At 47.8% G+C, this 70,966-nt stretch overlaps 2 protein-coding genes and 5 pseudogenes across 2 annotated transcripts; 2 read left to right on the top strand and 5 right to left on the bottom strand.

Moving 5' to 3' along the window:
- Positions 1-892: 892 nt before the first annotated feature.
- Positions 893-2,859, bottom strand: LOC147963042 (crocetin glucosyltransferase, chloroplastic pseudogene; annotated as a pseudogene).
- Positions 2,860-10,541: 7,682 nt separating this feature from the next.
- Positions 10,542-14,105, bottom strand: LOC147963041 (protein ENHANCED DISEASE RESISTANCE 2-like). Its single transcript, XM_087526747.1, has 14 exons — positions 13,990-14,105; positions 13,820-13,915; positions 13,581-13,645; positions 13,417-13,488; positions 13,135-13,290; positions 12,811-13,037; positions 12,639-12,675; positions 12,383-12,528; positions 12,199-12,300; positions 11,999-12,043; positions 11,756-11,896; positions 11,566-11,661; positions 11,260-11,361; positions 10,542-11,159 (listed from the first exon to the last, which is right to left on the bottom strand). The coding sequence occupies exons 1-14, from the start codon at positions 14,067-14,069 to the stop codon at positions 10,944-10,946; spliced, it is 1,581 nt and encodes a 526-aa protein (XP_087382873.1). The 5' UTR covers positions 14,070-14,105; the 3' UTR covers positions 10,542-10,943.
- A 7,984-nt stretch (positions 14,106-22,089) lies between these two features.
- LOC147963040 (uncharacterized) lies at positions 22,090-23,739 on the top strand (annotated as a pseudogene).
- Positions 23,740-34,165: 10,426 nt separating this feature from the next.
- On the bottom strand, positions 34,166-36,132 carry LOC147963039 (crocetin glucosyltransferase, chloroplastic pseudogene; annotated as a pseudogene).
- Positions 36,133-43,813: 7,681 nt separating this feature from the next.
- Positions 43,814-47,378, bottom strand: LOC147963038 (protein ENHANCED DISEASE RESISTANCE 2-like). The gene is made up of 14 exons (XM_087526753.1): positions 47,263-47,378; positions 47,093-47,188; positions 46,854-46,918; positions 46,690-46,761; positions 46,408-46,563; positions 46,084-46,310; positions 45,912-45,948; positions 45,656-45,801; positions 45,472-45,573; positions 45,272-45,316; positions 45,029-45,169; positions 44,839-44,934; positions 44,533-44,634; positions 43,814-44,432 (listed from the first exon to the last, which is right to left on the bottom strand). The coding sequence occupies exons 1-14, from the start codon at positions 47,340-47,342 to the stop codon at positions 44,217-44,219; spliced, it is 1,581 nt and encodes a 526-aa protein (XP_087382879.1). The 5' UTR covers positions 47,343-47,378; the 3' UTR covers positions 43,814-44,216.
- Positions 47,379-55,364: 7,986 nt separating this feature from the next.
- On the top strand, positions 55,365-57,014 carry LOC147963037 (uncharacterized; annotated as a pseudogene).
- A 10,425-nt stretch (positions 57,015-67,439) lies between these two features.
- LOC147963036 (crocetin glucosyltransferase, chloroplastic pseudogene) lies at positions 67,440-69,406 on the bottom strand (annotated as a pseudogene).
- Positions 69,407-70,966: the final 1,560 nt, after the last annotated feature.

The following is a 70,966-nucleotide window of genomic DNA, read 5'->3' as shown; positions in this document are numbered from 1 at the left end:
CCGTGTTTGAAGCTGGGGCTGGGGGCGGTGTAGTGCCCGGAGAAATCCAGGCCGACTCAGCCGGCCACGACAGCGGCGACGCCCGCGGGCGCCGTCCCCTACATGTAGGCGCCGTTTTGGTACTTCCCTCCCCCTTTTGCCTTTCTCCCCTGCTCGTTTCCGGGCGAAAGCCAAAATCCATCTAGATTGGGCGACAGCGACGCCCGTGGCGCCGTCTCCTTCATGAAGGTGCCGCCTTTGGTGAGTTTTGGGGCGATGGCGAGTCTGCTCCGTTGGTAGGCATTCGGCGGCTACGTGGTTGGAGGCTGCGTTTAGGCTTCCTTCATTGCAGCTTTGTCATCAACAGTCTCGCGCCGTGCAGTTGCTTCTCCTCGTGTGCAGTTCCTCTCAGTGCCAAGGTTCTCCTTGTTGAGCCCGGCGCTGCATGTTGGCGGTGCTCTGGTTTGGTCTTCCCGGTGGCTTCGGTGGCGGTTAATCATCCTAGCTCTAGGGAGAGCGTTTGCATCTTCCGACGGATCGGCGCCTCGAGCCAGGCGAGGGGGTAGGGAGCCCCTTTCGGAGATGGAGAAGGGTGTATCCGTTTTGGCCGCAGCCCATGGAGCTGACAACGCGTTTCTTCCAATCTGCAAGTTGTGTCTCCTCAAGGCCTCCCTGGTGTCACTGAGCGACGGATTGCGATTGATGGAGGGCTTCACTCTCTTCAAGCTGCTCCCGGGCTTTAGTTTTTCTTCATCTTTACTTGTAGGTTGCGTGAAGCTAGCTAGATGTTGCAGAGCACCATGTATCTCTTAGCTGTTTTTTCTGCTCCTGTAAGTGGGTTGATGCTGTAATCGTGAGCCTTTTCTGCTCCCAGGCTCACGACGAGTCCGGCTTTGAATTAACAGATGCAACGTCGAATCAAAACAGTCCGGCTTTGAATTAATATATGTTAGTAGCATGTTAGCACTACTATTATAGCATACTAACAGATGCAACGTCGAATCAAATTATTTACGACATCAACGTAGTACGGAGTAATTTCGGGCGGTAACCAAAACATTCGCTATTTGCTGTACCGAGTCGTCTCGTATGCACGTCGTGATGCTATCGAAATTGCTGTACGGACGACAGTCGCCGGCCGTCGGCCGAACTTTGGACGACGGGAGGAGTGGACGGTGAGATGCTCACTTTTGCTAATTGCATGGATGGCTTGATGCGCTGCATCGTCTCCAAATCGTCCACAATGTGTCGGCTGTGTAGCAGCGTTGGTCATGCTATATGCTGTGGACTTGCAGGACCATGGCGTGCATGCAAGGTGGCCTGCCGGCTGGCTAGTTGCCGGCGAGGGCGAACTCCCTGAGGTTCCTCTCGGACGAGCCGCCCACGGCCGCGGCCGCGCGCGCCTTCTCCCTCCACAGCTCCGCCTTGGCGCGCACAACATCCGATGTGGCGAAGCTGATGCACCTCCGCAGCTCGCCGGCCTCCAGCACGCCGTCCTTGTCGCTGACGGCGGCCCTTATCCCGGTGCCGAGCTGCCGCTCCACCAGCCACGCGTTGGTGCCCTGGTCCGTCCACTGCGGCACTCCGACGACCGGCACGCCGCACGCAACGCTCTCCAGCGTCGAGTTCCACCCGCAGTGCGTGACGAAGCACCCCACCGCCGGGTGCGACAGCACCTTCCCCTGGTCGCACCACTCCACCACCATGCCACCGCCGGCGCACAGCTCGTCGCTGTCGCCGTCGACCTCGCTGCGGTTGTCCTTCCTCAGCACCCACAGGAACGGCCGGCCGCTCTCCGCCATGCCGCGCGCCACCTCCGTGATCTGCCGCCTGCTCATCGTCGACGAGCTCCCGAAGGAGATGTACACCACCGACCCCGCTGCGTGCGCGTCCAGCCACTCCATGTACCCCTTGCCGTCCAGCTCGAACAGGTCGTTGCTGTTGTTGTTGGCCGACGCCGCCGTGGCGTCCAGGAAGGAGAGCACGGGGCCGACGGGGACGACGTGGATGCCGCTGTGGCGCAGCGTCGCCACCGCGTCGGGCTCCATGGCGTGGAACGTGTTGGCGAGCACGGTGGGCGTGTCCTCGCGGCCCAGCACGTCAAGGAGCTCGCGGATCACCTGGAGCACGAAGGCGTAGGGGTGGTCGTCGGAGGCGATGGCGAAGAAGGACGGCAGGTCGCGCACGCGCATCGGCGGGAGCCCCCGGACGCGAATGCCCGCCCACGGGTCGCTCGCCGCGGCGGCGACGGCCTGGTCGAGGCCGTCGGTGCCGCGCAGGAAGTGGAGGTAGGCGGCGAGCACGGTGGCCGGCTGGATCCAGTAGAGCACGGCGGGCACGCCGTGCGCGCGCGCGACGTCGGCGGCCCAGGAGAGGACCTGCGTGTACACGAGCCGCGTGACGGGGGTGCCGGCGTCGCGGAGGCGCGCGAGCACGCCGTCCAGCGTGCGGGCCCCCACGACCTTGAGGCTGGAGATGTAGTCCGTGCTGACGCCATCGAAGCCGCCGTCGAAGCCGTCGGAGTAGGGCACGTAGCGGACGCCGGCGCCGTCGACATGGTCCACCGCCGCCGCGTCCGCGTGGTCTGGGAACATCTTGCGGCAGGCGGAGACGGCGGTTGAGAAGGTGACGCGGGCGCCGGGCGCGGCGCGGAGCAGGCACAGCGCGAGGTGGCGCGCCGGGTTGATGTGGCCTTGCCCCGCGTACGTCACCACCAGAAAGTGCTGCGCCGGCGACGCGCGCTCCACAACAGACGCCATTGCTGCGTGCGTGCGCTCTTGTTGTCGATGTGCTGTGTGTGTGGCTCCTTGGTGGGTTAGGTTGCGGCGAGTGAGCGATGTGGAGGTGGACATTCGCTTCGTTTGTCATATACTCTAGGTCAGTACTGGGCGCCGGTGCACGGGTCGAAAGTTTCGGCCGGTCAAGCCCCAGTCGCTCGATTTACTCAATAATAACTGTCCAGATTGCATCTTCTCCCTTGCGTGGAGGTCAAAGCCTCCTCCTTCCTCGCGTATAGGCTGCGCTCGACGCAAACACATCCTCCACCATGGCGCCTCTTTCTCTTACCCGGCCCTCGCGAAAAAACTCCCATCTCCCGTGTCTATCCTCCCGCGAAGGACGCCGCTCCTCGCTCGCCTTGCCGTCGACATGCTGGCAACCACGCCGCCGCCGTTGAAGCTGCATCTCGTGGGTGTTTTGCGGTCCTCGTCGTCATTGGTTGCAACATGGCGTTGCTCCGTGGTCGCACCCCCCGCTGTCGTTTGGTAGCAGCCTCGCCATTGCAGCCTGCAACCTCGCCGTCAACCCATCGTAGCCTTGCCGTCATAGCCATTGCTGGCTCTAGCTTGAAGCTTTTTTCATGGTCGCTTGAAGCTTTTTTCGTACCTGCTTCCAGCTTTTCCATGAGGGTTGAACCTTTTCTGTCATGTCTGTTGAAGCTTTTTTCTCCATCAGTTGTAACTTATACTAGGCCGGTTGAAGCTTTTTTCCATGTCCGTTTGCACCAATCCGCCGCCGTTGCCGTCGCAGGTCACGATCTTCCCCACATATAATGGATGTAGCAAAAATCCCGCCGGTAGTAGCAAAATCTTAGGATGGTTGCAACAAAAAAGTCACTACCCTAGTAGGTCGCGGACCCGCAGTGATGAATGTAGCAAATCCGTCGCCGGTAGTAGCAAAAAGAGATGACGGTTGCAGCTTCTGGCTCAGCTGGTTGTAGCTTTCAGGGGGAGGTCGTCGTCGCCGGTCACATCTCAGTCGTAAAAATGCACCATGGCCTCATGAATGGATGTAGCAAAACACAAAGATGATGGTAGCAAAAATTTGAAACTGTTGTAGCAAAAATGGCCGAAGTTGCTGTCACCGGTCGCCAAAATGGCGGACTTTGCAAAACCAGAAGACAGTTGTAGCAAAAAACTAGGCTGCTTCCAGCAAAATTGAAATACGGTGATAGCAAACCTTGGTCTGGTCTAGCAAATCAAAAAAGATGGTAGCAAAAAATGTGTCTAGTTCCAGCAAAAAAAGACACTGGTTCCAGCAAATAACGATGCCGGTTGAAACGTTGGTGTGGCGTCCTCATACGAAGCCACCAGTGTTACCTTCCAGCTTTGCCTTGCCAGCTATGGTTTGCACGCCGTGTGCGGGGTAGCATCTTGCCGCGGGCACTCCAGTTCGATCGTACTCCGGCCTTGTGTGGTAGCAGCTCGCCGGCGAGCACTCCAGTTCGTACTCCGACCATGTGTGGTAGCAGCTCGCCGGCGAGCACTCCAGTTCGCACTCTGGCCATGTGTGGTAGCAGCTCGCCGGTGTCTAGTCGGGCAGGGGAACGGCGGGGATAACAACGGTTGACGGGGAAGCACGCGGGGAGTAAGAGGATGGGAGTGCGTCGAGTAGCCAAAGTCAACGTAAAAAAAACAAAGGGATAAGGTGGGGTCGCGCTCCCTTCTGGCCACATGATGCCCCCATGATCGAACGCCCCGCGCGCGTCCGGCCCAAAGTTCGGCCGGCGCGTCGAGTGTAAACATTTCCCTATACTCTATGTAGTAATCTAAACGCTCTTACATTAGTTTACGGAGGAATGTTTTTATATTAGTTTACGCAGGGAGTACTTACTTATGGCCGACATATCTTGAAGACAGGAAAAAAGTTCATATTTCTTAATTAACTCCTAAATCATTGGATCTATCCTGTGATGTATGCAGATTGAGCGACTAAGCAATATGGAAAAAGATAAACCTGGATTATTCATGAATTTGACAAAGAATTCACAGAACATGTTCAAATTTTTAAAAAATGTTCATGAAATGGAAAAAAATATTCGCAAATTTGAAAAGGTGTTCTCAAATTGAAAAAATTGTTCATCGTATTTGAAAGTGTCCATGAATTTGAAAAAAAAATTATAAAATGAAAAGATGTTTATGGATTTGAAAAGGTTTTCTCAAATTGAAAAAGCGTTCATGTATTCGAAAGTGTCCTTGAATTTGAAAAAAATTAAACAAATGAAATAAAATTTATGGATTTGAAAAGGTTCGTGAATTTGAAAAAAAAATAACAAATATGATTTTTTTTCACAAAATTGGAAAAAAGACTATGAATTTCAGAAGGTGTTCACAAATTAAAATAATGTTCATGATTTTGAAAGTTTTACAAATTTAAAAAAGATTCATGAATATGAAAAATGTTTATGAAATTTAAAAAATGTTCAAGAATTTGAAAAATCTTCACGGATGTGAAAAGGTCCACCAATTTGAAAAACAAATCCTTTATTTAAAATAATTCAATAATTGTTCACAAATTGAAAAGGTTTTCATGAAATTGACAAAATAGTAAAATCCTAGTTAAAGCCCTCGCATCAAATTAGTAAAATCCTATGTATTTACATTTACTATTTTCGTACTCATTGTTAGATGGAAGCGTTCCTACTCCTCAATGAGGAGCCGCGTTGGTTTATATTGATATGAGACAGGACAGCCCCTGTCGTGGCTTACAAGGCAATACCGATCGATCTAGATTCGGTTGTTACAGAGAAGAGGAGATAAGCTACGGGAGAGAGAGAGGATAGAGTTTGTTGAGATTACAATAGGTAGTTCTATCTCTATTTCTAACACCCTTCCTTAATCTCAACTATCCTATATTAAGATTCCTCTTGAACTCCTCAAATGGTTTAATTGACAATGCCTTGGTGAAGCCATCTGCCACCTGATCTTTGGAGGGAATAAACCTGATGTCCAATTTCTTTTCTGCAACCCTTTCTCTCACAAAATGGAAATCAACTTCAATGTGTTTAGTTCTTCCATGGAACACTGGGTTAGCAGAGAGATAGGTGGCTCCCAAATTATCACACCATAAACAGGAAATGCGGCGTTGCTTAACACCCAACTCATTAAGTAATGATTCCAACCAAATGATCTCAGCAGTTGCATTGGCTAGTGACTTATATTTAGCCTCTGTACTTGATCTTGACACTGTAGCCTGTTTCCTGGCATTCCAAGAAATAAGATTAGGACCAAAGAATATTGCAAATCCTCCAGTTGACCTCCTGTCATCACTGCATCCTGCCCAATCAGTATCAGAAAAGGCACTAACAAAAGTGGAGCTGGATCGTTTAAACTGGAGTCCTAGGCTTACAGTGTATTTTATATACCGTACAATTCTTTTAACAGTTGTCCAGTGTACAGTAGTAGGTGCATGTAGATACTGACAAACCTTGTTAACAGCAAATGATATATCTGGTCTTGTCAGTGTTAAGTACTGTAAGGCACCCACAGCACTCCTGTACCTTGTGATCTCTTCTTCCTTTAGAGGCTCCCCTTCCAAAGCTGACAATTTTTCTGAAGAGGACAATGGTGTAGGTGAAGGCTTACAATCCTTCATCCTCATGCGGGTCAGAAGCTCAGTAGCATATTTTTCCTGATTCATTACTATGCCATCTGGAATCTTCTTTACCTCAATGCCCAGGAAGAAGTGTAGATCACCAAGATCTTTCAAGGCAAACTCTGAACTTAAATCATGAAGTAGAGCATTAGTAGCACTTGATAAAGAACTGGCAACTATAATATCATCAACATATATCAAAACAAATATGACTGTGGTTTCCTTATTGTAGATGAAGAGTGATGTGTCAGCTTTAGATGCAACAAAACCAAGACACCTTAGCTGAGAGCTTAGCCTTGAATACCACGCTCTTGGTGCCTGTTTTAGGCCATAAAGGGCCTTATCAAGCTTACACACATAGTGGGGTGTTTTCTTGTTTTCATACCCAGGTGGTTGTCGCATGTAAACCTCCTCTTCCAGAACACCATGCAAAAACGCGTTTTGAACGTCTAGCTGTCTCAAGCTCCATCCCCTGAAAACAGCAATAGCTAACACAAGCCTAATGGTTGCAACTTTAACAACGGGACTAAATGTGTCCTCATAATCCAGCCCATAACCTTTTGCGACTAGACGTGCCTTGTACCTGTCAATCGAACCATCTGCCTTTTTCTTGATTCTATATACCCACTTACAGTCAATAACATTTTTACCTCGCTGCTCAGGTATAAGGTGCCATGTTTTATTTTTCATGAGTGCAGAGTACTCTTCATCCATTGCATTTTTCCACCTTGAATCTCCAAGTGCATCTTCCAATCTAGTTGGCTCTCCTGCAACACATAACATGCCATAGCGTATAGTACCATCTGTTCTAATTTGTGGATTTTTTATACCTTTTTGAAGACGGGTTGTGACACGCGAGGCTGGCACCGGCTGCTGAGCAGATGACCGCGCCACAGAAGATCCAGATGATGCAGATTCTCTGGATCCACTTTGCGTAGCTGATCCGGACCCTGATTCTGTAGCCTCTGGTGTGTTCGCGCTGGACTCTGGTGCCGCAGCCCCGCGCGATGCAGAAGATCCCATGGGTGTCGCTGTCGCCTGATCCGCACGCGTGGGCAGCCGCAATCCCGAGCCGATCGTGCGAGATCCCGGGCCGACCGTCTCAGGCTGGAGACCGATCGTGGTGGGCCACCCGCACGTGGGTCGCTGAGCCGGCCCACTGCCTGGCGACGTGGCGTGCTGGCACTGGCCTCTGGTGGGCGCGCGATCCAGGGTTGATCGCTGCGCGCGATCCAAGGACGCCTGACGCTGCGGTGTCGCAGGTTGCTCCGGATCAACCTCGTAGTCTGCGCCTGCCTCTTCTCCCTCCAGCACATGCAATATGGGACCATTTTTTGCCAAATCTTGATCATTTTGAGCACCATTTTCTCCTGTGTTTTCTCCATGACCCTGCACAGGAATAGATGCACCACTAGAACTGATCGAAGTGTCATATTGGTCAGTACAACCGTCGCCCCCTTGCTCAAAATTCCGAAGGTTTGGGGGAAGAAGAAGGATTTATTTCTTAAGAATGGCTCCAGCGTTAGGATGAAGAGATGCAAAGGGGAAAATAGACTCATCAAAAACAACATCACGGGATATATAAACTCTACCAGTAGAGACATCTAGGCATTTTACTCCTTTGTGAATGGGACTATACCCCAAGAAAACACACCGTTTGGAACGGAAAGCAAGCTTGCGCGAGTTGTATGGCCGTAGGTTAGGCCAGCATGCACAACCAAAGACACGCAGAGACTTGTAATCTGGATTAGTGCCAAAGAGACGTGTGATAGGGGTCTCAAATTTGATGACTTTGCTAGGGAGCAAGTTGATGAGATATGTGGCAGTTAAGAATGCTTCATCCCAGAATTTTAGTGGCATAGACGCATTTGCGAGTAGAGCTAGGCCTACTTCAACAACATGACGATGTTTTCTTTCTGCAGAACCATTCTGCTGGTGCGCATGTGGACATGCAACATGATGAGAAATACCAAGTTGCTGGAAGAAGGAATTCAGTTTCCTGTATTCACCTCCCCAGTCGGTTTGCATGGCAATGATCTTAGTGTCTAGTTTTCTTTCAACAAGATTTTTAAAGTTTGTGAAAACTTGAAACACTTCAGACCGTTTCTTAAGAAGATAGATCCATGTAAACTTGCTATAATCATCAATAAAGCTTACATAGTATGAGTATCTACCGACCGAAGTAGGAGCTGGCCCCCAAACATCTGAGAAAACTAGTTGTAAGGGTGCAGTAGATATGCTAGTAGATACAGGGTATGGAAGTTGATGGCTTTTAGCCTGTTGACACGGATCACAAATCGACTCACTAATCTCATGAGAGAAGGGAAGTTTATTCTTGCTAAGAACAAATTTAATAATGACTGATGAAGGATGACCTAATCTACTATGCCACTTGGATGATGAAGGCTTGACAGCGACAAACGCTTGTTTATTCGATGATGATGACGAAGATATAAGTGGGTAGAGACCTCCCACGCACTTGCCCCTAAGCAGGATTCACCTCGTGTCCAAGTCCTTTACCAAAAACAAATAAGGGTAGAATTCAATGAGGACACGATTATCTAAAGTAAATCGATGAACAGAGAGAAGATTTTGTGAGGCTTCAGGAACATGAAGAACTTTGTTTAGATGCAAGGTTTTTTTAGGGGTTTTAACGATTGAATGACCAATGTGAGCAACTTTCATACCAGAACCGCTCGCGGTGTGCACTTGATCATGTCCATGGTACTTCTCCTTGAACGTCAACTTGTCCAGCTCGCCGGTAATGTGATGTGAAGCACCGGTGTCTGCATACCAGTTCGTGTCAACGCCATAGGAGTTGGTCACCATGTTTGCACTCTTCTCCTCGGGTTCATCTTCATCATACCTGTGCCAGCAATCACGAGCCCCTCCTGGGTGATATTTGTAGCAGATTTGACACTCTGGATAATCATGTTCCTGCTGCTGCCGTTGTTGTTGTGGACGACCGCAGCCACCTCTGCCGCCGCCGTGGCCACCGGATGGAGTCGGGCAAGGACGCCTGCCTCGGCCGCGCCCCCTGCTGCTGCTGTGCCCGCGGCCCCTGCTGTAGCCGCGCCCACGCCCCCTGTAGGCCAAGTTTGCAGAGGTTTTGAAACCCCCACCAGGGCCATCGCCGAGCATCTCGACTCGCTAGTCGAATGCCGCGATCTGAGCGAATAGGTCGTCAACTGTGATTTGATTCTTGATTGCGCCAATAGCTGCCACAACAGGATCATAGTCTCTGTCAAGGCCGGCGAGGACATAATCCACCGTCTCTGGATCCGAGACGGGGCGTCCTGCCGCTGCGAGCTCGTCCCCCAGATTCTTCATCTTGGAGATGTAGGCGCTGCTGGACATGGAACCCTTCTTCGTGTTGGTGATTGCAATCCGCAGATTGGTGATGCGAGACTGGGACTGCGATGAGAACAAGGTGGTGATGGCAGTCCAGAGATCAAAGGTTGTCTCCTTGCTCGCAACTTGGGCGAGGATCTCCATTGACAGAGAGTTCAGAAGATGACTCAGAACCTGTTGATCCTTTGATATCCACCGTGCATACAGCGGATTGGGCTCCGTGGTGATGGTTTTGTTCGTCTGCTCTCGCTGCACCGTCTTCGGTGGTGCGACATCTGACCCGTTCAGGAGGCCGGTGACCTGCGCTCCTCGCAGGCCCAACATGACCTGTGCCTTCCATAGGATGTAGTTGGTTTTGGTAAGTTTCTCGGATGGTAGGGCTCCAAGGTTGAGGGTGACGGTGGATGAGGACGACATGGCAATGGCGAGGGTGATCGGGAAGAAGGCTTCTAGCTAGATTGATGGGAAGAGGATGGCTCTGTATACCATGTTAGATGGAAGCGTTCCTACTCCTCAATGAGGAGCCGCGTTGGTTTATATTGATATGAGACAGGACAGCCCCTGTCGTGGCTTACAAGGCAATACCGATCGATCTAGATTCGGTTGTTACAGAGAAGAGGAGATAAGCTACGTGAGAGAGAGAGGATAGAGTTTGTTGAGATTACAATAGGTAGTTCTATCTCTATTTCTAACACTCGTAAAATTCATGCTTGTGATAGACTGATAATGATTCTTAGGGCTCAACGGTCTAGTCTAGAGGATTATGATGGCTACGCCGGTCCGGTTTATAAGCCATAGCATATGGACATGGACATTACATTGTTAATTAAGCTCAGAAAACAAACAAAAAGGTTCCTTTGCTTTGAAACAGAGCAATGTATACATATATATGATATACTCTGCAGTCTATAGTATGTAGCAATTTAACCTGAATGTCACCTATTGGATCATACATATATTAACAAATACATACCTTGTAATAGTGTGAGGAAGCGAGCGCGTATATCGATCTGGATTCTGCGCGCGCGTAATTTACATCAAAGTGCTTCCAGACACCAAAAATGAAGTTGAAAAGAAAATTTGAATTGTAACGAATAAAACGATGAAGAAAATTAACACTGTCTCAGGTTCTGAACTCAAGACCAGGCTGCAAGTTGGTGCAGTGCTCAAGTGACTAATGGAAGAGGAAAGAAGAAACGAAAAAGAATCAACAAATTAATCTGCACGCACGCCCGGCGGAATCAGTTGGTTTTCTTGGACGAATCGTCCTCCGGGGAAGTCGCGTTGTTGTTGCTGCTGCCGTTGTTGTTGTTGTTGCTGCTGTTGTCGTCGTTGTTGCTATCTTTATTGTCGCTGCTGGTATTATCAAGGTCAGGAACTATTGCTGCCGCCGGTTCGACGTGAGCCAGCCGCGCCGCGCCGATCACCTGCTCCGGGAGCTCCTCGTACGTGTTCGCCTGTATCCGGCAAAGTATAATGTGTATATTGATAAGATAAGACTAGATTTTATTTTCTTAAATATACCCATGCTTCAACATTGGCATTTGGGGTTCCTACCTGTATTAGGAAGGCCATGTCAACTACCAATGTTGTGACAACACCAAACACCAGCCCCAGAACCCCATTGGCTACCGCAGAAGAACCGATGTCAACATCCACCTGCAGAAACAACCTATCCGTTAAGATGCATTGTCTCGCCAAAAATGAGAAAAAAAAACAATAATGATGATGAACTTCTGTCGGTAGTTAAATGTCATGAACCCAAAACTCTACTGGTCATTGTAATGCCGTAAGCACGATATGGAAAAAGCTATCGGTGGCCCATCATTTGGAGGATTTCACGTAATAAATAATATGACTTACTTCCAAGTACCCCGGAGCGCGTATGTAGCTGCAGTCGACGGCCTTTCCCAGCAAACAAGGGGTGCTTCCGACACTTTGCCGCACTATCCAAGAGCCCTGAAGATTTTTTGTTTGTTTGATGAGTCAGAGTGAAGATGAAGAATACAACAAACTAGTTGCAGACTACACGATTTTTGTGAAAAAAACAGACCTTCGGAACGGCCGGTATAAGCTTCAGTCTGCTATTGCGGAATTCATCATCGCCGTCAAAGAAACGTTGCAGCAACGATCCCTTTTTCATGGTATTTGTGACGAAATACATCACTATGCTGTAATGGGTCGATCCAGGAATCTGCAATAGGAAATTGATGACTTCACCAAAAAGAAGTTTGACAGAAGTCTACAAACACATGAATAATATGTTACACAGAAATCTATTAAGAATGTCACTCACTTGTATGTTGGCAACAAATGTGTGCATCCCTTTCTCAGCAGCAAGCTACAAAACCGGTAGCAGTGGAAAAGAAAGTAATGAATTCAAAAGTGGTTCTGTTATACTTCAGAGAGAAACAAACATGAATTCAAAAGTGCTTTTGTTGAGAAATTTAACTGAGGGCGTATTCTCAGAAAATTTCTGGTAATTATCTTGTTTACCTGAGCAACACAACCTCTCTGCCTGCCAACATTATCCATACGCTTCGTGTCCTTAAACCAGTTGATCGCCGCGAGCTCCATGAGATAACTTGCTGCAGGTATCTGTAAATTGAATGTGAGTGTGTTGAAGCTCTTCATCTAATATTCTTCATAATTAATTAAGCATAAAATGGAAGATTTAGACCTTTGATTTATCAGTGGGGAAGTTCTTGCTGCGAACTTTAAAGAGGGTGCTATCGGGTACGGTCCAACAGTTGCGGGTTTTCTCATCCGGGTCACGATGAAGGACGCCCGAAAAGCATGATAAATCAATCTTTTCCGGAGGTTCTTCTGCCATGGCAAAGCTATCGCCGTTAGAGCAAAAAAAAATTGCATCTGCCCTGGGAACTTGACAGCAGACATGATAATGCAAGCACGCAGATAGGAAGCGGTAATCAAACCTGGCTTAGCGTCGTTGTCAGATTTGTTGGAGTCATCCTGTACATTAATTTTCGGAAATGTTTATTATGAAGTGTGAAAACACTTCAAACAGTTGTTCATAGTGTGGTTTAATTAAGATACTCAATTGGTAGAAGAAGAAAAAAACTATCAGTGTGGTCTAGGATATGTAACCTCTATGTTAGCTTCAGGAACTTGGTAGTCATCGTCCTCATCGGATTCTTCCTCGATGATTGACATGTTTCTACCATCTTTTTGGTCTCTATCCAAGGGTTTAATCTTGTCGATTGCACGAGGCGGCGGGTTTTTCTGATCTGCCGATGGATCGAACATTTTCTCCATCACAGGAATCCTTGGAGCTATATGGCATTCATCTGTCTGTGAGAAGTACTCGCGCAGGCCTGGCAGTAAGTGTAAAATTAAAGCTGTAAGCATCAGAATGAATTGGTGAACTATATATGCTCCCCAATAATAAGGGAAAAACCACGCGTGCAGTACCGGCAACACAGTTCTGTATTTGCAGCAATGTATGGTACTGAAAGGAAGCGGAGTAGTTGAGGAACCATCCTTTCAGATCTATCTGCATAAGGTGTTGGACCTGGGTACGGGGCCGCCCGTTGCGACACTTGAGAGGAGTAATCTTGAACCCACCACCTGAACTAGTATGAAGTTCAGAAAAGGAAAAAAAAAATGAACCCAAGTTAATTTTGTTTATTTGAAGAGTCTCATCCTCCCAGGTAAATGAAATGAAGGATGGCCGATGGTCAGAAAGAGACTTACTTTCGATGAAAGCCCTCACATACCCTCTTTGCCGGCCACAGTTAGGATGGTCGACAGATCGAAACAGAACAACTGCATATATGTAACAACAAAAATACACTGTAAATGAGAAGACACTGCAGGCAGGAAATGTGACAGCTACATGGAGAATTTCAAGAATGTACCATAGCTTCCATCATCATTCCGCCGCCAGTAGCGGACATAACAAAGATCCCTGGGCCAAACTAGCCTGCATGTTATTTAGGATGGAAAGAATATAAGCTAGAATCTGACAGACAATTCAAAATGCTACCAGTATTAATGACACATCCAGATAAGAGATAGAAAATGCTATATGTTTGTGACATGCAAAAATGCATTTTACAGATGGTGAAAACATGTGAACATGTGAGGGTGTGGTTACATTGGACACCAGTGGAGCTGCAACTTGTGATAGATTATTGCAGTGTGGCCATCAACCTCTTCAACTAAACTTCCGTAGCGAAAGCTACAGTCCCACCTATAGTGGAGAACAAACATCGGTATCCACGTCAGTAGTTCGAACAGCAGAGACTTAAAATGCCAAACTCTTACTCATATCTTGTCACATCCATGCTCATCACTAGACCAAAAATAGCTTCACATGTTGCTTCCACTACCCCGACAGCCCTCATAGCACGGCTACAGCTTCTTGCCGAGTGTTTTTTTTGCACTGGGCAAGAACTCTTTGCTGAGTGCTTTTTTCTTTTGCACTCAGCAAACAACTCTCTTTGTTGAGTTTCTTTTTTCCCATGGCATTTTTTTTCTTTTTCTTGTCTTTCCTCTTTGCCAAATGTCTTTTTATTGCACTTGGCAAACACTTCCTTTTTCTGTTTTCTTATTATTTATCTTGTTCCTTTTCTTTTGTACAGTATTTCTTTTTTTTTCCTTTTATGCTCTGTTATTTTCTACATTATTTACTCATTTATATTAGTATTTTTACCCCCCCTGTCTATTTCTTTGTAGAAATTACTTTCTATGCATTAGACATTTAGTGAATATAAATAAATTGGAGTACAAGAGCTTGGAAAAACTGGGTTGAAAAATCAAACATGTGTTCTTGAGTCTATGTTAACACATTATACAACAACAATAAAATTGAACATGAGGGTGCCAAGACTTGACCCCGAACAATGAGTTAATTGGTTTTTTAACTCCAAAAAATGTAAACAAAGTCCGAAAAACAAGAAATAATATACCTTAGGGCATCACCAACCATGACCCCCAAATTTCCTCCCGCATCCGTCCGTTGTCAGGGGAGGACCAGTCTGTCGACACGGATGCGAGAGGCAGCCATCCAACACTGCCCACATACATTTTAACTATTATCAGAACAGTCAAACGAAATTCATGCAAACACGTCTGGATTTTCATACAAACCGGATGCAAACACGGCGGATTTCATATGAACACTAGTAAACAATGGCGGAGCTTAGTGGAGAGCAACCTGGGACATTGCCCCCCAGCCCATGAGAAAACTAGCATATATCCCCTAGTATTCAGCCCATATGCCCAGTTAAAATCAGCCTAAAGTCATTTTTCTTGCCCCTCCAGCCCATTTGCCCCTCCACAAAATCAGCCCAAGCTCCGCTACTGCTAGTAAACATGGCCATGCGTTGCAACGGGAAAAAGTGCTCGTACCCCAAAAATACATAAAGCAGAAATGAAGCATATGGTTAGTTTTAAAGATCAACCTTGCTCTAGACACAAAATTTTGTCCCAGTCCACATCGCCCGCACCGCCGAGTAATTTTCGACAACCGACGACGAACAACGACGAAGCGAAGCACTGAATTCCCGATTGACTGAAGCAACTGTTATAGTTAAATTGATTCAAAGAACCAAATATACGTTAGAGGAGGGATACAAATCACATAGTAGTATTCAGATTAGGAGCTATTTGATATAGAGTTAAGAAACTTCTAAATTGGTACCTTGAATAACATGATTTGGATAATTGATTGATTTATTCTATGGCCCCAAAATACAAATCGGATCTGAGTTCCCTTTGCGTCTTCTTTCTTTTGCATAATTTTTCAAGTTCCAATTTGGCGAGCTTGATCTAGTTTGCAGGCTTCTAGATCATGGTCGGTCATGTTTTCTTTACGAAATGGTCGATCATGCTTTGGAAATTGTCATTTTGTTAGCATCTAGAAAGAGGCACTTTGGTTCAGGCCAGAAAGAGGTCTACATTATTGATTGAAGGGCTACATTATTGACTGAAGGTGCAAGCGGATCATTATTTTTTATTCTTGGATTGGGTAAATTCTAACAACTTTGAGGACACTTCCAATGATGGGCAAATAATTGGGAGAAATAATATAGGTAGAGAAATATATTGTATAGACCAAGAACGGATGACAATGAAGGCGCACGCAGTCCCACTTGTGCACTGTCCCCTTGCGGGCATTGAAGCTTGTGAAAAGCCTTATCTTTTTGGGTGGCTCATTGAAATAAAGCTTTGCCTTCTCTTGTGGTCGGAACAAGAAAAACTCCAGCCTCACGACATCACCTTCTCTAGCATCAATATTCCATGGTTTATGATCGAAAAGAAATTGTCAAACCTAAGCTAGTTATATTTTACTTATGGCCAGTTAATTCCGAAAGGAATGCCAACACCCAGGGCAGCCCCGTCGTTCCAAATCAGCGGCATGCTTGTCCTAAGAATGAAGCAATGAAAGCTTAAGTAAACCGTGAAGCGATAGAAAAGTAAGCTACCTAGCTAACTGCCATGTTTCAAGCTTAACTAAAGCTAGCTAGTGATAGCATTAATCTTGACGCGTGCGCTCGTGGTTTGACTCGCGGAGCTGGACGTTCGTGGCTGGATGGTTCGTGCGAAGACTCGGCCAGGTCGTTCGTGCCGTGCCGCCGTAAGCGGAGCAGCTGGGTCAGCCAAGCCGTTGGGCGTGCATGTAGTGCGGACGTGCGTGGGCGTGCATGTAGTGCATGTAGTTAGTGGTTAGCTAATGCGTGTGGGCATGGCCGGTGTGGCGCATGAGCTGTGTATGTGCGCGTCTACTACTTAAGGTGCTGGCAGGTGGTAGAGCCAAAGGAGCCAGAGAGAGATGTAGCCTCTCAGAGTGCATGTGTGCTCGCCGTGGGGTGGTGTGTGTGGCAGAGTTCGAGCTCGCTGGAAATACAATGGGCTGTTCGTGCGGCCGGAGACGTTTGTGTGCTGAAAAAAAAGGGCGTTTGAGCGCCGGGGCGTTGGTTGCCAGGAAAAAAAAGCTTCGTCTACCTCCGGTCCGGCGTGAGAGAGAGCTAGTCTAGGGCGGCAACAACAGCTAGCACGCATAGTGCATATTAAGACAGACCCAAGAGCATGCACGTGAGAAGGCAGACCTAGAAAGAAGCGTAGAAGGGGCAAGCATGATCGATCACTGCCATGACCCGTGGCCGGTGCTTGTCCGGCGAGGCGAGGCCGATGAGGGAGACATTACCGGCAGACGGAAGCATCAGAGGATGTGGCAGTTGACAAAGGAGTCGGCTCACGGGCTAGACGATTAATCACAGGCAGCGCACGGCGACTCGGCTTAGGTCGGTGAATCACGGGTGGCGCCGTCGATGTCGGCTTGAGGGCTGCATCCTTGATGGGTGTGCAAGCCAGTCGTGCGAATGAACCTCTGCTCTGCCTGTCCTTCATGGCACCCTTCAAGCTAACGTAGTGTCGTCGGAACTCGTAGATCGTTGAAGTGATCAAGCTCGTAGTAGTAGCCATTCATGGCACGCTTCAAGCTAACGTAGTGTCTTCAGAACTCGTAGATCGTTGAAGTGATCAAGCTCGTAGTAGTAGCCATGTCCGCCATTGCTATGGACGTAAGAAAAACCCAAAGAAATCTCGCAAAAATTTTACCAAAAGAAGACAATGCTAATAAGGATTTGAGAACACGACGGATCTAAGGAGAAGCCGTGTGTGTTCCCTCCTACCATCTGTCACAAAGAACTAAATCTTTACACATGTGCCCCTGCGTTGCGAGGAAAGTGAAAGTCAGTGTGTTCATTAATTAAAACATCCATCGAAATCATCACTATAGCTTCTGAAAGGTACCACCCGACTATGGCAGGGAGGCATAAGCCGAGGTCTAGAATAAATGCATACCAACCCCACATTAAACACGAAACGATTATCCTTGCAGCGTTTGTGTAGTCGGTTTCGCAGTACGTCAATCTGAGTTCGGCGCTGCTATACAGACGATGTATTTGTGGCCGACTCTTGCACGATCTTACTTGGCAGCTGCCTGTGAACGCAGGAAGCAATTGTTTTTTCCTTAGCTGATGCTACCGCTGTTGGGGAGCAAGTGTCGTTTGCTGATCGTGCATCAAGTGTCGTGTGTGAAGCAATTTCGATCTGAGTTTCGCGTACAGCTTGCAAAAAACATTGGCCAGACTTATAGTGTCGTGTGTGCCGCTGGCAGCAGCGATTCAGGATCTAAGCTGCATGTAGATCAACCCGGTATTTTTTCAAACTAAAATAAAATTTGATAGCAGCAACACACCAAGAAATAAAAACAATAACATGCACAACTCTGAACGCACACACAGAAAGGTTTGTTTTCTTAGTGCACGGCTGCTCTATTCTCCTCATTCACGTGGCTTACGATCCAACATGGCCTCGCTGAGCCCAGCTAGCGGCCCAGGCCGGCCCAACCCTTGTAGCCCACGAGGCCCAGCCGCCACAGCAGTCAACCCTAACGATCTTTGAGCCCCTCCCGATCGAGCAGCCTCTCCCCTCGTTCCCCACAGCTCCCTCTTTGAATATGATCATTGGAAATCTCGGGGCATACTACAACTTATAGTATTCTGTTAGTCAAATCTATGGTACAAAATTTGGCGTACAATACGAAGGGGACCAATAAGCCCGGACACAGTTAGTACATATATTTAGTTTTCTCCACTTTTTTGAGCATCGAATTGCGTGCTCATTATTCTGCAAGATGAAGCGTGCATTCACACTGCACCTCAGGCAACTACATGCATTCCTCGTGCTGTTGGAGGGTGTTTGGGTCAATGCAGTGTAAGCACAGGTTCGAAGCATCATCATGTCCTTGTCTGAGACGTGAAGAAATAATGCAGAGTTATTTTTTGTGAACATTTCAATGTCATAATTTTCTAGCATCCTTTACTACCTCCATTCTAATTTATTAGTCCTTTAGTATTTTGGGTTAACCTTTGACTTTTAATTTAACTATAAAAATAATTGATACTATTCTGGAAACCACTTCGAATATGAATCCAAAATATATGTTTCATGACATACTACAACTTATACTATTCTGTTAGTCAAATCTACTACCTCCGTCCTGGTTTATTGGCCCCCTTCGTATTTTGTGTCCAATTTTGACCATATATTTAACTATTAAAATGTTAATGCATGTCATAAAAAATTATATCATTAGATTCGTATTTGCACATAGTTTCTCATGGTATAATTTTCTATTACATGCATTGACATTTTGTTGGTTAATTTTACGGTCAAAATTTGGCACTAACTACGAAGGGGACCAATAAACCAGGGCGGAGGTAGTATGGTACAAAAATAAAATACGAAGCGGACCGATAAACCCGGACAGAGGTAGTACATATATTTAGTTTTCTCCACTTTTTTCAACATCGAATAGCATGCTCATTATTCTTCAAGATGAAGCGTGCATTCACACTGCACCTCAGGCAACTAAATGTACTAGATAACACCCCATGCGTTGCTGCGGAAATGTGGAGGTACATATCTATAGAATTGCAGATAAAAAAATTATAAAATTTTGAAACATACAATAGCACAGAAAAACCATTTGCTAGGTTCCTTGTGGATTGCCGCTGGTGCATAATGAATCACATGCATAAGAAGTCTCAAATACAAAGAAATGAACCAAGTATTTAGATAAAAAAATTGATTCAAATACTTGTAAAATGTGGCTCAAAGTTACTATTTGTCATGATCCTTCAAACCTTGTATGAAGAACCAACCTACCAATGTAAAAGTTTCCTGTTATCTAAAATAGAACGAAAAGTTTAGTTAGGAACTTGGGATCGATACCACTAACACCACAACAAACTTGAAACTGCTTTAAACAAAAAATTAAGTTTGCAACTATGTTTTACAAAAAAAGTGGAATCTACTTTATAAGAACAATCATATAATAATATATGGAAGTATTATAATAACAAAACTAAGTCATACAATAATTTCACAATAAAACTTATTCAAGCATGTTTCAACTATGAAGTAGATTCTAAAGCATCGTGTAGCCGCACAATTGCAGTATATAATCAAAAAAGAGCATGATCATTTTATACATATTACCCATGTAGTTAAAATGACAATAACATGAAGAAACTAACCAATAATCATACAAGGTATTCGTCTGAGAATCTCTTAAATTAAGCGGTGGCTTTTTCAACCAAGGGCGAAGTTGTGAACTTCAGAATGGAGCTCCTTGCAGAATATTCATCAAAAGAGCACACTAATATATGCGAACAGATAAAAGTATGATATGACATTGTGCATTTCATTTGTTACTTACCATAAATTTTGTAAGTGGTCACAAATAAGCTGACCGCATCACATATTTTGAACTCTCTATGGACTGCATTGATAACCATCCAGAAGAAAAGAACTCAATCACTATCATGCAAGTGATATGCTACTAATCTTTCTCTTACCAGAAAGTGTCCAGCCTAGAATGCATGACCCATCACCATGGATGCAGCAAGGAATGTTACTTTGAAGAGAGTAATCTTGGATGCCTTTGCTGAACTTAATTAATCTTCTACTTAATCCATTCTTCCCACCTTAATTAACACGGTATTGGTTGATTCAATAGACAACAGACAGGAAGAGATCAACCAGTTGACTGTTGCTGACAGTATAGGTCAGAACTTATTTGAACAAAGCCCAATGCACAGATCTGAATTAAATGCACCAGGACAGATCATTCAAGAGTATTTTGTGATGGTTAATTGCTTACCGAAGGCTGAGTGGAGTCTACGCAGGACAAAGAGAGGAGGGTCTGAGGGGCTGCACGACAGCCGGTGGCAAGATTCACCTCCAGGCTGCTGCCGAGTGAAGCCCTTGCGATACGAGCGGCCGAGAGAAGCCAATGCAGGGCTTCCGGCGATTCCATGCAGGCACGACGTGGAGGCACACCATGGGACCCCATATTGCCGTGATGACAGGTCGCGTGCGCCGGAGCTCAATCCCGGTTCAAAATATGAGATGTGAGGCGACGACTGCTCATTTTAATCTAGCACTTTCCTCCGCATTTGCAGGGTAATGAAGGGTGAGGTAATGAGAGGCTCTAAAGAGTGAAAGATGCCGGTTCATGTGCATTTGCAGGTGTCGTTTCATTGCGCGGTGGTCGTGGCGGCGCCTGGTGGAAGAGAGAGCGGCAGGGAAGACGAACCCTCAGCATTTGTATGTACCACACTATTGGCCTTTGTATGGGCCCAGGTTATCGATTAAACTGTGCTTGCAGCAGTCGGATGATTAGCGATCAATAAATTGTTCCTAAAAAGCGATCAATTAATCGTGTGTGAAGAGAATTAGTGATGACGTGGCTGCAGGAGGAGTCATGGATTTGCAAATTAATGATGACATGGCATGATGATGACGCATGTTGAGAGAATTGATAGTAGTGGGGATCAACTTCTTAAGAATGTAAGATTCCTCGTGCTGTTGGAGGGTGCTTCGGTCAATGCAGTGTAAGCAGAGGTTCGAAGTATCATCATGTCCCTGTTTGAGACGTGATGAAATAATGCAGAGTTACTTTTTGTGAATTTTTCAATGTCATAATTTTCTAGCATCCTTTACTACCTCCGTTCTAATTTATTAGTCTATTTAGTATTTTGGGTTAACCTTTGGCTTTTAGTTTAACTATATAAATAAGTTATATACCATAAAAAATGTATCATTGGAAACCTCTTCGAATATGAATCCAAAATATATGTTCCGTGACATACTAGAACTTATAGTATTCTGTTAGTCAAATTTACGGTACAAAATTTGGCATAAAATACAAAGTGGACCGATAAACCCAGACAGTGGTAGTACATATATTTACTTTCCTCCACTTTTTTTAACATTGAATTGTGTGCTCATTATTCTTCAAGATGAAGCGTGCATTCACACTGCACCTCAGGCAACTACATGTATTCCTCATGCTGTTGGAGGGTGTTTGGGTCAATGCAGTGTAAGCAGAGGTTCGAAGCATCATCATGTCCCTGTCTGAGACGTGAAGCAATAATGCTAGATCGACGTGCAGGGGTCAAATCTCTTAGCATCCAAATGCATGCTCACAACACCAACTACTCCTTCTGTTCTCTTTTATAAGACGTTTAGACAATTTAGACAGAGCACAAGACAGTTCAATGTCAGCTGTCCAAAACGTCTTATAAAAAAGAATGAAGGGAGTAGTTGGCGTTGGAGTATTTCATTTCGCAAGTTTGGGCTTTGAACAACCACCTCCAAGTCAAAACTAATTCAGTCGGCAAGCACTAGTCTCGATGGACGCCAAATCCGATCCAAAAGCAAGCCGTGTTGCTTGCATCATCCTCGTTCACACCACACCATATTGATGGCTGAGCCGTGAATATATATTCATGCTGTCGCACTCCACAGCCGAGTACTTAGACAACCTCCTGCACATGAGAACTTTGATTTCTACACGCCATAGCTGTAACCTACAACAGCCATGCCAGCTTTGTTTGGTTTCTATACCTCTTTTGCTTCCTTTGCAGCCTGCCACTAGCCATCTGCAAGGAAACTGAAAGTGATAGACAGGCCCTCCTTTGCTTCAAGTCCAGACTCTCAGGCCCAGCAGGAGTTTTAGCTTCATGGAGCAACAAGTCCTTTGATGTTTGCGAGTGGCATGGGATCACCTGCAGCAAACCGTATCCTTGCCGTGTGATTGCGCTGGACCTCGAGTCGGAAGGCATATCAGGCTCCATATCACCTTGCGTTGCTAACCTGACTTCTATTACAAGGCTGCAGCTGTCAAACAACAACTTAAGTGGTGGCATACCATCGGAGATTGGCCTCCTGCGCCGTCTCCGTGATCTCAACCTCAGCAGGAACAATTTGGAAGGTAACATACCGCCATCTTTGGGCAGCAGCCCTTCTCTCACATATGTCAATCTTGGGGTGAACGCTCTAACAGGGGGTCATCCCAGAGTCCCTGGCATATAGTTCATCCCTCCGAATACTTTGGCTCAATAGCAATAGTCTTGGTGGAGAACTGCCAAAGGCTCTCTTCAACACATCATCTCTTGTTGACATTTCCCTCCAACAGAACAACCTTGTTGGTTCCATACCTGTTGTTACTGCCACCTCTCCCCCTATTGAATACCTCGATTTAAGTGATAATCATATTTCAGGAAAAATACCTTCCTCACTAAGGAACCTTTCCTCCCTTGTGGATCTTCGTCTTACGGGGAACAATTTAGTCGGGAGCATGCCAGAGAGCTTAGGTTATATCTCACCTCTGCAGATACTGGCATTGACTGCCAACAACTTGTCTGGGACAGTTCCACCATCTCTCTTCAATATGTCATCTCTGACATTTCTTAGCCTAGGAAACAACTCGCTTATTGGAAGGTTACCCCCCAATATTAGCTACACACTCCCGAATATTCAGACATTAGTGCTCTCAACAAACAAGTTTGATGGCCCAATCGCAGCTTCTCTTCCAAAAGCTTATAACCTTCGTCAGCTTTACTTGTATAACAACACACTAACTGGGTTCATACCTTTCTTTGGGTCATTGCCAAATTTGGAGGAACTTGATTTGTCATACAACATGCTAGAAACAGGAAACTGGGGATTTATGTCTTCACTCGCAAATTGTACCAGGTTGGCTAAGCTGCTGTTGGTTGGGAACAATCTTCAAGGCAAAATGCCAAGTTCGATAGGCAATCTTTCTGATAGTCTTGAGTGGCTTTGGCTAAGGGAAAACCAAATTTCTGGGTCTATACCACCGGAGATTGGCAATCTTAAGAGCCTCACTAGGGTTTACATGGATTACAATCATATCACTGGAAATATACCACCTACTACTGGTAATTTGCACCGCTTGGTCGATCTATCCTTTGCGCACAACAAACTGTCGGGGCAAATCCCAGATGCTATTGGTAATCTGGTTAAGCTAGTGTCTTTGAAACTGGATGAGAACAACATTAGTGGAAGGATACCTGCAAGTATAGGAAGTTGTACTCAACTCGAGGAACTCAACCTTCGTCAGAACTCGCTAGATGGGAGTATACTGTAAGTAAAACTGTAATGCGGAAACTTTAATGTAATATTGTTTTGCACAAAGTTGATCCAACCCTTTTGATCTCTCCTACTTACATACTTTGATGAGCCCATAATTTATGCGGAATACCCAGAAATCCATGTGAAATCATCGGCACAGTAGTTGTGTAGCCGACTACGATTAGCAGAGTGTTTTGTCTTCTCTCTACGTCTTCACTTCAGTGTTCTTCTGATGGATGAAGAGCCAATACTTTCAATTTCAATGTGCGCACCTTTCCATTACGTCATGCGCTCCTTACTCTCTGACGAGTGTTCTCGTGTTCTTAATTAATTGACACTAGATTGTTGGAACTCTCCCAAACGGTCGACCACCTCTAAGAGCATCTCCAACAGGCGCCGAACGCGCCGCGCGCCCATCGTCTGGTTTGTTGCGGCGCGCAGCGCTGGCTCCAGCAGCCGCGTTAAAATGCAGCATGCGCGCCGCTCCAGTAGTGCGCAAAAAATGCAGTGCACGCGCTCATTCTACAACATTTTTTACATAGATTGATAGCCGCACTAAACGATAGATTGCATAGATAAAAATGATACAAAGGTATTTTACATCGGTGCAACTAGATAGATAGTTCGAAAGCATAGATAGATAAAACTATGGTGCAACTAGATAGAAACTACTATGGCATACATAGATAGAAACTACTCCAAGTCGCTACCATCATCATCATCATCATCCTCGTCGGTGTCGTCCGAGGTATCGAGCCATATGTCCAACCAACGTTCATCGTCTGACGTGAAGATCGACCTCCCACCTGCTGCAACGATATCGGACTGCGCATTCGCCAATGCCTTCCGCCGACGCCGGTCCGCCTGCTTCGCGCGGCGCCTTGCCGTCATCTCCGCCCAGTAGGCACGCTCGTCGGGGACGTCCTCCGGGTGGCGACGGCGCCACTCCGCCATGGCTCGCTCGTCCTCCTAGGCAATGAGGAGGCGGCGCTGCCGCCGAGCGTGGTCGGCACGGTCCATGTCGGTGATGAGACGCGGCGGAGGGGCGACGCGCTGCGCCTGCTCGCGCATGAAGACGTCCCGGAAGTTTATCTGCGACCGGGGCCTGTCCAAGCGCCATGCCGCCGCGTTGTACGCGCCGGCCGCCTCGTGCGCGCTCCGGAACGACCCAAGGCCGAGCCGGACGTCGCCGGACCGGTTCTCGGCGGAGTACCAGTCGTTGGGGCGCTCGCGGACGCCGCGGTAGCCCGACCCCGGCGGCGCAGCAGCATGGTGGCGCGGAAAGCGGTGAAGCGGCGACGTGGCGAAGCGCCGAGGTTGCGAAGCGGCGAGGTTGCGAGAGGAGGGCGCGTGGCTGTGTTCTGTGCGCGTGGCGAGCGCGGGATTTTGTAAGCGCGCGTGAAGCGGCGCGTCAAATCTACCGCGCCGCGTGCCGCTTTCTCCTGCGCGCACAAACGCTTCCCGCGCGCGGTAAGTTTCCGCCACCGCTAGAGCGTGCGAAACCAGCCGGGGTGCGCTAAAACCAAAATTTACCATGGGGACACGCCTTTTACCACACCTGTTGAAGATGCTCTAAACACACAAACGCACGCGCACAGAAACTCTAGCCAAGGGTACGTCTCGCATACCCTCTAATATACGCAAAACCAACCGACCCAAGTAGACCCAAGTATCCTGCACGTACACGGACTAGGACTCAACAGCTAACACGTACTAGTACTTTTCCAATACAAAAGTAGCTTTCCTAACACCGCACGACTAGCACTTCTATTTTGACTCACACGCGGCTTTACAAAGCCAGGACACTTCCCTGAGTAAATAGTATAACATTACTACTTTATAAGTTAGGGTTTCAGAAAACTATCAAATTTATATTTTTCTGATAACTATCAAATTAGGGGTCGGCTGTTTCAAAAAACACAAAACGCTCGTTGTTATCGATTTAAGCCATTTTCTGACAGGTCAGATCCACTCCTAAACATTTTGTTTGTTTAACCGTTAACTTACATGTGAGACCCACATATAAATTCTCTCTTCTTTCTCTTATTTTTTCTTCTCTCCCTTCTCCACCACCTCCACCACCGCACCTCCACCACCTGCCGCATGGCAAGCCAGGTCCGACTGCGGGACCGGCCGCCGCACGAACTGCCCCGCCGCCACTGGAACTCACGTCTCCTCCGCGCCGTCGCACATCGCCGGCAACCGCTTCGCATCGCCGCATTGACCCCTGCCCCGCATCGACATCGAGCCGCCTGCTACCGGCGCCCTCGTCCACGCACCCGAGAGAGCACGCCGGAGCTTGGGGCACCAGGAGGTGGAGGCTGAGCTCCCTCGCCAGCCCCTCCTGCGGCTCACAAGGAGGGCTCCGCCCGACGCAGGAGCGCCTCCACCCTCCACCTAGCCGGCTCCTCCCGTTCTAGAACGAGGGAGGATGGAGGGGAGAGGCCGGTGGTCAGCGACCTGTTTCTGGCAAGCTTCGATGCAGCGGCGCAACAATTGATGCTGCTTGATTCCGTCGGGTCGAGGCAGGCGGCCAGCGGCGCTGGTATCCCGGCGAGGGGAGGAACGGCGGGGAGGCGCAGGGCGAAGGGCCAGAGCAGATCCGTCGACTCCCAGGCGCGGCGGCGCGCCGCAGGCTGGCGATGGGCGATCGCATCAGGAGGGTAGGATCCTCTCTGCCCCCCAATCTGATCGAAGGAAGAAGACAGATCGAAGGAAGAAGACAAATCGAAGGAAGAAGACAGGAACGAGTCCAGACATTAGGGATTTTGTTTTTTTGTATTGGGGATTTCTGTGAGGCTGACACATGGGTCCCATTTGTCATAACGTGCAACTTAACGGTCCACTCTATCAGTTTTCTTACATGCGGGCCCTAACTATCATAATCATGATCAGTTGTAAAGCACCGAGCATTTTGTGTTTTTTGAAACAGCCGACCCCTGACTTGTTATCAGCGAAAAAAAAATTGATAATTTTTTAAAACCCTAACCTATAAAATAGTAGCTTTATGCTATCTACTCCACTTCCCTAAACTAATCACCGGCAAGCCTGGTCACTCCCTAATCGGACAGAACTAGCCTACACAGTAACACCTTTTTGAGTTGCCATGCATGCAACGTACATCCAATACTCACCTATGTTTGGATTATTCTAACACTCACCTCATAATCAAAATATCTGACTTTTTACTCGATGAGACATGTAGATGATCACCTCTTCATCTTGTCACGCCGGTTGCTTCTAGTGACGCGACTTACCAAACCGCAACTCTCTTCTTGCAACAACGTCTTCACCAACTTTTCTTTTGCATGCTGACTCGTAGACTAAAACCAACGATTACTCAGACTATCAGCCATGATGCCACATCTTAGCGTGCTACTTGCAGACCAAACGCATAACCTCGTGCAGGATCTCAACTTAGCCAGTGCACGTCCTCTTCAAGCTAGTCCTTGTCTTCTTGCCGACTCACATGGGGAGACACATCTCTTCACCCATCACATCTTAACAAGTACTCATTGTTGTCGATGCCACATCTTACCGACCGACATCTCCTGTCCAGCGGCAATACAACTCGCCATATACGTGTAAATCAACTTCACCATACATGAACTCGTCAGAACTCCTTGATCACGAACGGAAACGCAAGGCACAATTTCCTTTTTTCATCCGCTCTCGTCCTCAATTCTCGTCCGCCAGTGACACATCTCAACTACAGCAGAAGACTCACATCCCCGAGCTGTTGGACACATCATTCAAGAACCCACTTGCACACCTTGACGATGGCGCGCAATTTTACGATCTCCTCCTTGCACTCCCTGACTACCCTTTACAAGTCTCCGGCACTGCACCTCGGCACCATTGCTCCCATCAACAATAGATTTCCACCACCTTGCCGACAACAGCCTGTCGTCTCCCTCCCGGTCGTTCCGCCGAACGACAATCACCCGTCGACATCTTGCCTGCATGGCAATAGCCCACATGTTAGTGCCTCCATAGCAATGGGCCACATGTTAGTGGCTAGGAGTACAATTTTTTTGTAACTCCCTACATTTTTTAAATACGCAGAAAAGCCCAGGTGGGACCCACATGTCAGTGGACTATGTAAGACGAAAAATGTCGAGAAAGATATCTGTTGATGGGACAGGGGAGGTTTCGAACTCGCGGTTGGCTGAAGGTGCGCTCACCTGGTGAACCACCTGGCACGGTGACATGTGGGCTTATCACACGGATAATTACATTCTAAATCACTTAACAGTAAACACGTGGGCTTGTTAGCTGAGATGAGTTATGGTCAGTACAACCAATTTGGCACCATTTCTTTTCGAAATTTGTAGATAGTATTGTTTGCTGCCCCTTAAAAAAAAGATAGTATTGTTTGCTTCAAATTATGGTCTCGGTAATAAAAATAACATTTAAATTTTCATGTCTCATAAATATTGTAACTATAAACGAAATATTTTTAAATTGTTCATGTATTATTCAAAGAATATTTTGAATTAAAAATAATAATTATGAATTAATATAATGTTTAAGATAATACAAATATTTGTGAAATTAAAATAAAAAATTATTTTAATTAAACGAACATTTCAATATTTATATGCACATTTTTATACTTTAACGTTCATATAATTTATAAAAAGGTCATAATTTAAAATTTAAACTGTTGATATGAATATTCAATCATGCCTATTTTTTAATGCAAGTCATAAGTAAAGTAATGATATGTTTGTATTAACTAAAGATTTCAAATAAATGATTAATTGACCATATTTATTTAGTAAAGTTTTAGACATCTGTATTGACTAAACATTTTTTAATAATATACAAGGGTTTATACTTAAATGTTTGACTTACTAATCAATAAACCTTGTTATCTTTGCTATAAAAACCTTGTTACCTGTTTTAGTTGCTAGATCATGAATGTTGTAGTGGCTTGAGTGTCTCAGGTTTTATTTGTGGGTCGCGGGTTTGGGACATGTAGACCCCCCCCCCCCCCCCCCAAAAAAAACACAGCAGTACAACGATTGTTTTTTCGGTAAATAAAAAAAATCCGAAGAAATATAAGGTTGCTTTGTGCAAACATGTATTGCACGCGATCACTCTGACAGGTTGGGTGTAAACACGGATACCTCTGCATACACATGTTGTGACCGTATCTTCACCGGTCAAGTTAGATGGCCACAAAACTGTATTTTTAAAGTGCTACCACCAAACTGAACATTTAGCCCAACTTGTAAGACTCCCTGTAATATACTCTTATTTAAGCAAGTCACGACAATTATCACGTCGATGCTCCAAAAGATAACTACGTAAGCAGGTTCTTCCAGCTGGGTTCCCACATGCTACAAACATTTAAAACGGTTACATGATGGAACACAACAAGCTTAATGTCTTCTTTTTAATTAGTTGGCATGCGCATTTATTTTGAGGTCTCTGTCATCGTGGCCCAGTGTGACCTCTCTCATGAATACAAACTAAATTCATTTGATTGATTGTGCTGGACACGGGCGGGAGCTCGAACTCCCCAACATCCGCTGCCAGCTCCTCCCGGCCAGGCCGCGCCAATGCTCCTTCGCGGAAACAGATGCTAGACGCCTCCGGCAAAAAATGCTAAGCCGCTCCGGCTCGGCATCGAAACTTTGAAACGCCTTGCGAGGGAGAAAGAGACCGCCAAAGCCAAGGCGGCACGCCACGCCAAGGAGCAGTCCTGTACCATCCGCCACCTCTCCAGCTACATCTCGCCGGTGTCGGAGAGCGGCACCACCTGTACGGACGACGGCGATGATCCTCCCGCCGCAGACGCCTATACGGAGGAGATGAACTGACGGTTCAGTGACCGCACCGGAAAAGGCCCAGCCATGAAATGGTGATCTCCGCCTCTTCGCATCGTCTAGCTATGTCTATTTTGTATCTAGTATAATCCGGCGAACTATGTCTTTTGGTCCGATGAAGTGTGTCTGATGAACTATATATGTCGGACGAAAAATCTATCTATATTTCTCGTTCGATATATTGTGATGCTGATCCATGTTGTCTATGTTGTTTACATTGTTGCTTGCATTGTATGGATTTGGGTGCGAGCATACGTAGAGGGAGTACAATGAAGAAATGAGACTAATGACAAGTACAGGACGACAAGACTGTATTCGTTAAATACCACTTGTTTTTTTAGGGACGTTAAATGCCACTTGTTTGTTGTACTACATGCACGCATGACAGGGGCCGACCAACAACTACACATGCATGAATGGTTAGGTGATGATAGAGGGAACGGTCTTAATTGTGGGTTGAGAAGAAATATTTTATATTTTCTCAAAATTACTCACTTGTGAGTTTTGAGTTGCAGTAGGTAGAAGAGGTAGTGTGCAATGATTCATAGTCGATTATGATAAGTTCAGAAATCCAATTCGGCTCCCAGGTCCATGTGCTCCTGCGCTCGGAAAATGATTTTGAAATGTCAAAAAAATACTAACAAAATTTTTATGTGTTCATAGTCACATCTAAATGCTACCTGCAAATTTTTAGGTAAGAAAGTTAAGCGTGTTGGCCTGCACACAAAAAAAACAAATTGAACACCAAATGTCACCCCCAAATGTTATACTCAAATTTGTTGTTTTCACCAATGAAAGACTACTACTTCATTTCGTATGAAAATTGTCAAGCATGCTTGCAACACTAACAAGAACAACTACAAAAAAGAAAGATTTTTTTTCAAAAAAAACAAATTTCTATTTTTATGGTTCATGTGGGAGCAAATGCACCTGGGAGCCAAAATGCCCTCTGACAAGTTTTGCTATATTACATGACAATTATATTATTTCCACCATGGCAAGTTCATTTTTTGATGCATGTGACTTGTATGTTATATCAAAGAGCACCGCATTTTTGTCGTAATATCATGGCAAAATCCCATAAGTCCTTTTCTTATTTAATACGCATTTTTGCCATGCACTTGGAAATTTACAAGTACTTTCCTTTTTTATCCACATTTTATCATGATCTACCTCTGTATTTTTGCCACTAATTTTAAAGTTTTTGCTGCACAGACATCATTTGCCATATGGGCAATAAATTTTTGCCATGATTTGTGTATATATATCCTTGATACAAGTAGTCTTTCTACACACTTGCCTTGACCTACATAAGTTTTAGGCATGTGATTTGTTTGTTTTTGGAGTATAGCATGGTGACTTTTTTTAGAGCATGACTTGCTTTTTCTAAATCCATGTTCCTATGATTTGTTTATGTATCAATAAATAGCTTCTGAGTGATAATTAGTGGCAAAAAAAATTTAGACGGTACAAGATATAAACATATGCTATTTGTCTTCGTTCACTCAGGGGAAGCCCCAAATCTGACGTCGGGTAGATATCCCAGTCCTTTTCTTTTCCAGAAAATCTTTTCGTTCCTTTTTTCTTAAGATGGAAGTAAGGCTTTTTTTTTCAAGATGTCCTATTTAAGCTAGTTTGCTGATGTGAGATTTAAAAGAAATGAGATGGAGGTGAGGTTTTTCCCCCTTAAAACGGAGAAACCTTTTTTTAGAAAAGGAGGAATACTCCCGTCCTCTGCATCTGGACGATGCATACGGCCAATTTATTAATTATTAACACAAGACCTTACAAAGTCGTACAACAGTAAGACCAAAGCCACCATCTTCGCAACCTCTGTCGCTACTCCTATCTAACTGATGAAGGGGCGCTGATGGTCTGGGCCTAATACCAAACAGACCTCGCAGCCAAACCTAACATCTAAGACCTGAGGTCCCAACCAGGACGCCTGCCGGATATGGGCACCCACCAGTCCGGCATGCTCCTCAACCAGGACGCCTGCCGGGTATGAGGCCGCCACAATCACCTGCCACATATCCATCTTCAGAGTTGTACTGTTGCATCGGCCTTGCCCGGTCTCGCTGCCGCCGACGCCACCACGACGCCAGACAGTGTCGACCTCCTGCGCGTGTCCGTCACCACACATCTGACGCCAAGCCTTCGCTGCTCCATGCCGCCAAGAGCCGCCGCCAAGAATATGTAGAACGAAACACCGCTCCATCGAAAGGGAGGCATCACACCCCCACCCCTCACCTGCAGACCCTTCCATCCGATCCCAATGTCCTTGGCGTCGCCTCCAGGAAGGTTATGGTGCACGGGGCTCCGCCGACGCCCGATCCGCATCGGATCTTGGGCTTTCACCCAGACATGGGTCAGAGTGGAGAGATGGTGCCCTCAGCAGCGCCCCCAAGGAGGAAAGCGGCGTCGCCGCTGCCGGCCAGCCAAGGTGGCCAAGGTTTCCCCCGGACACCGATCTGCTCCACCAGAACACACCGGAGTTGGATCCGGCAAGATCCAACCCGAACCGGGGATTGGGAAGGGAGGGGGGCAATACCTCCAGATCTGGCACGCCTGCGGCTTGCCGTCCTCACGGCCGAACCCTCAGGCACGTCGCACGCCACGCCTGCAGGGGCCGCCGCCCTGGATCCGATGGCCTCCGCGAAGAAGCGCCGAAGACCCCGCCGCCACCTTCCCCGGCGCCCGCGCGGGCTTTCCCTGCGGTCGTCTCCGGTGGCGGCGAGGGGGTGGGGGTTGGCGGGAGGCGGTGGGGGGAAACCCTAGACTCCCCCGAGTTTCCCTACTTGTGCACCGAATGATCAACACGGATCTCCGGTGAAAGAGAAGTCAACCGGCAGGTCCTCTTCCTGAAACGGCCGGTGACACCGTTGGCGGTCTAGCGTGCATGCATGCATATGTAGAAACGTGCGTGCACCTTCCTCTAAAGAGGCCCGCAATGGCGAGCCCCAACCACTAGTAAGGTGTAAATGCAATGGCTAGAGACATAGTGTGTGAGGGAAGGATGTAAGATGTTTTAAACCAGTACAATATGTATGCCCGGTTTCCTAGTAGTTGTAGAAACAAAGAAAAGGTTCAATGAAAAATTTCCTTCGGTATTGCAGAGCAACATGGCACTACCTTTAGATGATGGGTTAATTTGATAGATATCACTCGAATTCTAGCCATTCCGAGAAACGGCACTGCAATTTCCAAACAATACTACATTAGGGTAATTATAGAACTGCCAAACTAGTGCTTACACCACCTCAGAGATCCCTACAAGATGTGAATGCCATTCGATATTTCGATGTGTTAGTAGGGTGTTTAGTGGAAACGATGTGCGTGAAAGTGGCCATAGGGAGTCCCACCCCGGCCCCCGCGTCGCTCCCGCAGGGGCGACTCGGGCGGCGCCAATCCTAGCCGCCGCCGGGCCCCCTCCCCTTCCCCTCTACCTCGTCACCACCGGAGGGGGTCGCCGGCAAGCCGCGCGGCCACCGAGGAAGGTGGCGGCGAGGATTTGCCTGCTCCGTCGCGCGCGGGGGGCTCTGGAGCCGAGGCGGCGGCCTCGGGTGGTGGCGCGACGCCGTTCTCAGCCAGCGGCGGCCGCGGGTGCTGGCCGGCTGCCTTGGCCGCTCGGGCGGCAAGGTGGCGGCGGGTGGAGGCTGCTGGACGCCGGGCTGCGGGGGCCCCCGTCTGGATCTGACGCCTTCGCCTCCAACGCTCAGATCCCCTTTCAGATCCGGTCTTCGGTCGTCCCTGGCTGATGGCGCCGTGTTTGAAGCTGGGGCTGGGGGCGGTGTAGTGCCCGGAGAAATCCAGGCCGACTCAGCCGGCCACGACAGCGGCGACGCCCGCGGGCGCCGTCCCCTACATGTAGGCGCCGTTTTGGTACTTCCCTCCCCCTTTTGCCTTTCTCCCCTGCTCGTTTCCGGGCGAAAGCCAAAATCCATCTAGATTGGGCGACAGCGACGCCCGTGGCGCCGTCTCCTTCATGAAGGTGCCGCCTTTGGTGAGTTTTGGGGCGATGGCGAGTCTGCTCCGTTGGTAGGCATTCGGCGGCTACGTGGTTGGAGGCTGCGTTTAGGCTTCCTTCATTGCAGCTTTGTCATCAACAGTCTCGCGCCGTGCAGTTGCTTCTCCTCGTGTGCAGTTCCTCTCAGTGCCAAGGTTCTCCTTGTTGAGCCCGGCGCTGCATGTTGGCGGTGCTCTGGTTTGGTCTTCCCGGTGGCTTCGGTGGCGGTTAATCATCCTAGCTCTAGGGAGAGCGTTTGCATCTTCCGACGGATCGGCGCCTCGAGCCAGGCGAGGGGGTAGGGAGCCCCTTTCGGAGATGGAGAAGGGTGTATCCGTTTTGGCCGCAGCCCATGGAGCTGACAACGCGTTTCTTCCAATCTGCAAGTTGTGTCTCCTCAAGGCCTCCCTGGTGTCACTGAGCGACGGATTGCGATTGATGGAGGGCTTCACTCTCTTCAAGCTGCTCCCGGGCTTTAGTTTTTCTTCATCTTTACTTGTAGGTTGCGTGAAGCTAGCTAGATGTTGCAGAGCACCATGTATCTCTTAGCTGTTTTTTCTGCTCCTGTAAGTGGGTTGATGCTGTAATCGTGAGCCTTTTCTGCTCCCAGGCTCACGACGAGTCCGGCTTTGAATTAACAGATGCAACGTCGAATCAAAACAGTCCGGCTTTGAATTAATATATGTTAGTAGCATGTTAGCACTACTATTATAGCATACTAACAGATGCAACGTCGAATCAAATTATTTACGACATCAACGTAGTACGGAGTAATTTCGGGCGGTAACCAAAACATTCGCTATTTGCTGTACCGAGTCGTCTCGTATGCACGTCGTGATGCTATCGAAATTGCTGTACGGACGACAGTCGCCGGCCGTCGGCCGAACTTTGGACGACGGGAGGAGTGGACGGTGAGATGCTCACTTTTGCTAATTGCATGGATGGCTTGATGCGCTGCATCGTCTCCAAATCGTCCACAATGTGTCGGCTGTGTAGCAGCGTTGGTCATGCTATATGCTGTGGACTTGCAGGACCATGGCGTGCATGCAAGGTGGCCTGCCGGCTGGCTAGTTGCCGGCGAGGGCGAACTCCCTGAGGTTCCTCTCGGACGAGCCGCCCACGGCCGCGGCCGCGCGCGCCTTCTCCCTCCACAGCTCCGCCTTGGCGCGCACAACATCCGATGTGGCGAAGCTGATGCACCTCCGCAGCTCGCCGGCCTCCAGCACGCCGTCCTTGTCGCTGACGGCGGCCCTTATCCCGGTGCCGAGCTGCCGCTCCACCAGCCACGCGTTGGTGCCCTGGTCCGTCCACTGCGGCACTCCGACGACCGGCACGCCGCACGCAACGCTCTCCAGCGTCGAGTTCCACCCGCAGTGCGTGACGAAGCACCCCACCGCCGGGTGCGACAGCACCTTCCCCTGGTCGCACCACTCCACCACCATGCCACCGCCGGCGCACAGCTCGTCGCTGTCGCCGTCGACCTCGCTGCGGTTGTCCTTCCTCAGCACCCACAGGAACGGCCGGCCGCTCTCCGCCATGCCGCGCGCCACCTCCGTGATCTGCCGCCTGCTCATCGTCGACGAGCTCCCGAAGGAGATGTACACCACCGACCCCGCTGCGTGCGCGTCCAGCCACTCCATGTACCCCTTGCCGTCCAGCTCGAACAGGTCGTTGCTGTTGTTGTTGGCCGACGCCGCCGTGGCGTCCAGGAAGGAGAGCACGGGGCCGACGGGGACGACGTGGATGCCGCTGTGGCGCAGCGTCGCCACCGCGTCGGGCTCCATGGCGTGGAACGTGTTGGCGAGCACGGTGGGCGTGTCCTCGCGGCCCAGCACGTCAAGGAGCTCGCGGATCACCTGGAGCACGAAGGCGTAGGGGTGGTCGTCGGAGGCGATGGCGAAGAAGGACGGCAGGTCGCGCACGCGCATCGGCGGGAGCCCCCGGACGCGAATGCCCGCCCACGGGTCGCTCGCCGCGGCGGCGACGGCCTGGTCGAGGCCGTCGGTGCCGCGCAGGAAGTGGAGGTAGGCGGCGAGCACGGTGGCCGGCTGGATCCAGTAGAGCACGGCGGGCACGCCGTGCGCGCGCGCGACGTCGGCGGCCCAGGAGAGGACCTGCGTGTACACGAGCCGCGTGACGGGGGTGCCGGCGTCGCGGAGGCGCGCGAGCACGCCGTCCAGCGTGCGGGCCCCCACGACCTTGAGGCTGGAGATGTAGTCCGTGCTGACGCCATCGAAGCCGCCGTCGAAGCCGTCGGAGTAGGGCACGTAGCGGACGCCGGCGCCGTCGACATGGTCCACCGCCGCCGCGTCCGCGTGGTCTGGGAACATCTTGCGGCAGGCGGAGACGGCGGTTGAGAAGGTGACGCGGGCGCCGGGCGCGGCGCGGAGCAGGCACAGCGCGAGGTGGCGCGCCGGGTTGATGTGGCCTTGCCCCGCGTACGTCACCACCAGAAAGTGCTGCGCCGGCGACGCGCGCTCCACAACAGACGCCATTGCTGCGTGCGTGCGCTCTTGTTGTCGATGTGCTGTGTGTGTGGCTCCTTGGTGGGTTAGGTTGCGGCGAGTGAGCGATGTGGAGGTGGACATTCGCTTCGTTTGTCATATACTCTAGGTCAGTACTGGGCGCCGGTGCACGGGTCGAAAGTTTCGGCCGGTCAAGCCCCAGTCGCTCGATTTACTCAATAATAACTGTCCAGATTGCATCTTCTCCCTTGCGTGGAGGTCAAAGCCTCCTCCTTCCTCGCGTATAGGCTGCGCTCGACGCAAACACATCCTCCACCATGGCGCCTCTTTCTCTTACCCGGCCCTCGCGAAAAAACTCCCATCTCCCGTGTCTATCCTCCCGCGAAGGACGCCGCTCCTCGCTCGCCTTGCCGTCGACATGCTGGCAACCACGCCGCCGCCGTTGAAGCTGCATCTCGTGGGTGTTTTGCGGTCCTCGTCGTCATTGGTTGCAACATGGCGTTGCTCCGTGGTCGCACCCCCCGCTGTCGTTTGGTAGCAGCCTCGCCATTGCAGCCTGCAACCTCGCCGTCAACCCATCGTAGCCTTGCCGTCATAGCCATTGCTGGCTCTAGCTTGAAGCTTTTTTCATGGTCGCTTGAAGCTTTTTTCGTACCTGCTTCCAGCTTTTCCATGAGGGTTGAACCTTTTCTGTCATGTCTGTTGAAGCTTTTTTCTCCATCAGTTGTAACTTATACTAGGCCGGTTGAAGCTTTTTTCCATGTCCGTTTGCACCAATCCGCCGCCGTTGCCGTCGCAGGTCACGATCTTCCCCACATATAATGGATGTAGCAAAAATCCCGCCGGTAGTAGCAAAATCTTAGGATGGTTGCAACAAAAAAGTCACTACCCTAGTAGGTCGCGGACCCGCAGTGATGAATGTAGCAAATCCGTCGCCGGTAGTAGCAAAAAGAGATGACGGTTGCAGCTTCTGGCTCAGCTGGTTGTAGCTTTCAGGGGGAGGTCGTCGTCGCCGGTCACATCTCAGTCGTAAAAATGCACCATGGCCTCATGAATGGATGTAGCAAAACACAAAGATGATGGTAGCAAAAATTTGAAACTGTTGTAGCAAAAATGGCCGAAGTTGCTGTCACCGGTCGCCAAAATGGCGGACTTTGCAAAACCAGAAGACAGTTGTAGCAAAAAACTAGGCTGCTTCCAGCAAAATTGAAATACGGTGATAGCAAACCTTGGTCTGGTCTAGCAAATCAAAAAAGATGGTAGCAAAAAATGTGTCTAGTTCCAGCAAAAAAAGACACTGGTTCCAGCAAATAACGATGCCGGTTGAAACGTTGGTGTGGCGTCCTCATACGAAGCCACCAGTGTTACCTTCCAGCTTTGCCTTGCCAGCTATGGTTTGCACGCCGTGTGCGGGGTAGCATCTTGCCGCGGGCACTCCAGTTCGATCGTACTCCGGCCTTGTGTGGTAGCAGCTCGCCGGCGAGCACTCCAGTTCGTACTCCGACCATGTGTGGTAGCAGCTCGCCGGCGAGCACTCCAGTTCGCACTCTGGCCATGTGTGGTAGCAGCTCGCCGGTGTCTAGTCGGGCAGGGGAACGGCGGGGATAACAACGGTTGACGGGGAAGCACGCGGGGAGTAAGAGGATGGGAGTGCGTCGAGTAGCCAAAGTCAACGTAAAAAAAACAAAGGGATAAGGTGGGGTCGCGCTCCCTTCTGGCCACATGATGCCCCCATGATCGAACGCCCCGCGCGCGTCCGGCCCAAAGTTCGGCCGGCGCGTCGAGTGTAAACATTTCCCTATACTCTATGTAGTAATCTAAACGCTCTTACATTAGTTTACGGAGGAATGTTTTTATATTAGTTTACGCAGGGAGTACTTACTTATGGCCGACATATCTTGAAGACAGGAAAAAAGTTCATATTTCTTAATTAACTCCTAAATCATTGGATCTATCCTGTGATGTATGCAGATTGAGCGACTAAGCAATATGGAAAAAGATAAACCTGGATTATTCATGAATTTGACAAAGAATTCACAGAACATGTTCAAATTTTTAAAAAATGTTCATGAAATGGAAAAAAATATTCGCAAATTTGAAAAGGTGTTCTCAAATTGAAAAAATTGTTCATCGTATTTGAAAGTGTCCATGAATTTGAAAAAAAAATTATAAAATGAAAAGATGTTTATGGATTTGAAAAGGTTTTCTCAAATTGAAAAAGCGTTCATGTATTCGAAAGTGTCCTTGAATTTGAAAAAAATTAAACAAATGAAATAAAATTTATGGATTTGAAAAGGTTCGTGAATTTGAAAAAAAAATAACAAATATGATTTTTTTTCACAAAATTGGAAAAAAGACTATGAATTTCAGAAGGTGTTCACAAATTAAAATAATGTTCATGATTTTGAAAGTTTTACAAATTTAAAAAAGATTCATGAATATGAAAAATGTTTATGAAATTTAAAAAATGTTCAAGAATTTGAAAAATCTTCACGGATGTGAAAAGGTCCACCAATTTGAAAAACAAATCCTTTATTTAAAATAATTCAATAATTGTTCACAAATTGAAAAGGTTTTCATGAAATTGACAAAATAGTAAAATCCTAGTTAAAGCCCTCGCATCAAATTAGTAAAATCCTATGTATTTACATTTACTATTTTCGTACTCATTGTTAGATGGAAGCGTTCCTACTCCTCAATGAGGAGCCGCGTTGGTTTATATTGATATGAGACAGGACAGCCCCTGTCGTGGCTTACAAGGCAATACCGATCGATCTAGATTCGGTTGTTACAGAGAAGAGGAGATAAGCTACGGGAGAGAGAGAGGATAGAGTTTGTTGAGATTACAATAGGTAGTTCTATCTCTATTTCTAACACCCTTCCTTAATCTCAACTATCCTATATTAAGATTCCTCTTGAACTCCTCAAATGGTTTAATTGACAATGCCTTGGTGAAGCCATCTGCCACCTGATCTTTGGAGGGAATAAACCTGATGTCCAATTTCTTTTCTGCAACCCTTTCTCTCACAAAATGGAAATCAACTTCAATGTGTTTAGTTCTTCCATGGAACACTGGGTTAGCAGAGAGATAGGTGGCTCCCAAATTATCACACCATAAACAGGAAATGCGGCGTTGCTTAACACCCAACTCATTAAGTAATGATTCCAACCAAATGATCTCAGCAGTTGCATTGGCTAGTGACTTATATTTAGCCTCTGTACTTGATCTTGACACTGTAGCCTGTTTCCTGGCATTCCAAGAAATAAGATTAGGACCAAAGAATATTGCAAATCCTCCAGTTGACCTCCTGTCATCACTGCATCCTGCCCAATCAGTATCAGAAAAGGCACTAACAAAAGTGGAGCTGGATCGTTTAAACTGGAGTCCTAGGCTTACAGTGTATTTTATATACCGTACAATTCTTTTAACAGTTGTCCAGTGTACAGTAGTAGGTGCATGTAGATACTGACAAACCTTGTTAACAGCAAATGATATATCTGGTCTTGTCAGTGTTAAGTACTGTAAGGCACCCACAGCACTCCTGTACCTTGTGATCTCTTCTTCCTTTAGAGGCTCCCCTTCCAAAGCTGACAATTTTTCTGAAGAGGACAATGGTGTAGGTGAAGGCTTACAATCCTTCATCCTCATGCGGGTCAGAAGCTCAGTAGCATATTTTTCCTGATTCATTACTATGCCATCTGGAATCTTCTTTACCTCAATGCCCAGGAAGAAGTGTAGATCACCAAGATCTTTCAAGGCAAACTCTGAACTTAAATCATGAAGTAGAGCATTAGTAGCACTTGATAAAGAACTGGCAACTATAATATCATCAACATATATCAAAACAAATATGACTGTGGTTTCCTTATTGTAGATGAAGAGTGATGTGTCAGCTTTAGATGCAACAAAACCAAGACACCTTAGCTGAGAGCTTAGCCTTGAATACCACGCTCTTGGTGCCTGTTTTAGGCCATAAAGGGCCTTATCAAGCTTACACACATAGTGGGGTGTTTTCTTGTTTTCATACCCAGGTGGTTGTCGCATGTAAACCTCCTCTTCCAGAACACCATGCAAAAACGCGTTTTGAACGTCTAGCTGTCTCAAGCTCCATCCCCTGAAAACAGCAATAGCTAACACAAGCCTAATGGTTGCAACTTTAACAACGGGACTAAATGTGTCCTCATAATCCAGCCCATAACCTTTTGCGACTAGACGTGCCTTGTACCTGTCAATCGAACCATCTGCCTTTTTCTTGATTCTATATACCCACTTACAGTCAATAACATTTTTACCTCGCTGCTCAGGTATAAGGTGCCATGTTTTATTTTTCATGAGTGCAGAGTACTCTTCATCCATTGCATTTTTCCACCTTGAATCTCCAAGTGCATCTTCCAATCTAGTTGGCTCTCCTGCAACACATAACATGCCATAGCGTATAGTACCATCTGTTCTAATTTGTGGATTTTTTATACCTTTTTGAAGACGGGTTGTGACACGCGAGGCTGGCACCGGCTGCTGAGCAGATGACCGCGCCACAGAAGATCCAGATGATGCAGATTCTCTGGATCCACTTTGCGTAGCTGATCCGGACCCTGATTCTGTAGCCTCTGGTGTGTTCGCGCTGGACTCTGGTGCCGCAGCCCCGCGCGATGCAGAAGATCCCATGGGTGTCGCTGTCGCCTGATCCGCACGCGTGGGCAGCCGCAATCCCGAGCCGATCGTGCGAGATCCCGGGCCGACCGTCTCAGGATGGAGACCGATCGTGGTGGGCCACCCGCACGTGGGTCGCTGAGCCGGCCCACTGCCTGGCGACGTGGCGTGCTGGCACTGGCCTCTGGTGGGCGCGCGATCCAGGGTTGATCGCTGCGCGCGATCCAAGGACGCCTGACGCTGCGGTGTCGCAGGTTGCTCCGGATCAACCTCGTAGTCTGCGCCTGCCTCTTCTCCCTCCAGCACATGCAATATGGGACCATTTTTTGCCAAATCTTGATCATTTTGAGCACCATTTTCTCCTGTGTTTTCTCCATGACCCTGCACAGGAATAGATGCACCACTAGAACTGATCGAAGTGTCATATTGGTCAGTACAACCGTCGCCCCCTTGCTCAAAATTCCGAAGGTTTGGGGGAAGAAGAAGGATTTATTTCTTAAGAATGGCTCCAGCGTTAGGATGAAGAGATGCAAAGGGGAAAATAGACTCATCAAAAACAACATCACGGGATATATAAACTCTACCAGTAGAGACATCTAGGCATTTTACTCCTTTGTGAATGGGACTATACCCCAAGAAAACACACCGTTTGGAACGGAAAGCAAGCTTGCGCGAGTTGTATGGCCGTAGGTTAGGCCAGCATGCACAACCAAAGACACGCAGAGACTTGTAATCTGGATTAGTGCCAAAGAGACGTGTGATAGGGGTCTCAAATTTGATGACTTTGCTAGGGAGCAAGTTGATGAGATATGTGGCAGTTAAGAATGCTTCATCCCAGAATTTTAGTGGCATAGACGCATTTGCGAGTAGAGCTAGGCCTACTTCAACAACATGACGATGTTTTCTTTCTGCAGAACCATTCTGCTGGTGCGCATGTGGACATGCAACATGATGAGAAATACCAAGTTGCTGGAAGAAGGAATTCAGTTTCCTGTATTCACCTCCCCAGTCGGTTTGCATGGCAATGATCTTAGTGTCTAGTTTTCTTTCAACAAGATTTTTAAAGTTTGTGAAAACTTGAAACACTTCAGACCGTTTCTTAAGAAGATAGATCCATGTAAACTTGCTATAATCATCAATAAAGCTTACATAGTATGAGTATCTACCGACCGAAGTAGGAGCTGGCCCCCAAACATCTGAGAAAACTAGTTGTAAGGGTGCAGTAGATATGCTAGTAGATACAGGGTATGGAAGTTGATGGCTTTTAGCCTGTTGACACGGATCACAAATCGACTCACTAATCTCATGAGAGAAGGGAAGTTTATTCTTGCTAAGAACAAATTTAATAATGACTGATGAAGGATGACCTAATCTACTATGCCACTTGGATGATGAAGGCTTGACAGCGACAAACGCTTGTTTATTCGATGATGATGACGAAGATATAAGTGGGTAGAGACCTCCCACGCACTTGCCCCTAAGCAGGATTCACCTCGTGTCCAAGTCCTTTACCAAAAACAAATAAGGGTAGAATTCAATGAGGACACGATTATCTAAAGTAAATCGATGAACAGAGAGAAGATTTTGTGAGGCTTCAGGAACATGAAGAACTTTGTTTAGATGCAAGGTTTTTTTAGGGGTTTTAACGATTGAATGACCAATGTGAGCAACTTTCATACCAGAACCGCTCGCGGTGTGCACTTGATCATGTCCATGGTACTTCTCCTTGAACGTCAACTTGTCCAGCTCGCCGGTAATGTGATGTGAAGCACCGGTGTCTGCATACCAGTTCGTGTCAACGCCATAGGAGTTGGTCACCATGTTTGCACTCTTCTCCTCGGGTTCATCTTCATCATACCTGTGCCAGCAATCACGAGCCCCTCCTGGGTGATATTTGTAGCAGATTTGACACTCTGGATAATCATGTTCCTGCTGCTGCCGTTGTTGTTGTGGACGACCGCAGCCACCTCTGCCGCCGCCGTGGCCACCGGATGGAGTCGGGCAAGGACGCCTGCCTCGGCCGCGCCCCCTGCTGCTGCTGTGCCCGCGGCCCCTGCTGTAGCCGCGCCCACGCCCCCTGTAGGCCAAGTTTGCAGAGGTTTTGAAACCCCCACCAGGGCCATCGCCGAGCATCTCGACTCGCTAGTCGAATGCCGCGATCTGAGCGAATAGGTCGTCAACTGTGATTTGATTCTTGATTGCGCCAATAGCTGCCACAACAGGATCATAGTCTCTGTCAAGGCCGGCGAGGACATAATCCACCGTCTCTGGATCCGAGACGGGGCGTCCTGCCGCTGCGAGCTCGTCCCCCAGATTCTTCATCTTGGAGATGTAGGCGCTGCTGGACATGGAACCCTTCTTCGTGTTGGTGATTGCAATCCGCAGATTGGTGATGCGAGACTGGGACTGCGATGAGAACAAGGTGGTGATGGCAGTCCAGAGATCAAAGGTTGTCTCCTTGCTCGCAACTTGGGCGAGGATCTCCATTGACAGAGAGTTCAGAAGATGACTCAGAACCTGTTGATCCTTTGATATCCACCGTGCATACAGCGGATTGGGCTCCGTGGTGATGGTTTTGTTCGTCTGCTCTCGCTGCACCGTCTTCGGTGGTGCGACATCTGACCCGTTCAGGAGGCCGGTGACCTGCGCTCCTCGCAGGCCCAACATGACCTGTGCCTTCCATAGGATGTAGTTGGTTTTGGTAAGTTTCTCGGATGGTAGGGCTCCAAGGTTGAGGGTGACGGTGGATGAGGACGACATGGCAATGGCGAGGGTGATCGGGAAGAAGGCTTCTAGCTAGATTGATGGGAAGAGGATGGCTCTGTATACCATGTTAGATGGAAGCGTTCCTACTCCTCAATGAGGAGCCGCGTTGGTTTATATTGATATGAGACAGGACAGCCCCTGTCGTGGCTTACAAGGCAATACCGATCGATCTAGATTCGGTTGTTACAGAGAAGAGGAGATAAGCTACGTGAGAGAGAGAGGATAGAGTTTGTTGAGATTACAATAGGTAGTTCTATCTCTATTTCTAACACTCGTAAAATTCATGCTTGTGATAGACTGATAATGATTCTTAGGGCTCAACGGTCTAGTCTAGAGGATTATGATGGCTACGCCGGTCCGGTTTATAAGCCATAGCATATGGACATGGACATTACATTGTTAATTAAGCTCAGAAAACAAACAAAAAGGTTCCTTTGCTTTGAAACAGAGCAATGTATACATATATATGATATACTCTGCAGTCTATAGTATGTAGCAATTTAACCTGAATGTCACCTATTGGATCATACATATATTAACAAATACATACCTTGTAATAGTGTGAGGAAGCGAGCGCGTATATCGATCTGGATTCTGCGCGCGCGTAATTTACATCAAAGTGCTTCCAGACACCAAAAATGAAGTTGAAAAGAAAATTTGAATTGTAACGAATAAAACGATGAAGAAAATTAACACTGTCTCAGGTTCTGAACTCAAGACCAGGCTGCAAGTTGGTGCAGTGCTCAAGTGACTAATGGAAGAGGAAAGAAGAAACGAAAAAGAATCAACAAATTAATCTGCACGCACGCCCGGCGGAATCAGTTGGTTTTCTTGGACGAATCGTCCTCCGGGGAAGTCGCGTTGTTGTTGCTGCTGCCGTTGTTGTTGTTGTTGCTGCTGTTGTCGTCGTTGTTGCTATCTTTATTGTCGCTGCTGGTATTATCAAGGTCAGGAACTATTGCTGCCGCCGGTTCGACGTGAGCCAGCCGCGCCGCGCCGATCACCTGCTCCGGGAGCTCCTCGTACGTGTTCGCCTGTATCCGGCAAAGTATAATGTGTATATTGATAAGATAAGACTAGATTTTATTTTCTTAAATATACCCATGCTTCAACATTGGCATTTGGGGTTCCTACCTGTATTAGGAAGGCCATGTCAACTACCAATGTTGTGACAACACCAAACACCAGCCCCAGAACCCCATTGGCTACCGCAGAAGAACCGATGTCAACATCCACCTGCAGAAACAACCTATCCGTTAAGATGCATTGTCTCGCCAAAAATGAGAAAAAAAAACAATAATGATGATGAACTTCTGTCGGTAGTTAAATGTCATGAACCCAAAACTCTACTGGTCATTGTAATGCCGTAAGCACGATATGGAAAAAGCTATCGGTGGCCCATCATTTGGAGGATTTCACGTAATAAATAATATGACTTACTTCCAAGTACCCCGGAGCGCGTATGTAGCTGCAGTCGACGGCCTTTCCCAGCAAACAAGGGGTGCTTCCGACACTTTGCCGCACTATCCAAGAGCCCTGAAGATTTTTTGTTTGTTTGATGAGTCAGAGTGAAGATGAAGAATACAACAAACTAGTTGCAGACTACACGATTTTTGTGAAAAAAACAGACCTTCGGAACGGCCGGTATAAGCTTCAGTCTGCTATTGCGGAATTCATCATCGCCGTCAAAGAAACGTTGCAGCAACGATCCCTTTTTCATGGTATTTGTGACGAAATACATCACTATGCTGTAATGGGTCGATCCAGGAATCTGCAATAGGAAATTGATGACTTCACCAAAAAGAAGTTTGACAGAAGTCTACAAACACATGAATAATATGTTACACAGAAATCTATTAAGAATGTCACTCACTTGTATGTTGGCAACAAATGTGTGCATCCCTTTCTCAGCAGCAAGCTACAAAACCGGTAGCAGTGGAAAAGAAAGTAATGAATTCAAAAGTGGTTCTGTTATACTTCAGAGAGAAACAAACATGAATTCAAAAGTGCTTTTGTTGAGAAATTTAACTGAGGGCGTATTCTCAGAAAATTTCTGGTAATTATCTTGTTTACCTGAGCAACACAACCTCTCTGCCTGCCAACATTATCCATACGCTTCGTGTCCTTAAACCAGTTGATCGCCGCGAGCTCCATGAGATAACTTGCTGCAGGTATCTGTAAATTGAATGTGAGTGTGTTGAAGCTCTTCATCTAATATTCTTCATAATTAATTAAGCATAAAATGGAAGATTTAGACCTTTGATTTATCAGTGGGGAAGTTCTTGCTGCGAACTTTAAAGAGGGTGCTATCGGGTACGGTCCAACAGTTGCGGGTTTTCTCATCCGGGTCACGATGAAGGACGCCCGAAAAGCATGATAAATCAATCTTTTCCGGAGGTTCTTCTGCCATGGCAAAGCTATCGCCGTTAGAGCAAAAAAAAATTGCATCTGCCCTGGGAACTTGACAGCAGACATGATAATGCAAGCACGCAGATAGGAAGCGGTAATCAAACCTGGCTTAGCGTCGTTGTCAGATTTGTTGGAGTCATCCTGTACATTAATTTTCGGAAATGTTTATTATGAAGTGTGAAAACACTTCAAACAGTTGTTCATAGTGTGGTTTAATTAAGATACTCAATTGGTAGAAGAAGAAAAAAACTATCAGTGTGGTCTAGGATATGTAACCTCTATGTTAGCTTCAGGAACTTGGTAGTCATCGTCCTCATCGGATTCTTCCTCGATGATTGACATGTTTCTACCATCTTTTTGGTCTCTATCCAAGGGGTTAATCTTGTCGATTGCACGAGGCGGCGGGTTTTTCTGATCTGCCGATGGATCGAACATTTTCTCCATCACAGGAATCCTTGGAGCTATATGGCATTCATCTGTCTGTGAGAAGTACTCGCGCAGGCCTGGCAGTAAGTGTAAAATTAAAGCTGTAAGCATCAGAATGAATTGGTGAACTATATATGCTCCCCAATAATAAGGGAAAAACCACGCGTGCAGTACCGGCAACACAGTTCTGTATTTGCAGCAATGTATGGTACTGAAAGGAAGCGGAGTAGTTGAGGAACCATCCTTTCAGATCTATCTGCATAAGGTGTTGGACCTGGGTACGGGGCCGCCCGTTGCGACACTTGAGAGGAGTAATCTTGAACCCACCACCTGAACTAGTATGAAGTTCAGAAAAGGAAAAAAAAAATGAACCCAAGTTAATTTTGTTTATTTGAAGAGTCTCATCCTCCCAGGTAAATGAAATGAAGGATGGCCGATGGTCAGAAAGAGACTTACTTTCGATGAAAGCCCTCACATACCCTCTTTGCCGGCCACAGTTAGGATGGTCGACAGATCGAAACAGAACAACTGCATATATGTAACAACAAAAATACACTGTAAATGAGAAGACACTGCAGGCAGGAAATGTGACAGCTACATGGAGAATTTCAAGAATGTACCATAGCTTCCATCATCATTCCGCCGCCAGTAGCGGACATAACAAAGATCCCTGGGCCAAACTAGCCTGCATGTTATTTAGGATGGAAAGAATATAAGCTAGAATCTGACAGACAATTCAAAATGCTACCAGTATTAATGACACATCCAGATAAGAGATAGAAAATGCTATATGTTTGTGACATGCAAAAATGCATTTTACAGATGGTGAAAACATGTGAACATGTGAGGGTGTGGTTACATTGGACACCAGTGGAGCTGCAACTTGTGATAGATTATTGCAGTGTGGCCATCAACCTCTTCAACTAAACTTCCGTAGCGAAAGCTACAGTCCCACCTATAGTGGAGAACAAACATCGGTATCCACGTCAGTAGTTCGAACAGCAGAGACTTAAAATGCCAAACTCTTACTCATATCTTGTCACATCCATGCTCATCACTAGACCAAAAATAGCTTCACATGTTGCTTCCACTACCCCGACAGCCCTCATAGCACGGCTACAGCTTCTTGCCGAGTGTTTTTTTTGCACTGGGCAAGAACTCTTTGCTGAGTGCTTTTTTCTTTTGCACTCAGCAAACAACTCTCTTTGTTGAGTTTCTTTTTTCCCATGGCATTTTTTTTCTTTTTCTTGTCTTTCCTCTTTGCCAAATGTCTTTTTATTGCACTTGGCAAACACTTCCTTTTTCTGTTTTCTTATTATTTATCTTGTTCCTTTTCTTTTGTACAGTATTTCTTTTTTTTTTTCCTTTTATGCTCTGTTATTTTCTACATTATTTACTCATTTATATTAGTATTTTTACCCCCCCTGTCTATTTCTTTGTAGAAATTACTTTCTATGCATTAGACATTTAGTGAATATAAATAAATTGGAGTACAAGAGCTTGGAAAAACTGGGTTGAAAAATCAAACATGTGTTCTTGAGTCTATGTTAACACATTATACAACAACAATAAAATTGAACATGAGGGTGCCAAGACTTGACCCCGAACAATGAGTTAATTGGTTTTTTAACTCCAAAAAATGTAAACAAAGTCCGAAAAACAAGAAATAATATACCTTAGGGCATCACCAACCATGACCCCCAAATTTCCTCCCGCATCCGTCCGTTGTCAGGGGAGGACCAGTCTGTCGACACGGATGCGAGAGGCAGCCATCCAACACTGCCCACATACATTTTAACTATTATCAGAACAGTCAAACGAAATTCATGCAAACACGTCTGGATTTTCATACAAACCGGATGCAAACACGGCGGATTTCATATGAACACTAGTAAACAATGGCGGAGCTTAGTGGAGAGCAACCTGGGACATTGCCCCCCAGCCCATGAGAAAACTAGCATATATCCCCTAGTATTCAGCCCATATGCCCAGTTAAAATCAGCCTAAAGTCATTTTTCTTGCCCCTCCAGCCCATTTGCCCCTCCACAAAATCAGCCCAAGCTCCGCTACTGCTAGTAAACATGGCCATGCGTTGCAACGGGAAAAAGTGCTCGTACCCCAAAAATACATAAAGCAGAAATGAAGCATATGGTTAGTTTTAAAGATCAACCTTGCTCTAGACACAAAATTTTGTCCCAGTCCACATCGCCCGCACCGCCGAGTAATTTTCGACAACCGACGACGAACAACGACGAAGCGAAGCACTGAATTCCCGATTGACTGAAGCAACTGTTATAGTTAAATTGATTCAAAGAACCAAATATACGTTAGAGGAGGGATACAAATCACATAGTAGTATTCAGATTAGGAGCTATTTGATATAGAGTTAAGAAACTTCTAAATTGGTACCTTGAATAACATGATTTGGATAATTGATTGATTTATTCTATGGCCCCAAAATACAAATCGGATCTGAGTTCCCTTTGCGTCTTCTTTCTTTTGCATAATTTTTCAAGTTCCAATTTGGCGAGCTTGATCTAGTTTGCAGGCTTCTAGATCATGGTCGGTCATGTTTTCTTTACGAAATGGTCGATCATGCTTTGGAAATTGTCATTTTGTTAGCATCTAGAAAGAGGCACTTTGGTTCAGGCCAGAAAGAGGTCTACATTATTGATTGAAGGGCTACATTATTGACTGAAGGTGCAAGCGGATCATTATTTTTTATTCTTGGATTGGGTAAATTCTAACAACTTTGAGGACACTTCCAATGATGGGCAAATAATTGGGAGAAATAATATAGGTAGAGAAATATATTGTATAGACCAAGAACGGATGACAATGAAGGCGCACGCAGTCCCACTTGTGCACTGTCCCCTTGCGGGCATTGAAGCTTGTGAAAAGCCTTATCTTTTTGGGTGGCTCATTGAAATAAAGCTTTGCCTTCTCTTGTGGTCGGAACAAGAAAAACTCCAGCCTCACGACATCACCTTCTCTAGCATCAATATTCCATGGTTTATGATCGAAAAGAAATTGTCAAACCTAAGCTAGTTATATTTTACTTATGGCCAGTTAATTCCGAAAGGAATGCCAACACCCAGGGCAGCCCCGTCGTTCCAAATCAGCGGCATGCTTGTCCTAAGAATGAAGCAATGAAAGCTTAAGTAAACCGTGAAGCGATAGAAAAGTAAGCTACCTAGCTAACTGCCATGTTTCAAGCTTAACTAAAGCTAGCTAGTGATAGCATTAATCTTGACGCGTGCGCTCGTGGTTTGACTCGCGGAGCTGGACGTTCGTGGCTGGATGGTTCGTGCGAAGACTCGGCCAGGTCGTTCGTGCCGTGCCGCCGTAAGCGGAGCAGCTGGGTCAGCCAAGCCGTTGGGCGTGCATGTAGTGCGGACGTGCGTGGGCGTGCATGTAGTGCATGTAGTTAGTGGTTAGCTAATGCGTGTGGGCATGGCCGGTGTGGCGCATGAGCTGTGTATGTGCGCGTCTACTACTTAAGGTGCTGGCAGGTGGTAGAGCCAAAGGAGCCAGAGAGAGATGTAGCCTCTCAGAGTGCATGTGTGCTCGCCGTGGGGTGGTGTGTGTGGCAGAGTTCGAGCTCGCTGGAAATACAATGGGCTGTTCGTGCGGCCGGAGACGTTTGTGTGCTGAAAAAAAAGGGCGTTTGAGCGCCGGGGCGTTGGTTGCCAGGAAAAAAAAGCTTCGTCTACCTCCGGTCCGGCGTGAGAGAGAGCTAGTCTAGGGCGGCAACAACAGCTAGCACGCATAGTGCATATTAAGACAGACCCAAGAGCATGCACGTGAGAAGGCAGACCTAGAAAGAAGCGTAGAAGGGGCAAGCATGATCGATCACTGCCATGACCCGTGGCCGGTGCTTGTCCGGCGAGGCGAGGCCGATGAGGGAGACATTACCGGCAGACGGAAGCATCAGAGGATGTGGCAGTTGACAAAGGAGTCGGCTCACGGGCTAGACGATTAATCACAGGCAGCGCACGGCGACTCGGCTTAGGTCGGTGAATCACGGGTGGCGCCGTCGATGTCGGCTTGAGGGCTGCATCCTTGATGGGTGTGCAAGCCAGTCGTGCGAATGAACCTCTGCTCTGCCTGTCCTTCATGGCACCCTTCAAGCTAACGTAGTGTCGTCGGAACTCGTAGATCGTTGAAGTGATCAAGCTCGTAGTAGTAGCCATTCATGGCACGCTTCAAGCTAACGTAGTGTCGTCAGAACTCGTAGATCGTTGAAGTGATCAAGCTCGTAGTAGTAGCCATGTCCGCCATTGCTATGGACGTAAGAAAAACCCAAAGAAATCTCGCAAAAATTTTACCAAAAGAAGACAATGCTAATAAGGATTTGAGAACACGACGGATCTAAGGAGAAGCCGTGTGTGTTCCCTCCTACCATCTGTCACAAAGAACTAAATCTTTACACATGTGCCCCTGCGTTGCGAGGAAAGTGAAAGTCAGTGTGTTCATTAATTAAAACATCCATCGAAATCATCACTATAGCTTCTGAAAGGTACCACCCGACTATGGCAGGGAGGCATAAGCCGAGGTCTAGAATAAATGCATACCAACCCCACATTAAACACGAAACGATTATCCTTGCAGCGTTTGTGTAGTCGGTTTCGCAGTACGTCAATCTGAGTTCGGCGCTGCTATACAGACGATGTATTTGTGGCCGACTCTTGCACGATCTTACTTGGCAGCTGCCTGTGAACGCAGGAAGCAATTGTTTTTTCCTTAGCTGATGCTACCGCTGTTGGGGAGCAAGTGTCGTTTGCTGATCGTGCATCAAGTGTCGTGTGTGAAGCAATTTCGATCTGAGTTTCGCGTACAGCTTGCAAAAAACATTGGCCAGACTTATAGTGTCGTGTGTGCCGCTGGCAGCAGCGATTCAGGATCTAAGCTGCATGTAGATCAACCCGGTATTTTTTCAAACTAAAATAAAATTTGATAGCAGCAACACACCAAGAAATAAAAACAATAACATGCACAACTCTGAACGCACACACAGAAAGGTTTGTTTTCTTAGTGCACGGCTGCTCTATTCTCCTCATTCACGTGGCTTACGATCCAACATGGCCTCGCTGAGCCCAGCTAGCGGCCCAGGCCGGCCCAACCCTTGTAGCCCACGAGGCCCAGCCGCCACAGCAGTCAACCCTAACGATCTTTGAGCCCCTCCCGATCGAGCAGCCTCTCCCCTCGTTCCCCACAGCTCCCTCTTTGAATATGATCATTGGAAATCTCGGGGCATACTACAACTTATAGTATTCTGTTAGTCAAATCTATGGTACAAAATTTGGCGTACAATACGAAGGGGACCAATAAGCCCGGACACAGTTAGTACATATATTTAGTTTTCTCCACTTTTTTGAGCATCGAATTGCGTGCTCATTATTCTGCAAGATGAAGCGTGCATTCACACTGCACCTCAGGCAACTACATGCATTCCTCGTGCTGTTGGAGGGTGTTTGGGTCAATGCAGTGTAAGCACAGGTTCGAAGCATCATCATGTCCTTGTCTGAGACGTGAAGAAATAATGCAGAGTTATTTTTTGTGAACATTTCAATGTCATAATTTTCTAGCATCCTTTACTACCTCCATTCTAATTTATTAGTCCTTTAGTATTTTGGGTTAACCTTTGACTTTTAATTTAACTATAAAAATAATTGATACTATTCTGGAAACCACTTCGAATATGAATCCAAAATATATGTTTCATGACATACTACAACTTATACTATTCTGTTAGTCAAATCTACTACCTCCGTCCTGGTTTATTGGCCCCCTTCGTATTTTGTGTCCAATTTTGACCATATATTTAACTATTAAAATGTTAATGCATGTCATAAAAAATTATATCATTAGATTCGTATTTGCACATAGTTTCTCATGGTATAATTTTCTATTACATGCATTGACATTTTGTTGGTTAATTTTACGGTCAAAATTTGGCACTAACTACGAAGGGGACCAATAAACCAGGGCGGAGGTAGTACGGTACAAAAATAAAATACGAAGCGGACCGATAAACCTGGACAGAGGTAGTACATATATTTAGTTTTCTCCACTTTTTTCAACATCGAATAGCATGCTCATTATTCTTCAAGATGAAGCGTGCATTCACACTGCACCTCAGGCAACTAAATGTACTAGATAACACCCCATGCGTTGCTGCGGAAATGTGGAGGTACATATCTATAGAATTGCAGATAAAAAAATTATAAAATTTTGAAACATACAATAGCACAGAAAAACCATTTGCTAGGTTCCTTGTGGATTGCCGCTGGTGCATAATGAATCACATGCATAAGAAGTCTCAAATACAAAGAAATGAACCAAGTATTTAGATAAAAAAATTGATTCAAATACTTGTAAAATGTGGCTCAAAGTTACTATTTGTCATGATCCTTCAAACCTTGTATGAAGAACCAACCTACCAATGTAAAAGTTTCCTGTTATCTAAAATAGAACGAAAAGTTTAGTTAGGAACTTGGGATCGATACCACTAACACCACAACAAACTTGAAACTGCTTTAACAAAAAAATTAAGTTTGCAACTATGTTTTACAAAAAAAGTGGAATCTACTTTATAAGAACAATCATATAATAATATATGGAAGTATTATAATAACAAAACTAAGTCATACAATAATTTCACAATAAAACTTATTCAAGCATGTTTCAACTATGAAGTAGATTCTAAAGCATCGTGTAGCCGCACAATTGCAGTATATAATCAAAAAAGAGCATGATCATTTTATACATATTACCCATGTAGTTAAAATGACAATAACATGAAGAAACTAACCAATAATCATACAAGGTATTCGTCTGAGAATCTCTTAAATTAAGCGGTGGCTTTTTCAACCAAGGGCGAAGTTGTGAACTTCAGAATGGAGCTCCTTGCAGAATATTCATCAAAAGAGCACACTAATATATGCGAACAGATAAAAGTATGATATGACATTGTGCATTTCATTTGTTACTTACCATAAATTTTGTAAGTGGTCACAAATAAGCTGACCGCATCACATATTTTGAACTCTCTATGGACTGCATTGATAACCATCCAGAAGAAAAGAACTCAATCACTATCATGCAAGTGATATGCTACTAATCTTTCTCTTACCAGAAAGTGTCCAGCCTAGAATGCATGACCCATCACCATGGATGCAGCAAGGAATGTTACTTTGAAGAGAGTAATCTTGGATGCCTTTGCTGAACTTAATTAATCTTCTACTTAATCCATTCTTCCCACCTTAATTAACACGGTATTGGTTGATTCAATAGACAACAGACAGGAAGAGATCAACCAGTTGACTGTTGCTGACAGTATAGGTCAGAACTTATTTGAACAAAGCCCAATGCACAGATCTGAATTAAATGCACTAGGACAGATCATTCAAGAGTATTTTGTGATGGTTAATTGCTTACCGAAGGCTGAGTGGAGTCTACGCAGGACAAAGAGAGGAGGGTCTGAGGGGCTGCACGACAGCCGGTGGCAAGATTCACCTCCAGGCTGCTGCCGAGTGAAGCCCTTGCGATACGAGCGGCCGAGAGAAGCCAATGCAGGGCTTCCGGCGATTCCATGCAGGCACGACGTGGAGGCACACCATGGGACCCCATATTGCCGTGATGACAGGTCGCGTGCGCCGGAGCTCAATCCCGGTTCAAAATATGAGATGTGAGGCGACGACTGCTCATTTTAATCTAGCACTTTCCTCCGCATTTGCAGGGTAATGAAGGGTGAGGTAATGAGAGGCTCTAAAGAGTGAAAGATGCCGGTTCATGTGCATTTGCAGGTGTCGTTTCATTGCGCGGTGGTCGTGGCGGCGCCTGGTGGAAGAGAGAGCGGCAGGGAAGACGAACCCTCAGCATTTGTATGTACCACACTATTGGCCTTTGTATGGGCCCAGGTTATCGATTAAACTGTGCTTGCAGCAGTCGGATGATTAGCGATCAATAAATTGTTCCTAAAAAGCGATCAATTAATCGTGTGTGAAGAGAATTAGTGATGACGTGGCTGCAGGAGGAGTCATGGATTTGCAAATTAATGATGACATGGCATGATGATGACGCATGTTGAGAGAATTGATAGTAGTGGGGATCAACTTCTTAAGAATGTAAGATTCCTCGTGCTGTTGGAGGGTGCTTCGGTCAATGCAGTGTAAGCAGAGGTTCGAAGTATCATCATGTCCCTGTTTGAGACGTGATGAAATAATGCAGAGTTACTTTTTGTGAATTTTTCAATGTCATAATTTTCTAGCATCCTTTACTACCTCCGTTCTAATTTATTAGTCTATTTAGTATTTTGGGTTAACCTTTGGCTTTTAGTTTAACTATATAAATAAGTTATATACCATAAAAAATGTATCATTGGAAACCTCTTCGAATATGAATCCAAAATATATGTTCCGTGACATACTAGAACTTATAGTATTCTGTTAGTCAAATTTACGGTACAAAATTTGGCATAAAATACAAAGTGGACCGATAAACCCAGACAGTGGTAGTACATATATTTACTTTCCTCCACTTTTTTTAACATTGAATTGTGTGCTCATTATTCTTCAAGATGAAGCGTGCATTCACACTGCACCTCAGGCAACTACATGTATTCCTCATGCTGTTGGAGGGTGTTTGGGTCAATGCAGTGTAAGCAGAGGTTCGAAGCATCATCATGTCCCTGTCTGAGACGTGAAGCAATAATGCTAGATCGACGTGCAGGGGTCAAATCTCTTAGCGTCCAAATGCATGCTCACAACACCAACTACTCCTTCTGTTCTCTTTTATAAGACGTTTAGACAATTTAGACAGAGCACAAGACAGTTCAATGTCAGCTGTCCAAAACGTCTTATAAAAAAGAATGAAGGGAGTAGTTGGCGTTGGAGTATTTCATTTCGCAAGTTTGGGCTTTGAACAACCACCTCCAAGTCAAAACTAATTCAGTCGGCAAGCACTAGTCTCGATGGACGCCAAATCCGATCCAAAAGCAAGCCGTGTTGCTTGCATCATCCTCGTTCACACCACACCATATTGATGGCTGAGCCGTGAATATATATTCATGCTGTCGCACTCCACAGCCGAGTACTTAGACAACCTCCTGCACATGAGAACTTTGATTTCTACACGCCATAGCTGTAACCTACAACAGCCATGCCAGCTTTGTTTGGTTTCTATACCTCTTTTGCTTCCTTTGCAGCCTGCCACTAGCCATCTGCAAGGAAACTGAAAGTGATAGACAGGCCCTCCTTTGCTTCAAGTCCAGACTCTCAGGCCCAGCAGGAGTTTTAGCTTCATGGAGCAACAAGTCCTTTGATGTTTGCGAGTGGCATGGGATCACCTGCAGCAAACCGTATCCTTGCCGTGTGATTGCGCTGGACCTCGAGTCGGAAGGCATATCAGGCTCCATATCACCTTGCGTTGCTAACCTAACTTCTATTACAAGGCTGCAGCTGTCAAACAACAACTTAAGTGGTGGCATACCATCGGAGATTGGCCTCCTGCGCCGTCTCCGTGATCTCAACCTCAGCAGGAACAATTTGGAAGGTAACATACCGCCATCTTTGGGCAGCAGCCCTTCTCTCACATATGTCAATCTTGGGGTGAACGCTCTAACAGGGGGTCATCCCAGAGTCCCTGGCATATAGTTCATCCCTCCGAATACTTTGGCTCAATAGCAATAGTCTTGGTGGAGAACTGCCAAAGGCTCTCTTCAACACATCATCTCTTGTTGACATTTCCCTCCAACAGAACAACCTTGTTGGTTCCATACCTGTTGTTACTGCCACCTCTCCCCCTATTGAATACCTCGATTTAAGTGATAATCATATTTCAGGAAAAATACCTTCCTCACTAAGGAACCTTTCCTCCCTTGTGGATCTTCGTCTTACGGGGAACAATTTAGTCGGGAGCATGCCAGAGAGCTTAGGTTATATCTCACCTCTGCAGATACTGGCATTGACTGCCAACAACTTGTCTGGGACAGTTCCACCATCTCTCTTCAATATGTCATCTCTGACATTTCTTAGCCTAGGAAACAACTCGCTTATTGGAAGGTTACCCCCCAATATTAGCTACACACTCCCGAATATTCAGACATTAGTGCTCTCAACAAACAAGTTTGATGGCCCAATCGCAGCTTCTCTTCCAAAAGCTTATAACCTTCGTCAGCTTTACTTGTATAACAACACACTAACTGGGTTCATACCTTTCTTTGGGTCATTGCCAAATTTGGAGGAACTTGATTTGTCATACAACATGCTAGAAACAGGAAACTGGGGATTTATGTCTTCACTCGCAAATTGTACCAGGTTGGCTAAGCTGCTGTTGGTTGGGAACAATCTTCAAGGCAAAATGCCAAGTTCGATAGGCAATCTTTCTGATAGTCTTGAGTGGCTTTGGCTAAGGGAAAACCAAATTTCTGGGTCTATACCACCGGAGATTGGCAATCTTAAGAGCCTCACTAGGGTTTACATGGATTACAATCATATCACTGGAAATATACCACCTACTACTGGTAATTTGCACCGCTTGGTCGATCTATCCTTTGCGCACAACAAACTGTCGGGGCAAATCCCAGATGCTATTGGTAATCTGGTTAAGCTAGTGTCTTTGAAACTGGATGAGAACAACATTAGTGGAAGGATACCTGCAAGTATAGGAAGTTGTACTCAACTCGAGGAACTCAACCTTCGTCAGAACTCGCTAGATGGGAGTATACTGTAAGTAAAACTGTAATGCGGAAACTTTAATGTAATATTGTTTTGCACAAAGTTGATCCAACCCTTTTGATCTCTCCTACTTACATACTTTGATGAGCCCATAATTTATGCGGAATACCCAGAAATCCATGTGAAATCATCGGCACAGTAGTTGTGTAGCCGACTACGATTAGCAGAGTGTTTTGTCTTCTCTCTACGTCTTCACTTCAGTGTTCTTCTGATGGATGAAGAGCCAATACTTTCAATTTCAATGTGCGCACCTTTCCATTACGTCATGCGCTCCTTACTCTCTGACGAGTGTTCTCGTGTTCTTAATTAATTGACACTAGATTGTTGGAACTCTCCCAAACGGTCGACCACCTCTAAGAGCATCTCCAACAGGCGCCGAACGCGCCGCGCGCCCATCGTCTGGTTTGTTGCGGCGCGCAGCGCTGGCTCCAGCAGCCGCGTTAAAATGCAGCATGTGCGCCGCTCCAGTAGTGCGCAAAAAATGCAGTGCACGCGCTCATTCTACAACATTTTTTACATAGATTGATAGCCGCACTAAACGATAGATTGCATAGATAAAAATGATACAAAGGTATTTTACATCGGTGCAACTAGATAGATAGTTCGAAAGCATAGATAGATAAAACTATGGTGCAACTAGATAGAAACTACTATGGCATACATAGATAGAAACTACTCCAAGTCGCTACCATCATCATCATCATCATCCTCGTCGGTGTCGTCCGAGGTATCGAGCCATATGTCCAACCAACGTTCATCGTCTGACGTGAAGATCGACCTCCCACCTGCTGCAACGATATCGGACTGCGCATTCGCCAATGCCTTCCGCCGACGCCGGTCCGCCTGCTTCGCGCGGCGCCTTGCCGTCATCTCCGCCCAGTAGGCACGCTCGTCGGGGACGTCCTCCGGGTGGCGACGGCGCCACTCCGCCATGGCTCGCTCGTCCTCCTAGGCAATGAGGAGGCGGCGCTGCCGCCGAGCGTGGTCGGCACGGTCCATGTCGGTGATGAGACGCGGCGGAGGGGCGACGCGCTGCGCCTGCTCGCGCATGAAGACGTCCCGGAAGTTTATCTGCGACCGGGGCCTGTCCAAGCGCCATGCCGCCGCGTTGTACGCGCCGGCCGCCTCGTGCGCGCTCCGGAACGACCCAAGGCCGAGCCGGACGTCGCCGGACCGGTTCTCGGCGGAGTACCAGTCGTTGGGGCGCTCGCGGACGCCGCGGTAGCCCGACCCCGGCGGCGCAGCAGCATGGTGGCGCGGAAAGCGGTGAAGCGGCGACGTGGCGAAGCGCCGAGGTTGCGAAGCGGCGAGGTTGCGAGAGGAGGGCGCGTGGCTGTGTTCTGTGCGCGTGGCGAGCGCGGGATTTTGTAAGCGCGCGTGAAGCGGCGCGTCAAATCTACCGCGCCGCGTGCCGCTTTCTCCTGCGCGCACAAACGCTTCCCGCGCGCGGTAAGTTTCCGCCACCGCTAGAGCGTGCGAAACCAGCCGGGGTGCGCTAAAACCAAAATTTACCATGGGGACACGCCTTTTACCACACCTGTTGAAGATGCTCTAAACACACAAACGCACGCGCACAGAAACTCTAGCCAAGGGTACGTCTCGCATACCCTCTAATATACGCAAAACCAACCGACCCAAGTAGACCCAAGTATCCTGCACGTACACGGACTAGGACTCAACAGCTAACACGTACTAGTACTTTTCCAATACAAAAGTAGCTTTCCTAACACCGCACGACTAGCACTTCTATTTTGACTCACACGCGGCTTTACAAAGCCAGGACACTTCCCTGAGTAAATAGTATAACATTACTACTTTATAAGTTAGGGTTTCAGAAAACTATCAAATTTATATTTTTCTGATAACTATCAAATTAGGGGTCGGCTGTTTCAAAAAACACAAAACGCTCGTTGTTATCGATTTAAGCCATTTTCTGACAGGTCGGATCCACTCCTAAACATTTTGTTTGTTTAACCGTTAACTTACATGTGAGACCCACATATAAATTCTCTCTTCTTTCTCTTATTTTTTCTTCTCTCCCTTCTCCACCACCTCCACCACCGCACCTCCACCACCTGCCGCATGGCAAGCCAGGTCCGACTGCGGGACCGGCCGCCGCACGAACTGCCCCGCCGCCACTGGAACTCACGTCTCCTCCGCGCCGTCGCACATCGCCGGCAACCGCTTCGCATCGCCGCATTGACCCCTGCCCCGCATCGACATCGAGCCGCCTGCTACCGGCGCCCTCGTCCACGCACCCGAGAGAGCACGCCGGAGCTTGGGGCACCAGGAGGTGGAGGCTGAGCTCCCTCGCCAGCCCCTCCTGCGGCTCACAAGGAGGGCTCCGCCCGACGCAGGAGCGCCTCCACCCTCCACCTAGCCGGCTCCTCCCGTTCTAGAACGAGGGAGGATGGAGGGGAGAGGCCGGTGGTCAGCGACCTGTTTCTGGCAAGCTTCGATGCAGCGGCGCAACAATTGATGCTGCTTGATTCCGTCGGGTCGAGGCAGGCGGCCAGCGGCGCTGGTATCCCGGCGAGGGGAGGAACGGCGGGGAGGCGCAGGGCGAAGGGCCAGAGCAGATCCGTCGACTCCCAGGCGCGGCGGCGCGCCGCAGGCTGGCGATGGGCGATCGCATCAGGAGGGTAGGATCCTCTCTGCCCCCCAATCTGATCGAAGGAAGAAGACAGATCGAAGGAAGAAGACAAATCGAAGGAAGAAGACAGGAACGAGTCCAGACATTAGGGATTTTGTTTTTTTGTATTGGGGATTTCTGTGAGGCTGACACATGGGTCCCATTTGTCATAACGTGCAACTTAACGGTCCACTCTATCAGTTTTCTTACATGCGGGCCCTAACTATCATAATCATGATCAGTTGTAAAGCACCGAGCATTTTGTGTTTTTTGAAACAGCCGACCCCTGACTTGTTATCAGCGAAAAAAAAATTGATAATTTTTTAAAACCCTAACCTATAAAATAGTAGCTTTATGCTATCTACTCCACTTCCCTAAACTAATCACCGGCAAGCCTGGTCACTCCCTAATCGGACAGAACTAGCCTACACAGTAACACCTTTTTGAGTTGCCATGCATGCAACGTACATCCAATACTCACCTATGTTTGGATTATTCTAACACTCACCTCATAATCAAAATATCTGACTTTTTACTCGATGAGACATGTAGATGATCACCTCTTCATCTTGTCACGCCGGTTGCTTCTAGTGACGCGACTTACCAAACCGCAACTCTCTTCTTGCAACAACGTCTTCACCAACTTTTCTTTTGCATGCTGACTCGTAGACTAAAACCAACGATTACTCAGACTATCAGCCATGATGCCACATCTTAGCGTGCTACTTGCAGACCAAACGCATAACCTCGTGCAGGATCTCAACTTAGCCAGTGCACGTCCTCTTCAAGCTAGTCCTTGTCTTCTTGCCGACTCACATGGGGAGACACATCTCTTCACCCATCACATCTTAACAAGTACTCATTGTTGTCGATGCCACATCTTACCGACCGACATCTCCTGTCCAGCGGCAATACAACTCGCCATATACGTGTAAATCAACTTCACCATACATGAACTCGTCAGAACTCCTTGATCACGAACGGAAACGCAAGGCACAATTTCCTTTTTTCATCCGCTCTCGTCCTCAATTCTCGTCCGCCAGTGACACATCTCAACTACAGCAGAAGACTCACATCCCCGAGCTGTTGGACACATCATTCAAGAACCCACTTGCACACCTTGACGATGGCGCGCAATTTTACGATCTCCTCCTTGCACTCCCTGACTACCCTTTACAAGTCTCCGGCACTGCACCTCGGCACCATTGCTCCCATCAACAATAGATTTCCACCACCTTGCCGACAACAGCCTGTCGTCTCCCTCCCGGTCGTTCCGCCGAACGACAATCACCCGTCGACATCTTGCCTGCATGGCAATAGCCCACATGTTAGTGCCTCCATAGCAATGGGCCACATGTTAGTGGCTAGGAGTACAATTTTTTTGTAACTCCCTACATTTTTTAAATACGCAGAAAAGCCCAGGTGGGACCCACATGTCAGTGGACTATGTAAGACGAAAAATGTCGAGAAAGATATCTGTTGATGGGACAGGGGAGGTTTCGAACTCGCGGTTGGCTGAAGGTGCGCTCACCTGGTGAACCACCTGGCACGGTGACATGTGGGCTTATCACACGGATAATTACATTCTAAATCACTTAACAGTAAACACGTGGGCTTGTTAGCTGAGATGAGTTATGGTCAGTACAACCAATTTGGCACCATTTCTTTTCGAAATTTGTAGATAGTATTGTTTGCTGCCCCTTAAAAAAAAGATAGTATTGTTTGCTTCAAATTATGGTCTCGGTAATAAAAATAACATTTAAATTTTCATGTCTCATAAATATTGTAACTATAAACGAAATATTTTTAAATTGTTCATGTATTATTCAAAGAATATTTTGAATTAAAAATAATAATTATGAATTAATATAATGTTTAAGATAATACAAATATTTGTGAAATTAAAATAAAAAATTATTTTAATTAAACGAACATTTCAATATTTATATGCACATTTTTATACTTTAACGTTCATATAATTTATAAAAAGGTCATAATTTAAAATTTAAACTGTTGATATGAATATTCAATCATGCCTATTTTTTAATGCAAGTCATAAGTAAAGTAATGATATGTTTGTATTAACTAAAGATTTCAAATAAATGATTAATTGACCATATTTATTTAGTAAAGTTTTAGACATCTGTATTGACTAAACATTTTTTAATAATATACAAGGGTTTATACTTAAATGTTTGACTTACTAATCAATAAACCTTGTTATCTTTGCTATAAAAACCTTGTTACCTGTTTTAGTTGCTAGATCATGAATGTTGTAGTGGCTTGAGTGTCTCAGGTTTTATTTGTGGGTCGCGGGTTTGGGACATGTAGACCCCCCCCCCCCCCCCCAAAAAAAACACAGCAGTACAACGATTGTTTTTTCGGTAAATAAAAAAAATCCGAAGAAATATAAGGTTGCTTTGTGCAAACATGTATTGCACGCGATCACTCTGACAGGTTGGGCGTAAACACGGATACCTCTGCATACACATGTTGTGACCGTATCTTCACCGGTCAAGTTAGATGGCCACAAAACTGTATTTTTAAAGTGCTACCACCAAACTGAACATTTAGCCCAACTTGTAAGACTCCCTGTAATATACTCTTATTTAAGCAAGTCACGACAATTATCACGTCGATGCTCCAAAAGATAACTACGTAAGCAGGTTCTTCCAGCTGGGTTCCCACATGCTACAAACATTTAAAACGGTTACATGATGGAACACAACAAGCTTAATGTCTTCTTTTTAATTAGTTGGCATGCGCATTTATTTTGAGGTCTCTGTCATCGTGGCCCAGTGTGACCTCTCTCATGAATACAAACTAAATTCATTTGATTGATTGTGCTGGACACGGGCGGGAGCTCGAACTCCCCAACATCCGCTGCCAGCTCCTCCCGGCCAGGCCGCGCCAATGCTCCTTCGCGGAAACAGATGCTAGACGCCTCCGGCAAAAAATGCTAAGCCGCTCCGGCTCGGCATCGAAACTTTGAAACGCCTTGCGAGGGAGAAAGAGACCGCCAAAGCCAAGGCGGCACGCCACGCCAAGGAGCAGTCCTGTACCATCCGCCACCTCTCCAGCTACATCTCGCCGGTGTCGGAGAGCGGCACCCCCTGTACGGACGACGGCGATGATCCTCCCGCCGCAGACGCCTATACGGAGGAGATGAACTGACGGTTCAGTGACCGCACCGGAAAAGGCCCAGCCATGAAATGGTTATCTCCGCCTCTTCGCATCGTCTAGCTATGTCTATTTTGTATCTAGTATAATCCGGCGAACTATGTCTTTTGGTCCGATGAAGTGTGTCTGATGAACTATATATGTCGGACGAAAAATCTATCTATATTTCTCGTTCGATATATTGTGATGCTGATCCATGTTGTCTATGTTGTTTACATTGTTGCTTGCATTGTATGGATTTGGGTGCGAGCATACGTAGAGGGAGTACAATGAAGAAATGAGACTAATGACAAGTACAGGACGACAAGACTGTATTCGTTAAATACCACTTGTTTTTTTAGGGACGTTAAATGCCACTTGTTTGTTGTACTACATGCACGCATGACAGGGGCCGACCAACAACTACACATGCATGAATGGTTAGGTGATGATAGAGGGAACGGTCTTAATTGTGGGTTGAGAAGAAATATTTTATATTTTCTCAAAATTACTCACTTGTGAGTTTTGAGTTGCAGTAGGTAGAAGAGGTAGTGTGCAATGATTCATAGTCGATTATGATAAGTTCAGAAATCCAATTCGGCTCCCAGGTCCATGTGCTCCTGCGCTCGGAAAATGATTTTGAAATGTCAAAAAAATACTAACAAAATTTTTATGTGTTCATAGTCACATCTAAATGCTACCTGCAAATTTTTAGGTAAGAAAGTTAAGCGTGTTGGCCTGCACACAAAAAAAACAAATTGAACACCAAATGTCACCCCCAAATGTTATACTCAAATTTGTTGTTTTCACCAATGAAAGACTACTACTTCATTTCGTATGAAAATTGTCAAGCATGCTTGCAACACTAACAAGAACAACTACAAAAAAGAAGGATTTTTTTTCAAAAAAAACAAATTTCTATTTTTATGGTTCATGTGGGAGCAAATGCACCTGGGAGCCAAAATGCCCTCTGACAAGTTTTGCTATATTACATGACAATTATATTATTTCCACCATGGCAAGTTCATTTTTTGATGCATGTGACTTGTATGTTATATCAAAGAGCACCGCATTTTTGTCGTAATATCATGGCAAAATCCCATAAGTCCTTTTCTTATTTAATACGCATTTTTGCCATGCACTTGGAAATTTACAAGTACTTTCCTTTTTTATCCACATTTTATCATGATCTACCTCTGTATTTTTGCCACTAATTTTAAAGTTTTTGCTGCACAGACATCATTTGCCATATGGGCAATAAATTTTTGCCATGATTTGTGTATATATATCCTTGATACAAGTAGTCTTTCTACACACTTGCCTTGACCTACATAAGTTTTAGGCATGTGATTTGTTTGTTTTTGGAGTATAGCATGGTGACTTTTTTTAGAGCATGACTTGCTTTTTCTAAATCCATGTTCCTATGATTTGTTTATGTATCAATAAATAGCTTCTGAGTGATAATTAGTGGCAAAAAAAATTTAGACGGTACAAGATATAAACATATGCTATTTGTCTTCGTTCACTCAGGGGAAGCCCCAAATCTGACGTCGGGTAGATATCCCAGTCCTTTTCTTTTCCAGAAAATCTTTTCGTTCCTTTTTTCTTAAGATGGAAGTAAGGCTTTTTTTTTCAAGATGTCCTATTTAAGCTAGTTTGCTGATGTGAGATTTAAAAGAAATGAGATGGAGGTGAGGTTTTTCCCCCTTAAAACGGAGAAACCTTTTTTTAGAAAAGGAGGAATACTCCCGTCCTCTGCATCTGGACGATGCATACGGCCAATTTATTAATTATTAACACAAGACCTTACAAAGTCGTACAACAGTAAGACCAAAGCCACCATCTTCGCAACCTCTGTCGCTACTCCTATCTAACTGATGAAGGGGCGCTGATGGTCTGGGCCTAATACCAAACAGACCTCGCAGCCAAACCTAACATCTAAGACCTGAGGTCCCAACCAGGACGCCTGCCGGATATGGGCACCCACCAGTCCGGCATGCTCCTCAACCAGGACGCCTGCCGGGTATGAGGCCGCCACAATCACCTGCCACATATCCATCTTCAGAGTTGTACTGTTGCATCGGCCTTGCCCGGTCTCGCTGCCGCCGACGCCACCACGACGCCAGACAGTGTCGACCTCCTGCGCGTGTCCGTCACCACACATCTGACGCCAAGCCTTCGCTGCTCCATGCCGCCAAGAGCCGCCGCCAAGAATATGTAGAACGAAACACCGCTCCATCGAAAGGGAGGCATCACACCCCCACCCCTCACCTGCAGACCCTTCCATCCGATCCCAATGTCCTTGGCGTCGCCTCCAGGAAGGTTATGGTGCACGGGGCTCCGCCGACGCCTGATCCGCATCGGATCTTGGGCTTTCACCCAGACATGGGTCAGAGTGGAGAGATGGTGCCCTCAGCAGCGCCCCCAAGGAGGAAAGCGGCGTCGCCGCTGCCGGCCAGCCAAGGTGGCCAAGGTTTCCCCCGGACACCGATCTGCTCCACCAGAACACACCGGAGTTGGATCCGGCAAGATCCAACCCGAACCGGGGATTGGGAAGGGAGGGGGGCAATACCTCCAGATCTGGCACGCCTGCGGCTTGCCGTCCTCACGGCCGAACCCTCAGGCACGTCGCACGCCACGCCTGCAGGGGCCGCCGCCCTGGATCCGATGGCCTCCGCGAAGAAGCGCCGAAGACCCCGCCGCCACCTTCCCCGGCGCCCGCGCGGGCTTTCCCTGCGGTCGTCTCCGGTGGCGGCGAGGGGGTGGGGGTTGGCGGGAGGCGGTGGGGGGAAACCCTAGACTCCCCCGAGTTTCCCTACTTGTGCACCGAATGATCAACACGGATCTCCGGTGAAAGAGAAGTCAACCGGCAGGTCCTCTTCCTGAAACGGCCGGTGACACCGTTGGCGGTCTAGCGTGCATGCATGCATATGTAGAAACGTGCGTGCACCTTCCTCTAAAGAGGCCCGCAATGGCGAGCCCCAACCACTAGTAAGGTGTAAATGCAATGGCTAGAGACATAGTGTGTGAGGGAAGGATGTAAGATGTTTTAAACCAGTACAATATGTATGCCCGGTTTCCTAGTAGTTGTAGAAACAAAGAAAAGGTTCAATGAAAAATTTCCTTCGGTATTGCAGAGCAACATGGCACTACCTTTAGATGATGGGTTAATTTGATAGATATCACTCGAATTCTAGCCATTCCGAGAAACGGCACTGCAATTTCCAAACAATACTACATTAGGGTAATTATAGAACTGCCAAACTAGTGCTTACACCACCTCAGAGATCCCTACAAGATGTGAATGCCATTCGATATTTCGATGTGTTAGTAGGGTGTTTAGTGGAAACGATGTGCGTGAAAGTGGCCATAGGGAGTCCCACCCCGGCCCCCGCGTCGCTCCCGCAGGGGCGACTCGGGCGGCGCCAATCCTAGCCGCCGCCGGGCCCCCTCCCCTTCCCCTCTACCTCGTCACCACCGGAGGGGGTCGCCGGCAAGCCGCGCGGCCACCGAGGAAGGTGGCGGCGAGGATTTGCCTGCTCCGTCGCGCGCGGGGGGCTCTGGAGCCGAGGCGGCGGCCTCGGGTGGTGGCGCGACGCCGTTCTCAGCCAGCGGCGGCCGCGGGTGCTGGCCGGCTGCCTTGGCCGCTCGGGCGGCAAGGTGGCGGCGGGTGGAGGCTGCTGGACGCCGGGCTGCGGGGGCCCCCGTCTGGATCTGACGCCTTCGCCTCCAACGCTCAGATCCCCTTTCAGATCCGGTCTTCGGTCGTCCCTGGCTGATGGCGCCGTGTTTGAAGCTGGGGCTGGGGGCGGTGTAGTGCCCGGAGAAATCCAGGCCGACTCAGCCGGCCACGACAGCGGCGACGCCCGCGGGCGCCGTCCCCTACATGTAGGCGCCGTTTTGGTACTTCCCTCCCCCTTTTGCCTTTCTCCCCTGCTCGTTTCCGGGCGAAAGCCAAAATCCATCTAGATTGGGCGACAGCGACGCCCGTGGCGCCGTCTCCTTCATGAAGGTGCCGCCTTTGGTGAGTTTTGGGGCGATGGCGAGTCTGCTCCGTTGGTAGGCATTCGGCGGCTACGTGGTTGGAGGCTGCGTTTAGGCTTCCTTCATTGCAGCTTTGTCATCAACAGTCTCGCGCCGTGCAGTTGCTTCTCCTCGTGTGCAGTTCCTCTCAGTGCCAAGGTTCTCCTTGTTGAGCCCGGCGCTGCATGTTGGCGGTGCTCTGGTTTGGTCTTCCCGGTGGCTTCGGTGGCGGTTAATCATCCTAGCTCTAGGGAGAGCGTTTGCATCTTCCGACGGATCGGCGCCTCGAGCCAGGCGAGGGGGTAGGGAGCCCCTTTCGGAGATGGAGAAGGGTGTATCCGTTTTGGCCGCAGCCCATGGAGCTGACAACGCGTTTCTTCCAATCTGCAAGTTGTGTCTCCTCAAGGCCTCCCTGGTGTCACTGAGCGACGGATTGCGATTGATGGAGGGCTTCACTCTCTTCAAGCTGCTCCCGGGCTTTAGTTTTTCTTCATCTTTACTTGTAGGTTGCGTGAAGCTAGCTAGATGTTGCAGAGCACCATGTATCTCTTAGCTGTTTTTTCTGCTCCTGTAAGTGGGTTGATGCTGTAATCGTGAGCCTTTTCTGCTCCCAGGCTCACGACGAGTCCGGCTTTGAATTAACAGATGCAACGTCGAATCAAAACAGTCCGGCTTTGAATTAATATATGTTAGTAGCATGTTAGCACTACTATTATAGCATACTAACAGATGCAACGTCGAATCAAATTATTTACGACATCAACGTAGTACGGAGTAATTTCGGGCGGTAACCAAAACATTCGCTATTTGCTGTACCGAGTCGTCTCGTATGCACGTCGTGATGCTATCGAAATTGCTGTACGGACGACAGTCGCCGGCCGTCGGCCGAACTTTGGACGACGGGAGGAGTGGACGGTGAGATGCTCACTTTTGCTAATTGCATGGATGGCTTGATGCGCTGCATCGTCTCCAAATCGTCCACAATGTGTCGGCTGTGTAGCAGCGTTGGTCATGCTATATGCTGTGGACTTGCAGGACCATGGCGTGCATGCAAGGTGGCCTGCCGGCTGGCTAGTTGCCGGCGAGGGCGAACTCCCTGAGGTTCCTCTCGGACGAGCCGCCCACGGCCGCGGCCGCGCGCGCCTTCTCCCTCCACAGCTCCGCCTTGGCGCGCACAACATCCGATGTGGCGAAGCTGATGCACCTCCGCAGCTCGCCGGCCTCCAGCACGCCGTCCTTGTCGCTGACGGCGGCCCTTATCCCGGTGCCGAGCTGCCGCTCCACCAGCCACGCGTTGGTGCCCTGGTCCGTCCACTGCGGCACTCCGACGACCGGCACGCCGCACGCAACGCTCTCCAGCGTCGAGTTCCACCCGCAGTGCGTGACGAAGCACCCCACCGCCGGGTGCGACAGCACCTTCCCCTGGTCGCACCACTCCACCACCATGCCACCGCCGGCGCACAGCTCGTCGCTGTCGCCGTCGACCTCGCTGCGGTTGTCCTTCCTCAGCACCCACAGGAACGGCCGGCCGCTCTCCGCCATGCCGCGCGCCACCTCCGTGATCTGCCGCCTGCTCATCGTCGACGAGCTCCCGAAGGAGATGTACACCACCGACCCCGCTGCGTGCGCGTCCAGCCACTCCATGTACCCCTTGCCGTCCAGCTCGAACAGGTCGTTGCTGTTGTTGTTGGCCGACGCCGCCGTGGCGTCCAGGAAGGAGAGCACGGGGCCGACGGGGACGACGTGGATGCCGCTGTGGCGCAGCGTCGCCACCGCGTCGGGCTCCATGGCGTGGAACGTGTTGGCGAGCACGGTGGGCGTGTCCTCGCGGCCCAGCACGTCAAGGAGCTCGCGGATCACCTGGAGCACGAAGGCGTAGGGGTGGTCGTCGGAGGCGATGGCGAAGAAGGACGGCAGGTCGCGCACGCGCATCGGCGGGAGCCCCCGGACGCGAATGCCCGCCCACGGGTCGCTCGCCGCGGCGGCGACGGCCTGGTCGAGGCCGTCGGTGCCGCGCAGGAAGTGGAGGTAGGCGGCGAGCACGGTGGCCGGCTGGATCCAGTAGAGCACGGCGGGCACGCCGTGCGCGCGCGCGACGTCGGCGGCCCAGGAGAGGACCTGCGTGTACACGAGCCGCGTGACGGGGGTGCCGGCGTCGCGGAGGCGCGCGAGCACGCCGTCCAGCGTGCGGGCCCCCACGACCTTGAGGCTGGAGATGTAGTCCGTGCTGACGCCATCGAAGCCGCCGTCGAAGCCGTCGGAGTAGGGCACGTAGCGGACGCCGGCGCCGTCGACATGGTCCACCGCCGCCGCGTCCGCGTGGTCTGGGAACATCTTGCGGCAGGCGGAGACGGCGGTTGAGAAGGTGACGCGGGCGCCGGGCGCGGCGCGGAGCAGGCACAGCGCGAGGTGGCGCGCCGGGTTGATGTGGCCTTGCCCCGCGTACGTCACCACCAGAAAGTGCTGCGCCGGCGACGCGCGCTCCACAACAGACGCCATTGCTGCGTGCGTGCGCTCTTGTTGTCGATGTGCTGTGTGTGTGGCTCCTTGGTGGGTTAGGTTGCGGCGAGTGAGCGATGTGGAGGTGGACATTCGCTTCGTTTGTCATATACTCTAGGTCAGTACTGGGCGCCGGTGCACGGGTCGAAAGTTTCGGCCGGTCAAGCCCCAGTCGCTCGATTTACTCAATAATAACTGTCCAGATTGCATCTTCTCCCTTGCGTGGAGGTCAAAGCCTCCTCCTTCCTCGCGTATAGGCTGCGCTCGACGCAAACACATCCTCCACCATGGCGCCTCTTTCTCTTACCCGGCCCTCGCGAAAAAACTCCCATCTCCCGTGTCTATCCTCCCGCGAAGGACGCCGCTCCTCGCTCGCCTTGCCGTCGACATGCTGGCAACCACGCCGCCGCCGTTGAAGCTGCATCTCGTGGGTGTTTTGCGGTCCTCGTCGTCATTGGTTGCAACATGGCGTTGCTCCGTGGTCGCACCCCCCGCTGTCGTTTGGTAGCAGCCTCGCCATTGCAGCCTGCAACCTCGCCGTCAACCCATCGTAGCCTTGCCGTCATAGCCATTGCTGGCTCTAGCTTGAAGCTTTTTTCATGGTCGCTTGAAGCTTTTTTCGTACCTGCTTCCAGCTTTTCCATGAGGGTTGAACCTTTTCTGTCATGTCTGTTGAAGCTTTTTTCTCCATCAGTTGTAACTTATACTAGGCCGGTTGAAGCTTTTTTCCATGTCCGTTTGCACCAATCCGCCGCCGTTGCCGTCGCAGGTCACGATCTTCCCCACATATAATGGATGTAGCAAAAATCCCGCCGGTAGTAGCAAAATCTTAGGATGGTTGCAACAAAAAAGTCACTACCCTAGTAGGTCGCGGACCCGCAGTGATGAATGTAGCAAATCCGTCGCCGGTAGTAGCAAAAAGAGATGACGGTTGCAGCTTCTGGCTCAGCTGGTTGTAGCTTTCAGGGGGAGGTCGTCGTCGCCGGTCACATCTCAGTCGTAAAAATGCACCATGGCCTCATGAATGGATGTAGCAAAACACAAAGATGATGGTAGCAAAAATTTGAAACTGTTGTAGCAAAAATGGCCGAAGTTGCTGTCACCGGTCGCCAAAATGGCGGACTTTGCAAAACCAGAAGACAGTTGTAGCAAAAAACTAGGCTGCTTCCAGCAAAATTGAAATACGGTGATAGCAAACCTTGGTCTGGTCTAGCAAATCAAAAAAGATGGTAGCAAAAAATGTGTCTAGTTCCAGCAAAAAAAGACACTGGTTCCAGCAAATAACGATGCCGGTTGAAACGTTGGTGTGGCGTCCTCATACGAAGCCACCAGTGTTACCTTCCAGCTTTGCCTTGCCAGCTATGGTTTGCACGCCGTGTGCGGGGTAGCATCTTGCCGCGGGCACTCCAGTTCGATCGTACTCCGGCCTTGTGTGGTAGCAGCTCGCCGGCGAGCACTCCAGTTCGTACTCCGACCATGTGTGGTAGCAGCTCGCCGGCGAGCACTCCAGTTCGCACTCTGGCCATGTGTGGTAGCAGCTCGCCGGTGTCTAGTCGGGCAGGGGAACGGCGGGGATAACAACGGTTGACGGGGAAGCACGCGGGGAGTAAGAGGATGGGAGTGCGTCGAGTAGCCAAAGTCAACGTAAAAAAAACAAAGGGATAAGGTGGGGTCGCGCTCC

This window comes from Triticum urartu, chromosome 6A (genome assembly GCF_056163025.1).
Source record: "Triticum urartu cultivar PI428250 chromosome 6A, HENAU_Tu73, whole genome shotgun sequence".
Taxonomy (NCBI): Eukaryota; Viridiplantae; Streptophyta; class Magnoliopsida; order Poales; family Poaceae; genus Triticum; species Triticum urartu.
This window is presented reverse-complemented; position numbering and strand designations above follow the sequence as displayed.

What these genes read in the sequence shown, in the direction of transcription:
- LOC147963038 (XM_087526753.1), bottom strand. Translation starts at nt 47,342, where the DNA reads ATGAGGGCTGTCGGGGTAGTGGAAGCAACATGTGAAGCTATTTTTGGT. An exon ending in AATACAGAACTGTGTTGCCG is followed by an intron (nt 46,311 to 46,407) that starts GTACTGCACGCG and finishes ACTTACTGCCAG; the next exon opens with GCCTGCGCGAGTACTTCTCA. An exon ending in CATTTGTTGCCAACATACAA is followed by an intron (nt 45,170 to 45,271) that starts GTGAGTGACATT and finishes TTCCTATTGCAG; the next exon opens with ATTCCTGGATCGACCCATTA.
- LOC147963041 (XM_087526747.1), bottom strand. Translation starts at nt 14,069, where the DNA reads ATGAGGGCTGTCGGGGTAGTGGAAGCAACATGTGAAGCTATTTTTGGT. An exon ending in ATGGATGTGACAAGATATGA is followed by an intron (nt 13,916 to 13,989) that starts GTAAGAGTTTGG and finishes TCTCCACTATAG; the next exon opens with GTGGGACTGTAGCTTTCGCT. An exon ending in TTATACCGGCCGTTCCGAAG is followed by an intron (nt 11,662 to 11,755) that starts GTCTGTTTTTTT and finishes AAAAATCTTCAG; the next exon opens with GGCTCTTGGATAGTGCGGCA.